Raw genomic sequence first — 72,089 nt, 5'->3', positions numbered from 1 at the left:
ACAAAAAGCATAGTTAAGAACAATTGATCCTATATTGTTAAAAAACTAAAAGTGACAACAAAGTCAATTACCTCCACTCCTTTGTTCATAGGTGTGTCCTCATCGGCATCAAGATCTATATTAATACTTCCAATGGATGACCTCGAGTGATTACTTCTCTTCTTGTCACTTTTGCATCTCGAGTCATCCACTTCTTTATGACACATTTTCTCCTTCCCTTTTACTATGTTGAAATATTGTGATTGAAAGACGAAAGCACCCACGCCTCTTACACGTCCACCGTGCTCCTTGGAACCCAATGCGTCAGTCAAGATGTCCTCATTTTTATTTGTTGCAATTAATTCATTCTATAAAACAATACAAGTATAAAACAATTCATCATCAGATAGGTTAACAAAAGATTATATATTGTAATCATAAGTATACTTACAATCCGAGAGGCACAATCTCGAGTAGCATCATCAAAATAATCATTATTTTTTCCTTTCCGTGCTTCTTTCCAAAGAGTTGAATGATAGGAAACATCATGCGTTATTTTCTACAAAAAAAGATAGATATTTAATTAACAACAACATATTAAGATAAATTCTTCAATTTAATTAGAAATACTCACTAGTTCATCGGCAAGATTAGCATATCCCTTACGTGACATGTGGTGATTGTATACGCATTTCGACCTTCTTTCCCTTTGAATACGACTATAATCCTGTACAACGTATTAGTTTGTAGGTAGATATCAAAACAAAATTAAAGTGAAAATTTAAACTTATTTACCTCCCATTCTTCACTTAGTCTAGCATCCACAAACGATTCCCAATCTTCTTGATTTATATGATAATAGATTTTCGGAGGAAACTGCAAGAGTGATGGTTGATCCTTAGACGGAAGTATATACTTCTGAGTTAACGTGGTCTTGAACGTTCGAAACTTTCTTGATGCAGACATAAGTATAGAATGTTTAGCATTGGGTTGTAAATCGAACGACATCTACAAAAAAAAAAAAAAAAAAAGCTTAGTTAAACTTAGAGTGTAAAGCAAACTACATTATATGAAAAACATAATAATAGAACTCATACCGATATACAATCATAGATTTTATCTTTTAGCTCATTCGGAACTTCTTTCCAAGAGTTGTATGTGATAGGAATCTGTTGTCGAACGCACACACCAATGTAACTTTACATTTTCTTAGATGTGGCTCCAACAGGTTGTCCGTGTTCATTAAATTGAATGGGCAACTTTTGCCCAGAATTTCTCACTAAGGCCAACTCAGACATAGTAGTTGGCCCACGTGGAACAAATGATTTCTTTCTTACTTCTAGAAGCATTTCTCTTTCATCCTCACTGCTATCCTCCATCTATGAATCTGCAAAAAACGGAAATACATTAATAAGCAAAGTCAACATACATAAGCATAACAATTATGTTACGAACTTAAACATAAATACATTATAAAGCAAAGTAATGACATACCATAAATATAGCAGTTATATTACGAACTTTAAACATAAATACATTATAAAGCAAAGTAATAAGATACCATAAGCATATCAATTATATTACGAACTCTAAAATTAAATACATTATAAAGCAAAGTAATGACATATCCTTCTCTACCCATCTACCCTCACAATCATGTCTAATATAAGTTGAATTTGTATCATCAGTCTCATTAGGTGTATCAACATTGGGCATCCTTTTAATGGTTTCGTAACCACACTCTTGAAGCATATCTCCTATTTCATCTTCAAAGAAATCTTCTTCAATAGTTCTTTGTGGAGATGTTAAAACCACCGACCATTCAGAATTTGCAGAATCTTGGACACAGAATACTTGTTTTGCTTGAGTGGCTAAAATAAATGAGTCTGATTTATGTCCAATACGTTTGAGATCAACGATGGTAAACCCAAGCTCGTCCACTTTGACTCCACTTCTATTGTCAACCCAATCACACTTAAATAAAATAAAAGATAATTGATGGTAATCAATCTCCCATATCTCTCGTATTACACCATAAAACGTCATATCTGACATGACAGGGTTTTTGTCTTTAGAACTAGAGACTTTCATCGTAGTAGCGGTTATACTAACTCCACTATTTTGAACTCTCCTAATATCATCACGCCTTTTTGTGTGATAGTAATATCCATTAATTATATAACCAGAATAAGTGGCCACATCTGGAGAAGGTCCGTGAGCTATCCATCTTAAAGAAGGCGTGATAGAATTTTTAGGTACTTCGAGAGCAAGTGCAACCTACACAATATATTGGATTTAGTTAGATCCAAAACAAACATAAAAGAGTATGATTGTAGTGATTACCCGTGTGGACAGCCAGTGACTGAATGAGCGATTATGCTCTTCTTGAATCCACTTTTTACTTCGAGCTTTACCAGAGTTAAGCTTACGCAAACTCTCCATATGTTGTCTGTCGTAAATAACAAGTTATTAAGTAATTACATAAACAACTTATATAGAATGAGAATAGATAGGATTTAGCACGTACTCGACGTATGGTAGAACATCATTTACATTCTGAATGACATAAAGATGAGCTTGATCTAACTGCTCCTTACTCGGTCTGATAAAAGAAGAAGTTGATAATGCTCTATCCATGTTTGAATTCTTTTTTATTACAGATGAGTTAAGTCCAATAGAACTAACTCCAGCAATAAATTCAGAACAGAACTCTATAGCCTCTTCAACAATATAATTTTCTACCATACATCCTTCTGGTCGATTTCTATTTCGCACGTAAGTTTTTAGGACTTCCATATATCGTTCAAAAGGATACATCCACCTTAGATGAACAGGTCCACAAAACTCAATTTCTCTTACGAGATGCACTACAAGGTGTACCATTATAGTGAAAAATGATGGTGAAAAATACTTCTCCAATAGACATAAAGTGACAACTACATCTTCTTGCATTCCTTTCAATTGTGATGTATCAATTGTCTTCTTACATATAGCATTAAAGAAGAAGCATAACCGAATAATTGCAAGTCTTACATGTTTCGGTAGAATACCACGAATTGCCACAAGTAGCAATTGTTGCATAAGAACGTGATGGTCATGCGACTTAAGTCCATACAGTTTCAAATCTGTGAGTGACACTAAACTTTGAATGTTCGATGAATAGCCTTCTGGTACTTTCAATTCAGATAGTATCTTACAAAAACTCAATTTCTCTGCTCGAGATAATGTATAACATGCCGGGGGTAAAAAGATCTTTTTCTCCCCTACTTGAGGGGCTAGCTCTGATCTAATGTTCAATTCAACCAAATCTAATTGACTTTTTACTCCATCTTTGGTTTTACCGGGAATATCAAGCAATATGCCAATGAGATTTTCACAGACATTCTTTTCAATGTGCATCACGTCTAAACAATGTCGCACATCAAGAAACTTCCAATATTCTAATTCAAAAAAAATAGATTTTTTCTTCCAATAAGTTCCTGAAGAACTCATTTCATTGTTCTTTTCGTTCATAGTTCTCTTACCAAATGAGTGTTTGTACTTACTTGTTTGTATGAAAATTTCTTCCCCACTCAATGGTTCTGGAGCCAATTCTAATTCTTGTGCACCATTGAAAACTTTCTTTTGTTTCCTATATGGATGATGACGTGGTAGAAACTTGCGATGCCCAATATATGCCATCTTCCTTTCTTTTGGCAAATAAATTGATGAAGTTTTCTCCCCACAAATTGGACATGCATGATATCCTTTGACTGTACAACCACACAAGTTACCATACGCAGGAAAATCATTAATGGTCCATAATAAAATAGCCTTTAGCCTGAAACATTGATCTTGATATGCATCGTAACATTCCACCCCATCATGCCAAAGTATTTTCAAATCATCAACTAACGGAGCTAAATAAACATCTATTTCATTTCCCGGTTGTTTGGGACCAGATATTAGTGCGGTCAACATCAAAAATTTTCTCTTCATACACAACCATGGAGGTAAGTTGTATGTCACTAACATAACTGGCCAACAACTATATCTACTGCTAAGATCTCCATGCGGATTTACCCCATCTGTGGAAAGAGCAAGACGTAGATTTCTAGGTTCTGACCCAAACTCTGGCCATAAATTGTCTATTTTTTTCCATGATAATGCATTTTTTGGATGTTGTAATAGATCATTCACTTCTCTTTTTCTGCCATGCCACGTCAATAATTTTGATGTTTCTTTGCTTCGAAACATTCTTTCAAATCTTGGAATTGGAGAGAAATACCACATGACTTTCACTGGAACATTCTTAACCTCCTTCTTTGAATTTTTAGGAATCTTCCATCTTGACATACCACAAGAGGGGCATACATTTGCATCAAACAGTTCTTTCCTAAACAAGCAACAATCATTCCTACAGGCATGAATCTTCTCGTACTTCATTCCAAGAGTACACAAAATTTTTTTTGTTTCATAAGTAGAAGTAGGGCATTCGTTGGGAGTAGGTAAGATGTCAGAAATTAATTGTAATAACTCAGTGAAACTCTTATCACTCCATCCAAATTTAGCTTTCAAATTATATAACTTTATCAACGTAGATATTTTGGTAAAATTCGTACAATTAGGATATAATGGTTTCTTTGCATCATCTACTACTTCCTCAAAATTTTCTGACTTGTCATTAAAATAATTATGTGCAGCCTCAAACATTCCAATTGTGTCATCAACATCATCCTCGTCAATTTCTTCTTTTACACTACTAAAGATACTTTCATTGTTTCTCTTTATTGGTAATGATTCACCATGAAAAATCCATTCTTGATAACTCTGATCGATGCCGTTAAAAAACAAGTAATCTCTAATTGTATTCACATCTAAAGTTTTTGCATTCACACACTTTAAACAATGACAGGCCATGACATTCGACGTCTTTGAATGCTTCAACCCATTTTTAATAAACATCTCAACCCCATAAGCATACTCAGATGACGTTCTATTCTTTTGCATCCACGACTTCTCCATATTATATAAGATGCAGTTTAATCTAAAAAAATCAACAAAACAACGAAATTAAGCAAACTTAAACTGAATCCATATTCCAAAAACTAACAAGTTCTATATAACCCAAACCAAAAGCCTCTATATTATACACAAAACCAATGAATTCTATCCAATGAATTACTATGTATAGTTGAAGCTATCAAAAGACGAAGTCATTGTTCAAGTTGGTACCATAAAGTTAAAGCCGAAGTTTATCGACATAATGCGATTAAGATCATTAAAAATTTCAAGATATAAAAACAAATTTATTGAGAATACTTTTCTTTTTTTTAAAAAAAAAAGACCACTGAAGTGCATGTGAGTGGATTTACCACCTTAAAGATAATTCATAATAAATATACATCATCCTCTATGCCTTTTTCTGGGTTACAGCGGAAGACTTTAAAATGTTTTGAAAAATGAAATTTGAGACTTTTCTTTTTCAATGTTTTGTTGGAGGAAGAAGAAGCAATTTCAAATATATCATAAAATTAAGAATTAAAATTTTGAGATTTAAAAGTGTTTTTTCTTTTAATGAGATGTAATGGTTGCATGGGTATAATATTGTACTTTAAACAGAAAATACATCACCAAAATATGCTAACAAATACCCAACACCAATAATTTAAAATATAATGTTGGTGTATAAGTAGTATATCGCATTAACTCAACAACATCGTATCACTACATTTAAAAAGAAGAATTTATATCACTACTAATAGTTCTTAAATATGCATTTTTTTTTTCTCTCAAAGTACATACTGCTACAACAACAGCCCACTGAAAATCTAATTTCAAGCGTCGCATATATGTATGAATAATTCATCCAATTCACTCAAAATAATTGTTAATATGATCAATTAAACCATTATATGTTGTAAGCTGCAATATAATATAGTAGATATATGCATGTTGAAACACTAATTAAATTAAATTTATCTCAAATTGTCAAAAAGCAGAAGTTGATGATGAAAACAAATTTAATATAACATATAACATTCTCTCTCACGACTTGAAATGTAAAGAAAAGCCAAGAAATCAATATTAAAAGGTATGGAAACAACTATACAACTATAATTACTATGCTATGCCTTTCCCTCCTCAACTCTCTTTCCCATCACTTCATCCTTTACTTAAATTTATAAACTTCTAAACTTTTAAATTCAAAAACTTAAATTCACCCACAAAATTCGTAACCTCTTGTGTGATACCCTATTAAATAAAAGATTCAAATTTATGTAGCCAACGTGTTTGATACCATAAAAAAATAAATATTAGATATCAAAATAACTACAGAGAATAAAATCAGTGACCACTTACTATTTCCAAATAGGTGGGAGCTTCTTGGTCTTCTTGTAGTAGCGAGCTAGCTGGTGAATCCTGCTCTCCACAAGAATCAACCTGAACTTGGAGTCTTTGTCCTTCATGTTCCTTTCCAAATGTTTGCTAATCGAGACAGCCTTCTTAATCAAATGGTAAAGATCCTCATGAATCTCCGGAGCAAGCCCTTTTGATAGTAATAAAAAAACACACATTCAATTACCACAACAGCTAAAACCTAAAACTAATACATTAACATATACTCAATCTTCCATATCTATCCTGGTAATAGCTAAAACCTAAAACTAATACATTAAAATTTTGAATTGATGAACAAGAAGAACAAGTACAATACCATGAGCTTTAAGAATGCACAAGATCTTATTGCCAGTAACACTCTTAACCTGAGCAGTACCGTGAGAATCATGAAGAATGACACCGATGCAAACTATATCCTCACCTAAATCATCCAAGCGGAAAGGTGAGATGGAAACAAGAGAAGATTAGAAAAAAGTTGCATATGGTCTAGAAAATTAGAAAACTATATCCTCACCTAAACCATAAAAAAATTAGAAAATTAGAAAAAAAGATCAATTACACTGATTTTTGAAGATCACCTCCACTATTACACAGCTGCATATGGTCTCTCAAATCTAAAAGTCTCTACATTCCTACTTTATTGCCGATTTTATAAGAACTTCTTGCAACTATAGCAGTGTTATAGCTTTATTTTCTCCATTCATTTTCCTGCCTAAGTTAAGCTAATTCTAAAGAGAATAGTTTTTTGATTCCTTTCTATGAACCCAGTAGAAAGTAAGAACTTCCAGTTTGACCAAGATTGTAACATAGCACAACTTCTCTAACCTGGTTGCCTACCTGTCACTACACCTCAACTACCAAATACACGAAGCTTGTACTAAACGCAACTCCAGCCATTTCATCCTTATTTACAGCATTATTGTAATTAATTTATGCTTTTCAAGATTCGTCGACGCCAATAAAGCCAGCAACACAAATCTTCCAATGCCTTGACAACTTTCCCTTGTCTAAGAATCCATAATCTAAATCAAAATCAAAAAAACATGCTAAAAACCCCAAATTAAAAAAATCGCGACCACTTGAAAGAAGATGGAAATTTTACCGTCGTTGCTGTGAATGTGAGAGGGAGAATGAGAATGTGAGAGGATGTATTTTGTGAACGCGGACGAATTTGATTCCAAGGGTGGGTGAACCTGGTTGTTGGTTGCTGTGAACGCGGACGAGCGGATGAGTTTCAAAAAATCTGGTTGTTGTGAACGCGGTTGCTGTGAACACGGTTGCTGTGAACGCGGACGAGCAGATGAGTTTCTTTAGAAGGAGAGAAATGTGGCCGAATTTGATTCCAAGGGTGGGTGAACAGAACAACAATCGTGGCGGCGATAGAAATGGTGGCGACGATAAAATTGGTGGCGTCGATAAAAATTGTGGCGTCGATCGGAGAAGAAATGGAGGGGAGTCATTCGGAGAAGACGAGGGAGATGGTCTTATGGTTGATCTTCGTATAGCAGACGGTCGAAAAGGGTAAAGTAAGAGAGATAATGTTATTTTTTCACAAAAAAAATTATTAAAAAAAATTAAATGGACCTTTAATGTCGGTGGAAAACCGACATTAAAGTGTCTAATTTTTTCAAAAAATAAAAATATTAAAATTAAAATTTAAATGGACCTTTAATGTCGGTTTTCAAAATGGCGGACCTTTAATGTCGTTTTAAAACCGACATTAAAGGTCCGCTTTTTCAAAACCAACATTAATGGTCTTTTTTCATTTTTCCCAAGCGACATTAAAGCCTATATTTGTTCTAGTGAACCTATCAACAAAGTTTCAAAATGACTACTACAACAAAGTCTCAAAAGTATATACCAATCAACCCCTCCATATGAACAATTCAAAGAATCAACCCCCTCCATATGAAAAGACCCTCCAAGTTTGCTGTTTCTTCCCTCTTTCCTTCCTGCATAATAGAACAACAGTTAACAAACAAAAACAAACCTCTCAAAAAGTTGCAAAAATTTTCCGTCATTTGAGTAAGGATCATAATACAGTATTAGAATTTGATCAACAAAAAGAAGTAAATTTTCAAGTTTGAAGTCTTTCTAACAACAAATAAAAGGGCATTCTTATAACAAATAATAATAAAATCTTTGTTTTTTTTTACCTTCGGCTTTCTTTACAACTGAAATTCAATTTTTTTTGTTTTGTCCATTTTTTTCGAATAAAATTTAAAAACTTAAAACAAAAAGTGTATAACATATAATAAGTTATGGTCCAGGTGAAACTAGACCTGAGATAAAACAAAACAAAATAATTTATTTAGAATGAATAGAAAGTTTATTGGCATTACCAAACACAATCCAAATATTATTATTTTTGTTTTTTAATATTTTGGGTTTATTAAATTTGGTGTTGTTTAATGTGTAGTAATCTAAATAGTGAAAGTAGGTGGTCCTAATTGCTTAAAATAAACAATAAGAATAACGTAAGTGGTCCCTCATTTATTTTTTATTTTTTTATAATTTTATTTTGAGGGAGAGAAAAAAGGTAGTCGCTTTCTTAATTAATCCCGTAGAACATGAGAAGAAAAGAAAGATGACAAATGAAAGATTCCAAATACCATATTTATGGCTCCCCACAATTATACGGAAATCCCAAGATCTAAAATAATAATAATAATAATAAATAAATAAATAAATAAATAAATAAATAAATAGTCATGATGGTCTATTGCTTGGGGAATACATAACATGGACTATTAATTAATTACACTACATGTGTTATTTTCACTTTATTTTTTAGGCTTACTTACATAAATGTCAAAAAAAAAAAAAAAAAAAAAAAACTGAAAATCATAGCATGTATAACACATAGATAAAATAATGAAAAAATTGTCATAAATATAACAACCTACTAATGTAACGACCCAATTTTTTATACTAAACTGAGGTCATTGCTAAAAATAAACAATAACATGAGACACTTTCTTTAAAGGAGGGAAGATACATTTTCATTAAAAACAGAATGCTGAAACACTGAAACATAGACACGGAAGCAAAACTGAGTCCCCATATGGCATGTCACGGATCCTTCTCTGTCGCTCGCCAGCTTTCCTCAACCTTTACCTTCGCCTGAAATGTTAAACATAGAAAGAGTGAGTATAAACATATACTCAGTAAGGGACCTACTACTAGTCCTGCTAGGTGTCTGTTAACTTCCCATTAGAGTCTTGAAAAGTGGTACCCAAGCTGGCACCTTCCTGAACACGTGCAATCTGTGATCCCGTAGGAACATATCTAGTCTTCGGTAAACCCAAAGGAACAACTAAGACAATCTGGTCTTTAGTGTACGCGAGGGAAACACTAAGACAATCGGGCTGCGGGTGATTCCGTCGAATCACTCGAATTATGTCTATGTGAATGCCAGACTGGCGGTCCCGTCGGACTATGCAGTCCTAAAAAGGTGGTGATCCCGAAGGACACCCATACAGGTACGACTCTAATAGACAAAGTTAATAGAACACCCTATTCATAGCATGTAGCATAACATAACATCATAACATGGCATGAATATTAATCTTAACGTCCTTAATCATGTGATTAATATATCATGCATCAACATCAGCAATCATCAACAACATACTACCGGTCATTAACATAACATCAGTCATTATCATCAATCAATAAAATGAATTATGCATTTTAGCTACCATCAATGCATAATCATACTTACATGCGGTCTCTTGAATTCAGTTCGAAGGTCTAGTAGGAGAATCTCTTACCTTGAGATTTTAACCAAACAAAGGTACTCTCTAGTTGACAGTAAAATTCTCCAATTAACTTGATCCTAATCATAAAAGGAAGACTCAGTATCTAAATGAATGAAATTAGCAATTGGCTAACATCCAAAAATTCTCTCAAAATAATTAACTTCTCAAACAAAATGGGTTGAAACCAATTCAACCTTGATTGGAAAAAAAATCCAAGATTTAAATCTTCAAAAATTAGCCAATTGAGCATTTAAAGAAACTTAAAAAAGGTATAAAATTAAATTAATAAATTATTTAATTACCTTAGCTTATCAAGGTTACTTGGAGGTTGAAAAATCCTCTTATCCTTGATGGAAAAATTCATCACTTTAAATCCTCAAGCTTCCAAAGAGACCAATCTTAACTTCAACTAATGAGGCGGCGACAGTAGAGAATTATCTTAGAGAAGAAGATGAAGAACCTTTTTCTTTTTCCTTTACTTTCTAACTTAAGCATTTCAATGCTATTTATAGATCCAAATAATAACAATAATATTTATTATTATTATTTCCTTTTCCTTTTCCTTTTAGGATATATATATATAATACCAAATATATATATATATATATCTTTATTCTCGTTATCTTTCTTAAATAAATGCCTTAAATGCACAACCATTAATAATAATAAATATACTTCTTTATTATTATTTTTTTCTCTCACCAAACTCTACAATAAATATATATTTATTTAAACCATTATTCTCTCTTATAAATAAATATATATATCTTTCTCGTCCAATCAAATCAACCATATCTCTCCTCATGGATTATCTTTTTTTTCAAACAAATATAATTATATTCCATAATATAATTAACTACGCTTTTCCAAATTATTAATTGAATATATATATCCATATATATATATACTCAATTAATTCCAATTCCACCAAAACCAATTTTTCCCTCCAAAATCTCAAATTAACTTAAATCATCAATTAATTTAATCAATTAAATCTTTTCCAATAAATCATTTATAACTTCCAACATAAATTATCTTAACCCAACCATAGCAACTCCACTCCATAATCAAGATTTATTTTTCTGCAGAATAATTAATTATTTCCCACAATAATTAATTATTATTTATCTTTCTCCAACATAATTAATTATCTTCCACCATAATTAATTATTATTTATCTTTCTCCAAAATAATTAATTATCTTCCACCATACTTAATTATTATTTATCTTTCTCCAAATTAATTATCTTTTTACAAATAATTATATTTTCCCAAAATATAATTATTTTACTTTTTCTCCCTTACTAAATATCATTTCTCCAAAATACAATTATCTTTTCCTTAAATAATTATATTTCAACAAATATAATTATCTTTTCCTTTAACATAATAATTATATATATATTCCCACATATACATATAATTATCAAATTTCCAACAAACTTTTCACCCCACAATTTAATTAAATAACATCCATAATTATTTAATTAAATTCAACTTCAACAACACTAAAAATCCACAACTTTACTTAATTCTCTTAACTTACCATTTACTCAAAAACTCAACAAACACTACATGCCAAAACCTTTAATTAATTAAATATTCATGCAAGAAATATTTAATTAATTTCAATTCCCACGTAAATCCAATAATTCTCATTAAATGAATTGAAAATAACGCCCAATAAATTAAATCTACTTAAACAAAATTAAGATAATTAACTCCAAAATTATCTTAATTTTTAGGGCGTTACAATTAAAATCTTTATGGCCTAGGTAACAAAGCTCATAAAATTAGGCAGTTTTTAAATATTACATGTTTGTCCTTCTGTCTTTTTTCTCCCATTTACGGTGATTTCTTCTCCCATCGTACAATGTGTTAGCAATTCTGAATTCATTTGAATCAGTCTAGCTTTTATTGGGATATCCGATTCTTAGAATTCTTTAGAATATGGAAGATCAACAATGTGCTTTTATTTTCTCAAAATGTATTTGGTAAATTTGAACAAATTTATTTTTCAATTTTAAATTGAATTTCTTTTATTCTATTTTAATTTGAAGAATCCTTAAAATTTTATTCAATTCTTTTGTAAGCAATTTCTTCTTTTAGAAAATGATTTTTTTTTATTTGTTCACTTTTTAAAACATTGATTTCTAAAACTTTGTGAGGTAAAAGACCATTGGATTCATAAGCTAAAGAGCAAGTTAACATATTAGTTAATATGTCATAAATCTAAAATTCTGAAGTTCCATAAATGTTTCAGACATATATTAATTCTCTATTAAATTATGTATTTAATGTATATCTTTTCCTTTGCTCGAGACCTTCTCCTGGATATGAAGGTCTGGATTTTAATGTATGTAATGTTATCTTCTAGACCAGAAATTTGCTACTTTGAAGGGATGGATTGCCGTTAAGAATATCCTAAAATAGTTTAGAAAAATCAAATGACTACGTGCTCGTGTATAGTGCTAAGTGATAACTTGTAGAAATAAAACTTATTGTAGCCTCTTTTATAGTATAACGAGGCCAAAATGTAAAAGAAGTGTATCAAAACACCATGATTATGTTAAAAAAATATATGTATTTAGAAATACACTTTACATAAGTATTCATGTCTGTTTTACTGCGTTTCAAAGTCTTAATACATAAATAAAAGCAAAAGAAGTAATTCATGAATCGCAGAGGATATCGCAGAAGAGCTACATGAGAAAAGCTCATTTAGCGAGAACAAATGCTAGGTGAGAAGCTTCATCACTACACGAGAACGGTTTTCTAGAAGGCAAGAATGGTAGTTTGGGATAAAGTTACTTGACAAATGTTGGCTTTCAATGCTTACATGATTAGAAGAATAGATGTTTCCCACCGAAAGTTACCTATATAAAGGATCCTTCACCATCAAGAAAAAAGAGGGCTGATTGTGTGAAAAAGCCATATGATTGTGTCCGACCAAGGTCTGAATGGACCCAAGAGGCCCGAAGAGGCCAAAACCTAGTGAGTGGCAGAAAGGAGTTGCCTTTCCGCTGTGTGTAAAGAGATTCCTTCTTCTTCTCCAACCAGACTGTGAGTGAAAACTTTGAGTTTGAAGGAAAGGAAGTCCATTTTCTACTTCCCTTAACTTGTAAATGTTTTTCATTCTCCTTTCTTCCCATTTTTCTATTCTTTGTACAATGGCCAAAGGCCAACATTCTTTAATATATATTTTACAAGTTTATATCATTTCAATCCATTCATCTGTCAATGCGTTATTTGTAGTTTAGTATTGTGATAAGTTCTTAATAAGTTGCTTTTCTTATAACTCTTATCGTGTTAGTTGAGCTATTTTCATCACTTGGTTAGTGCTTATCGCCAACTACCTGAGAGTACAAGTAGCAAGGATATGACTAACGTTCGTCCAGAGAAGTTTGGAGACAAACTCCACCTTTGGGAGATAACTTTCACCATTTGTACACCGAAAGGAGGACAAGTGTGAATAATATGCGTCGAGAGGTTCCTGTCCTTAATCGTGAAGCTCTATACGTTTTATAAGTAAATCTTTCTAGATATATCTCGTTTAACTACGTTGAGTCATTTAAAGAATCCGAGACGAGCTCCCCTTAATCATAAACTCGTTAGGAGAGCTATATCGCATTAAGGCTTTCATGGTCTAATCATCTAGTCATGCATAGACATTCCTTCACCCATTCTTGGTACAAGTTAGTTCGCATCTCTGTTTTGCATCCATGTAATTCCCTTTTACAGAATCTCTAGAGTACGTAAGTAGTTTTAGTTTCGCTTACATTCTTTTGTTCATTATTCATTATTCTTTTATACTGCCCAATTGATGAGTATATCCTATAACTAATTGTTGATATCAATTCCATGTGTTCGACTCAGAATCATCTGGATAAACCTATTGTTTCGCTTATACTTGGGCAAGCAATAAGAAAACTTGTACACGACAAGGACTTAGCTTTAATATGATGAAGAGATTCGCAAGGAGCATTTTGAATGCAATGATCTTAAATCAACGACACATTATGAAGAATAAAATATAGTTTACCTCGCTAAGTCCTCAACAACAAACAAACAAGTTGTTGTCCAAAACCACCCAAGCACTAAGGATCTGATATTTACTGAAGACACTGATTATAATCTCTGAAGATGTAAGAAAGCCTATATCAGAATCAATATTCACTCTAAATGGAGGAGCAACAATGAGAAGAAGCATCAAATCAAATTGTACTATCTCGTCCAGGTAATTGTGCATCGTGGTGATATTGTAGTAACCTAGATACTTGTTGAGCAAATCATGGTTGTTTGGTTTACAAATTCCGTCAGAGCTAAAGTGTTCGAAGGTCACCTAAATAGTTTTGGTCTACGAAGTTTGCGCACCAAAACAAGTGGGAGAATATTTGGGTGTATGCCCTAGTTTATTTTATTCATATGCTTATTGTACTCATACGAGTTTTATCCTACTAGGAGTTTTAGTCCAATTTGGAGTTTGTGGGAATTTATGTCTTAAAACTCATAATTTGTAGTTTAAATGGTATTCTATTCATAAAGTGGTTATTGGACTTATAAGTGAAAATATATAATACTATAATCTTAAATCCAATAAAAAAAAGATCCTAAGGCTATCTAGCGTAGATTTGAACTTTATGTAGAGACATCAACGTGGATTAAGTTCGAGTATATAGCCCAAATGATTTATAACGTATGAATACTCTTGGGTACCTTATTCTAGGAACACTATGTGTCACGCTCCGTCCCATATGTCACACCACGCGACCAAATGGAGAGTGTGCCACCTAGATATTGAACAAATACATCATGCAAGATAGCACGTTAATGTTGGAATTTATGTCTAAAACTCGTAGTTTGTAATCGTATTTTATTCAATAAAGTCGTGATTGAGAAATTGAATACTATAATCTTAAATCCAATAAACTAAGTTCTCAAGGTTATTTTTTAGTAAACTTGAACTTTATGTAGAGACATAAACATGGATTAAATTCGAGTAAATAGCCTAAATAGTCTATAGTATATAAATAAAGGTTGGGCGCCTTATTGATGCTGTCTGCTTTGTAGTTAATACAAACGATGTAATCCTGAATCGTTCATGGAGTTCATGTAAAAGATTTACATAAGACAGACTATGAAATAGACACTTTTACGTTATAACACCGTTTACTGTTTAAAACTGACTATCTCGATTATTGACAACCTACGTAACTTAATCTTAATCCTGAGCTAGCTAACTGTGAAGTCCTGTTAACACAAGATTATCCTTAGACCTGCATAGGTGAGGGCAACTCATTAGCGTTGACGCAATAAGCCTCCCATTTCAGAGGTAAGATCGGGTGGATAGTTGGAAACATAGGGTGCAAGAAGGAATCCACTCCTACTCACTTTAGGGTTAGTAGATATGTAACGACCCAACTTTCCGGACTAACCTGAGGTCACTACTCAGTACCAAGACTCGACCACATAACACATACTCATAAAGGACCGGTTACGATTCATTAAAAACGTTTTAGATATAATACAAACAAAACAGTTTTGGGCTCTATTTTAAATCAAAATCACGAGAGTTCCAAAATACAGTACTCATCTCATCAACAACAAAATCACAACCAAATATTCTAAACATGACTCGACCCGACAATGAAAATAACGAGTAACAAAATACATCAGCGGAAGCATAAAGAAAACCAGACGCGTCCATATGGCCTTCACGCATCCTTCTTGCCCCTCGTTGGTCTGCCCCTCGCTGTACCCTTACCTGAAAAGTCAAAGAGGAAAAAGGGTGAGTATAAAATATACCCAGTAAGGGACCCACTGCTGGGCCCATTAGGGAACAACCGTTAACTTCCGTAGAACAGTCTAGTGAATCCGTAGAACGCACACATCAGTCTCGTGATCCCGAAGGATACACCTATCAGTCTAGTGATCTCGAAGGATGCACGTATCAGTCTAGTGATCCCGAAGGATGCACGTATCAGTCTAGTGTTCCCGAAGGATACACATATCAGTCTAGTGTTCCCGAAGGATACACATATCAGTAAGGTACACTACCCCATAGATGAAGCTAACCGTTACCCCTCAGTCCATACTAAACCGTCTACGACAGTCACACTCCGACAACATTCATATTGCAATCTCGTCATAGACTTCGTCAGTCAGATAGTAAAGGTTTAAACAACCATAGCCCCAATTTCTACATGCGTATCCAATTCACACATCATGGTGATATTCTTTAGATCCAGTCAACCAGTCAAATTAGGATCGGACTCACAGTCCTTCGACGACATAACTCCATAAACAATATCCAAACAATAGACTACCACATACCTAACCTTAAGACTTTTAAGTCCATCGACAATCAATTCCAGTTCGCAACATAGCCCATTAACATAACTACTGTGCACAGAACATCCGGGCATTGGTGTCTATCCGTAAACAACTCATTACACACGATGGCACACAAGCTACCACTAGCGATCACGCTACCTTTAATCAGACAAGAGCATAAAGTGATATGTAATAGTCAAAGAAAAGCAACAATTCATTCAGTACAGTTTCTAACGTATAATCCCCTGTGGATTACTACATTTCTAGCCTCGATCTGAGGTTCAGTAGTAAGAAATCCCTTACCTGAAACTTGGTTATGCCTCTTAATCGAGTCCACGCTCAACGAATCCACCTAAACGAAATCATAAGGGTTTAAACGATCACACTAGTAAAAGTCACCTTTTAAATCATTCGAAACAACAAACGTCGGCTTACCCGAGTAAAAGGAGCTATCCCCAAATGAACTTGTCGTGGGACCCGAGAACTTGAGCGTCAAATCCCTAATACCTTCAAGGAACGAAAGATAGGACCCAGTCTTACTCCAATATTCAAACTCGAAACAGTTATAGCAACATTGGGTAAATTACCAAAATGATCCTTACCAAAGACTCACCGTGACCCGAAGTGGAGGGAGAAACAATATGGCTTAGTTGGCTCGACTCGGCTTGGCTCACTCTCGGCTCGGCTCGGCTCACCCTCCCTCGGCTCGCGGCTTACGGCTCACGGCTCAACTTGGCTTGACTCGGCTCGCAGCTCAGCTCGGTCTTCGGCTTGACTCGACTCGCGGCTCGTGGCGCGGCTCGTGGTGCGGCTCAGGTCGGGTCAGCTTGAAACCGGGGCAACCACGAGCGACGGATCTTTGGTGTTCGACGGCAGAGATGATTCGCGGCTTGGAGGCGTTCGACTATCAGCTCTGCTTCAACGCGACGGACGACCGACGGAGGGGCGCACGCAGGTGACTGGCTCCGTGAGCCTGAGAGGAGATCAGAAATGGGGGGGTAGCCGCGACTGCTACTCAACGCTGAGACGGAGACGACGACAGAGACGGGGACAGAGAACAGAGAGAAATGGATGGAGAGATGGCTGTGTGTGGTCGGAAGGCGGGCGAGGACGCGCGGACAGAGGAGAAAATGGATGCAAGGCGGCGGCTGGGTTGGTCGGTTGAAGAACGCAGAAGAAGAAGGAGATGTCGGGGGGGGGGGGGCGGCGCGCGCTAGGGTTAGATTTAAATATATATATATATATATATATAATAATAATAATAATAATAATAAAAAATAATATTAATATTAAATAATAAAAATAATATCAAAAATAAATATAATATAAAATAATAATGATATTATTAATGTTAAATAATAATTATTATATTAATATTAAATAATAATAAAAAAAATAATATTAATAATAATATAATTAATATTATATTATTATTATATCAATTTACAAAATATTAAATTTAAAGAAATTCGTATCCCTAAATTTCTTTTTCTATCCTCTTCGAAGGAAACCGAGAATTTACACCAAAATTTTAAATTAAATTAAAAAAACGCACAAAATGATAGAATTTACCTCGAAAATTTGGGGCATTACATTCTTCCCTCCTTAGGGAACTTTCGTCCTTGAAAGTTTTATTCCTCGAACAGTTCGGGATAACAGGACCTCATGTCATCTTCTCGCTCCCATGTAGCCTCTTCCACCCGGTGATTCCACCATAAGACTTTAACCAAAGGAATTTCTCTATTCCTCAACATTTTCACCACTCTAGCCAACACCTCAACGGGTTGTTCAGTATAGCTCAAGTTTTCATCAATCTCTAGTGGCTCGTAATCCACTACATGGGATGGATCCGGCACGTACTTCCTCAACATAGAAACATGGAACACATCATGAACTGCCGAGAGTGATGGTGGCAATGCCAAGCGATACGCTACCTGGCCAATCCGCTCCAGAATCTCAAACGGCCTAACAAAACGGGGACTCAGCTTTCCTCTCTTTTCAAATCGTAAGACACCTCTCATAGGCGCTACCTTCAAGAACACCTTGTCCCCCACATCAAACTCAAGATCCTTCCGTCTCATATCCGCATAACTCTTCTGCCTACTCTGTGCAGTATACATACGTGCTCTAATTTTCTGTATCGCTTCGTTAGTAGACTGAACTAACTCAGGACCCATCAATCTCTGCTCACCCACCTCACCCCAGCAAACAGGGGATCTACAACATTTGCCGTACAAGGCCTCAAATGGTGCCATGCCAATAGTAGCCTGAAAACTGTTATTATAAGCAAATTCCATCAAATGCAAGTGGGAGTCCCAGCTACCTGGAAATTTCAATGCACACGCTCGCAACATATCTTCTAAAACTTGGTTCAGACGCTCAGTCTGACCGTCAGTCTGTGGATGGAAGGTTGTACTAAAGTTTAACCTCGTGCCCATATCAGTCTGCAAACCCTTCCAAAATTTGAAAGTGAAACGGGCATCTCTATCAGAAACAATTGACACTGGCACTCCATGTAATTTTACTATCTCATACATGTACAGCTGTGCCCACTTACTAGCGGTGTAGGTGGATTTACCCGGAACAAAGTGCGCTGATTTGGTAAGCCTGTCAACCACAACCCAAATCACGGTAAAACCCCTCAGAGTTCTTGGCAGTTCTGTAATAAAATCCATGGACACGTTTTCCCACTTCCATTCCGGTACGCTCAAGGATTGTAATAAACCCTCTGGTTTCTGCCTTGGTGCCTTAACCTGCTGACACACCAAGCATTTACTAACAAATTCTGCCACCTCCCTCTTCATATTACGCCACCAATAAACCCGCTTCAGGTCCTGATACATCTTCGTATTACCCGGGTGCATGGAAAATGGGGAACTGTGAGCCTCAGATAATAATTTCGTCTTAACTGCACTATCTGACGGCACACAGAGGCGCCTCTCAAACAAAAGTCCACCATCAGAGGATATGGAGAACTCAACAGCTTGCCCTGCCTCTGCTAGGCCACGCTTCTCAACCAAATAAGGATCGTTACTCTGAGCATCAATGATCCTTTGTCTCAAAGTCGGTTGTACCGTCAACTGGGCTAACTGAATAGTGACTGCCCCTACTGACACTGCAATCTCAGCCCTCTCAAGATCTCGATGCAATGGGGTCTGTTGGGTAATAAGTGCTGCTGAATGTGATACCTTCCTACTAAGAGCATCAGCTACCACATTTGCCTTACCTGGATGATACAGTATCTCACAATCGTAATCCTTCACTAACTCAAGCCATCTTCGCTGTCTCATATTCAATTCCTTCTGAGTAAAGAAATATTTCAAGCTCTTATGGTCCGTGAAGATCTGTATCTTTTCACCATACAAGTAATGCCTCCATGTTTTCAATGCAAAAACCACGGCTGCCAACTCTAAATCATGTGTAGGGTAATTCTGCTCATGACTCTTCAACTGACGAGAAGCATAAGCGACTACCTTACCTTGCTGCATCAATACACAACCCAAACCATTCTTCGAAGCATCACTATAAATCACAAAACTGCCAGAACCATCAGGTACAGTAAAAAACGGTGCAATAACTAGCTTCTGTTTAAGGTTCTGGAAACTGTCCTCACATGCCTTGCTCCAAACGAAAGGAGCTCCTTTCCTGGTCAACTGAGTAAGAGGGGTAGCTATACGAGAAAAGTTCTCCACAAACCGTCGGTAATAACCTGCTAAACCTAGAAAGCTACGAACCTCACTGACTGTGGAAGGTCGGGGCCAACTAGTGACTGCCTCTATCTTAGCTAGATCCACAGAAACTCCAGCCTTAGAAACCACATGGCCTAGAAAGGACACCTGCTTCAGCCAAAACTCGCATTTCGAGAACTTAGCATACAATTTATTATCCCGAAGGGTTTGCAGAACCATACGTAAATGTTCCTCATGCGGCCTCCGTCTTGGAATATATCAAGATGTCATCAATAAACACGATCACAAAAGTGTCTAGGAACTCCCTAAACACTCTGTTCATCAAGTCCATAAACACTGCCGGAGCATTCGTCAACCCAAAAGACATCACAATAAACTCATAGTGTCCGTATCTGGAACGAAAGGCCGTTTTCGGTACATCACCATCCTTAATCCTCAGCTGATGATATCCAGATCGAAGATCAATCTTAGAGAACACTGTAGCTCCTTGTAACCGGTTAAACAGGTCGTCGATCCTGGGCAAGGGATATCTGTTCTAAACGGTTACCTTGTTCAACTCCCTAAAGTCAATGCATAGGCGCATTGATCCATCCTTCTTCTTAACAAATAAAACTGGCGTACCCCAAGGTGACACACTCGGTCGAATGAAGCCCTTATCAAGCAATTCCTATAACTGCACCTTCAGTTCTTTCAACTCTGCTGGGGCCATTCTGTATAGGGCTCTGGATATAGGAACCGTGCCCGGCTCCAACTCTATGGCAAACTCAACCTCTCTGTGAGGAGGTAACCCTGGAAGTTCTTCAGGAAAGACATCCGGATAGTCCTTTACCACTAGTTCTGATGACAGGGATACATCAACCTCTCTATTATCCACCACGCTCGCTAAGATACTTCAAGTACCCTGACTAAGCAATTTGCTGGCCCTCATGGCTGAGATTACCTGAGGTAACGACCTTGACCCTTCTCCCTTAAATTTAAAACTGACCATAGAGGACGGGTTAAATGCTACCTCCTTACAGGAAAAATCTATGTTGGCATGGTTAACGGCCAACCAATCCATACCCAGAATTACATCAAAGTCGAACATGTCCAGGACTAACAACGTTACTTCAATCACATGGCCTACTATCTCAATCTGGCATGCTTTCACCTTTTCCTTCGACAACATACACTCCCAGAAGGAGTAGATACTGATAAAACGTGGTGTAAGGGCTCTACCTCTAAGCGGGCATGCAACACAAATGCAGAAGAGATAAATGAATGTGACGAACCCGAATCAAACAAAACTAAGGCGTATTGCCCCAATACTGGAAGTGTACCTGTCACCACTGTGTCTGCTCTTTCAGCCTCTGTCTTATTGGTAGCAAAGACTTTACCCTGATGTGGAGCGCCTGCTCCCTGATTCTGTGCATTCCCGGTAAGTCTCATCGGGCATCTATCAGTTGTATGCCCCTCTTGCCTACACTTGAAGCAAATCCTGGTCCCGAATAAACAACGGCCCAGATGGTGCTTCCCACAAGTGGTACACAACGGCTTCCCTCTGGCAGCTTCCCCTGCCTCAAAAGGCTTCTGCTGGAAACGGCGAAACTCACCACCTGATCTTAAGTTCCGTTGTGGCACTGAAATAGGCTGTTGCTCAGCCTTCCTTTTCTGTCCTGAGGTCGAACCTCTACCTGCAACCTTGGACGAGTTAGCCCTCTCCTGTAAACTTGAGATCCACTGCCAGGCGCAGTGCATCGGCATGAGTGGTGGGTCAGAAGGCTCGAACCAAACCCTGGATGTACAGTTTGAGGCCTCTAACAAACTTATCAGCTTTGGCCACCTCAGTCGCTATCATCTCGGGAGCGAAGCGGGATAACATGTCAAACTGCGCATCATACTGTTCTACTGTCATGTCGCCCTGTTGTAGGTTCAGAAACTCCTGCCGCTTGGCATCTCTCAAACTAGCAGAGAAGAATTTCGCATAGAAACTCTCCTTGAACTGTTGTCAGGTGATTTGACCCACGTCACCCCCTATCATTCTCTCTGTAGTCTCTCACCAGGCAGTACCTCTGTCTTTCAACATAAAGACGGCGTACTGCACTTTCTGATCCTCAGGGCACTTCATATACAGAAATATGGTCTCCAAGAACGATAACCACAGCTGAGCCTTGGTGGGGTCCTCCAAAGACCCATCGAACGTCGTGGGGTTATACTTCCTGAAATCCCTCAGGTGCTTGGCCTCTGTCGACAACTGATCCGGCACGACCTAGCGTACAACTGGAACTAGAGCAGGAGCTGGGGCTGGAGCTGGAGTTGGCGGGCCAGGCTGCTGCTGCTCCCGCATCTGCATAATCAAATCCCTGAACCTCTGCCCCATAGCAGCGAGGTCCGCATGCGTATAACTGGCGCAGCCGGGTCGGTGGCTTGGGCTACAGGCTGCACCTCAGGTTGAACACGTCCTGCTTCCCTTCCTCGGCCTCCTCGGCCATCCCTACGTGCACCTCTCCTTGGCGGCATTTCCCTAACAACCACCAATGATTCCTTTAGTCACAAGTGATAATTAACTTCGCAGTTTAACTTAGGTAAGGTAATGCATATAGAGTTATACATATAATTTCACGAGAACGTACCTGACGAGTGGCAAGGATCGTTTTAGCCATAAGGACACAAAACACAGACTCACATCATAAGTCAGTCTACAGAACCTAAAACTTACGCTCTGATACCAACTCTAACGACCCAACTTTCTGGACTAAGCTGAGGTCACTACTCAGTCCCAAGACTCGACCACATAACACATACTCACAAAGGACCGATTACGATTCATTAAAAACGTTTTAGATATAATACAAACAAAACAGTTTCGGGCCCTATTTTAAATCAAAATCATGAGAGTTCTAAAATACAGTACTCATCTCATCAACAACAAAATCACAACCAAATATTCTAAACATGACTCGACCCGACAATGAAAATAACGAGTAACAAAATACATCAGTAGAAGCATAAAGAAAACCAGACGCGTCCATATGGCCTTCACGCATCCTTCTTACCCCTCGTCGGTCTGCCCCTCGCTGTACCCTTACTTGAAAAGTCAAAGAGGAAAAAGGGTGAGTATAAAATATACCCAGTAAGAGACCCACTGCTGGGCCTGTTAGGGAACAACCGTTAACTTCCTATTCAGGGGTACCCTACGTAAACAGTCTAGTGGTTCCGTAGAACGCACACATCAGTCTCGTGATCCCAAAGGATACATCTATCAGTCTAGTGATCTCGAAGGATGCACGTATCAGTCTAGTGATCCCGAAGGATGCACGTATCAGTCTAGTGATCCCAAAGGATGCACGTATCAGTTTAGTGTTCCCGAAGGATACACATATCAGTAAGGTACACTACCCCATAGATGAAGCTAATCGTTACCCCTCAGTCCATACTAAACCGTCTACGACAGTCACACTCCGACAACATTCATATTGCAATCTCGTCATAGACTTCGTCAGTCAGATAGTAAAGGTTTAAACAACCATAGCCTCAATTTCTACATGCGTACCCAATTCACACATCATGGTGATATTCTTTAGATCCAGTCAACCAGTCAAATTAGGATCGGACTCACAGTCCTTCGACGACATAACTCCATAAACAATATCCAAACAATAGACTACCACATACCTAACCTTAAGACTTTTAAGTCCATCAACAATCAATTCCAGAGTGCAACATAGCCTATTAACATAACTACTGTGCACAAAACATCCGAGCATCGGTGTCTATCCGTAAACAACTCATTACACATGATGGCACACAAGCTACCACTAGCGATCACGCTACCTTTAATCAGACAAGAGCATAAAGTGATATGTAATAGTCAATGAAAAGCAACAATTCATTCAGTACAGTTTCTAACGTATAATCCCCTGTGGATTACTACATTTCTAGCCTCGATCTGAGGTCCAGTACTAAGAAATCCCTTACCTGAAACTTGGTTATGCCTCTTAATCGAGTCCACGCTCAACGAATCCACCTAAACGAAATCATAAGGGTTTAAACGATCACACTAGTAAAAGTCACCTTTTAAATCATTCGAAACAACAAACGTCGGCTTACCCGAGTAAAGGGAGCTATCCCCAAATGAACTTACCCTGGGACCCGAGAACTTGAGCGTCAAATCCCTAATACCTTCAAGGAACGAAAGATAGGACCCAGTCTTACTCTAATATTCAAACTCGAAACGGTAATAGCAACATTGGGTAAATTACCAAAATGATCCTTACCGAAGACTCACCGTGACCCGAAGTGGAGGGAGAAAAAAAATGGCTTAGGTGGCTCGGATCGGCTCGGCTCACCCTCGGCTCACGGCTTACGGCTCACGGCTCAACTTGGCTTGACTCGACTCGCGGCTCGGCTCCGTCTTCGGCTTGACTTGGCTCGTGGCTCGGCTCAGTCTTCGGCTCGTGGCGCGGCTTGGCTCGGTCTTCGACTCGGGTCGGCTTGGATTCGCGGCTCGGGTTCGGTCAGCTTGAAATCGGAGCAACCACGAGCGACGAATCTTCGACGTTCGACGATAGGGATGATTCGCGGCTTGGAGGCGTTTGACGACTTGCTCTGCTTCAACGCGGCGGACGACCGACGGAAGGGCGCACGCCGGTGGCTGGCCCCGTGAGCCCGATAGGAGATCAGAAATGGGGAGGTAGCTGTGACTGCTACTCAACGCTGAGACGGAGGCGACGACGGAGACGGGGACAGAGAATGGAGAGAAATGGATGGAGAGATGGCTGTGTGTGGTCGGAAGGCGGGCGAGAACGAGCGGACGGAGGAGAAAATGGATGCAAGGCGGCGGCTGGGTTGGTCGGTTGAAGAACGAAGAAGAAGAAGGAGATGTCGGGGGGGAGGGGGGCGGCGCGCGCTAGTGTTAGATTTTAAAAAAACTAATATATATATATAATAATAATAATAATAATAATAATAATAATAATATTATTATTATTATTATTATTATTATTAAATAATTAAAATAATATCAAAAATAAATATAATATTATATAATAATGAAATTATTAATCTTAAATAATAATAATTATATTAATATTAAATAATAATAATAATAATAAATAATATTAATAATAATATAATTAACATTATATTATTATTATATCAATTTACAAAGTATTAAATTTAATGAAATTCGTATCCCTAAATTTCTTTTTCTATCCTCTTCGAAGGAAACCGAGAATTTACACCAAAATTTTAAATTAAATTAAAAAAAACGCACAAAATGATAGAATTTACCTCGAAAATTCGGGGCGTTACAAGATAGCTTGTTCTCTTAAGAATTGAATCCAAGTCTTGAACAAAGGGGCCCCACCCTCTCATTGGCTCGAGAGAAATTCGGTTTATAGGTTGAATCTTAAAATCAAATGTTCAATAGTGGATCAGTGGAACTTAAGGAGAAATATGTAGTCTTGAGAGTAAAACGGTACTTTTCGACACAACCAAGCGTACGAACAACCTGTAAAGGACTAACTTACTAATCATGGTTATATCAAATGGACACAAATATATCTATAGTAAGAGGAGTGCAACTACAGGACTTTAGTGGAATGACTTGTTAGTTAACAAATGTTGATTAACTCGGTATAAAATAGTTTAGCCAGTTAATCTCCGATTGTTGGAGCCCATGATCTATAGGTCCATTAGGTTTCCCTGCTAGCTCATATGGAATAAACTTAGAACAGTATGATGGAATGAGTCGAATTGTTTGAAATAGGAGAGGAGAGAGAAACTAACAAGTATATGTGATATAGCCGTTAGTTTTTAGATTACTAATAGAACTTTATGCTTCAATGAGATTTAATATTAAACATATGAATGTGAATTCATAATCGGAAGCTCAGAAAAGATGGAAATAGTCAAAGTTGTAAAAGTCAAAATGTTGACTTTTGACTTTGAAAAGTCAAACTTCAGCCGGCAATATATTCAAATGTGATTTGAATCTTTAGAAAATAAATGTGGATTTATGCTTGAAAGGTCAAAATTAGTCAAGACAGACAAAATTGTAAAAAGTCAAAATGTTCATTTTTTGGTTTGAAAAGTCAAAGTTTGACTTTGACCATATGACAATTTTACTCTTTGACCAAAGTTAGTGGGAAAATCCAACATTTTGTTAGATAAACCCACTAACTATAGTGGGCTAGGTGTTAGCACACTACGAAAACATTAAGCCTATTAATGGTTAGTGAGTTATGTGTTGTTGGCTCATGTGTTTGCATGCACATGCAACCTTGAATGTGAATTCTCTATAAATTGGGCTCTTGGGGCCTTAAGGAAAGGGCTTGGCAATTTTTTCTAAAACAAATTTGGGCTGCTATATTTTCTAAAGTAAAAAATAAAATAAAATCCAACCATTTTTCATATATTTTCCATCTTCTTTCTCTCTCCCAGTTTCCTTCATCCAACAGATCCCACGACTCGGTTCTGAGTCCGGAGGATAGTAGGTCAACCCTAGTGGTGGTTCCAGCATCAATCGAAGCTTCGAACGTAAGTTTTTCTTAAAAAAATCCTATATTTAATCTTTTTTCGATTTAAGGTTTATTGTTAATTAATTGTAATTAAAGTAATATTTTGGTCTTTCTTCCGTCCTGCTCGTTTAATCTCTATCAGTTGAACACCTAATGAGTGAAACAACTCTTATTTTCATCTCTTCGTGAAGCTCTTTTACTTAAGTCTTAGAGACACTCACATCTTTTGTAATAGAAAACACTCAAGAAATGACACAACAGAATAACTTAAGACTCCTCTTTATTAACTTATTGCTTATAGAAGTACAAATTTACAATTTACAACTTTCCTTTACATAAAAGTAAACCAACTCTAATATTTTCACATCTTTCTTCTTCCCATCGAGGCACAATACACATTCCTTCATTCATTCACTGCCTAATGTTGCTCTATGTGGGGAGGTGTTCAGGAACATAAGAACTTTGATCTCATCCTCCTCCTTGAGTGTCCAACAATAATCCAACTCTAGGAAAATCTTTATGGCTTTCTTTCCATGGCTCAATTCCTTCACACTCCTTGTCTTCGGCCCCACAACTGTGACGCGTCGGATGACCTTCTATGGTTCGAGGTGGAGCCCTCCGCATTAAGGAGCAATGTGCTTAACAATCAACTCATAAAACGCACAATGAGATGCCATGGCAAGCATGCGATGTAAGACTACACAGTAACTCCACCTTTCCTCTTTTACTACGCTACAATGCCTGAGGCTAATCTTTCGCTTAACTTCTAGACATAGAAACCTTGGGAGAGGAAAACTTAAAATGTAATTCAATCAGATTTTGTGGGTGATGAGTTTGAGGAAAATCTTTATAAAGAGCATAGTAGAGTTAAAAATATTTAAGTCAAACCGCATCATATAGGTCTCATCACATATAGCCACCGACACCTCAATCTTTAGCACAACACATGCCACTGGCACCATACTCTTAGATCATCTCGCAATTCATGTTTAATAGAGGGGCCTAGAACTCTCCGCTCATCGAGATTTGGGATTCACATTTCATCAGCATCATGCGAGTTACCTGAGATTTCCACCCGTGTCTTACAAGTGATCACACTTTCTTACGTCATTCTATTACTACAATCGAGGGAGTTAGTTTTCTAACTACTTTTCTTACACCACAAACAGTAACGACAATATTATGAAGTAAGCATCAAAGATAGAATACCCACACGTCAATTAACAATATAATACATCAATTAACATATCCAACTTACAAACATAACAACACTAGTTATGAAGGATTACTCATAGAACATTTATTCGTAATTTGAATTCAAGCATAGAGAGCACTTTAAATAAATCACGACTAAGAGAACAATGGGTCACTGCTTAACTTAGTATGGTTAGTCACAGATTAGTGAAACATCTTATAAACGCAACCATAGAGGAAAGAATACTCAACATATAACATTTATAGAACATCATCTATTCTTGGTTTCGGATTCGTGTTCTTGAGAAGATTATGAGGAACGTGAAGCTACGAAGGTACATATTTCCTTTAACCCTAATTTAGTTTAATTAGGGTAATTTGTAGCATGTTATTTTCTAAATAATTTATATGCAATTAGGGTAAAATTGATCTTTAATTCTGCTACGCATGTCTATTGGTTTCCATAAGTACTCAAGATGTTATGGTTCCAAGATCTAAATTATTCAACCATCTCTTTGCACTATTGGTAAGAGAAAAAGGGAAGGATCTTAGGTTCAATTGTTCCTCAGTAACCCCGTGAGGCCTAAACAAATTGCAAGTCCAAGAAAAGTCCTTAAAGTGTTTGTGTGGGTTTTCGCCATTGCTTCCTCTAAAGATGGGCAAATTGAAAATTAAATTTAACCTAAGATGAATGTTTATTGTAGTAGGAGGTACAATAATACAGATTGGTTTTTGGTGGACATCGGGTTCATACAACTCCCTTAAATGCTTTTTCAGGTGCCTCATCTCCCATCGTATTATGCATAGTGTTTTTAAGGCTTGGCTTTAAAGGTTGTTCTAAATATGGTTATTCAACTATATGTATGTGAGATTCTGGATATCAAAAGTAATGGAAAATTTGTTAATAGATAAGAGGATTTATCAAAAGGTAATGCAAGAGTTTAAAGAAGAACTGTTGGACGAGAATCAAGAGAAAATTGAAGGAAATTTTATTCAACTCGATAAAGCTAGAATTAAACTTCTCAAAGAAATAAAATAGGTAAGGGCATTGGATTTTGAGTGCAATCTTTATCATGGGGTAAGAAAACAAATAAAGAAAATTTGAGATTTAAAAGGATTCTTGGTCAAATTGTTTGGGAGTTAAACTTGCTTAAATTCTCAAACAATTTGTACAAGATTCAAGACCTTTAATCTATGAGAAATGAACAATCGTGCATTTGTGGAACTTGCTTTTTTAAACACACAATTATTCAGAAAAATTAATGAAAAATGGTAGACATGCGCAGTGGAATAAGAACGAAATTTTACTCTAATTGAAACTAAACATTCTAGTAATTAACATGCATAAGTACCCTTGATTAATAGATAAAGGGTTAATAGAAAAACTCACCTTTGAAGCTTTTCTATCCTCGTAATGTCCTCACAAACTTGAAGCTTTTCTATCCGTAATCTCCTTATGAACTTGAAGTCGAGACTACCGCTAGTGTTGACCTGCTATTCTCTGGACTAAGAACCGAGTTGTGGGGCCCGTAAGATGAAAAAAATAGAGACAGTGATCGAATTTGGAGGAACTTAGTTTTGAGATTTTATGGAGAGAAAAAGAGTTTTGGTTTATTTTCCAATTCCAAATTACAAAATAAAATCTCACCAAAAGTCCAAGAGTTTTCTCCCATTTGCAATAAACCTTTTTATAAGCAAACTACATGCAAGAATGCATGTAATGGGATTCCTTTATCTCAACAATAGGCATGCCACTAACTATTAGTGGGCTAGGTTTCTTGCATGCATGAAGCCACTTGCGAATCACATGCATGTGATATGCTTGCCAAAACTCAACAAGGGTTATTAATTTATTTAACTCAATTAAATTAGTATAAGGGTAATATGGTAATTTGATATTTAAATCATCTTCAAAGTTTGACTTTTTTAAGTCAAAGTCAACATTTTGACTTTTTACAATTTTGTTCGTCTTGATTAATTTCGACCTCCCCAGTATGAATCCACATTCATATTTTTCGAAATTCAAATCTTATTTAAATATAAAGTCGATGAAAGTTTGACTTCTCTAAATCAAAAGTCAACATTTTGACTATGCACAATTTTTTACCATTTCCATCAATTTCAAGCTTTCGAATATGATTCTGTATTCATATTTTTAGTATTTTAATCATATTTAAACATAAAGCTCTATCTTTAACTTATATCCAATGGCTATATCAAATATATGTTCATCGGTTTCTCTCTCTTTAGCTAATTCGAACAATTCGAATTATTCCATCATAGTGTTCTAAATTGATTCCTTATGTACTAACACGGGAACCTAATGGACCTATAGATCATGGGCTCCAACGATCCAAGATTAACTAGTTAAACTCTTTAGACCAAGCGAATCAACATCCGTTAACTAACCGGTCATTTCACCAAAGTCATGTAGTTGCACTCCCCTCACTATAGCTATATTTGTGTCCATGTGATATAACCATGATTAGTAAGTTCAGCCTTTACAATTTGTTCGTAACGTCGCCTAGAACAAAGTACCATTTCACCCTCGAGACTACATCTTACTCCTTAGGTCTCACTAATCTACTATTGAACAATTGGTTTTAGGTCCAACCTAAAAGCCAAAAATCTCTCTCGGGCCAATGAGAAGGTGAGGTCTCTTATTCAAGACCTGGATCCAGTCCTTAAGAAAACTACCTATCTACTATCCCTAAAACGGGTAGGAGCAAATTGCGCCTTGCACCCTATGTCCCTAGCTCTCCGCTCGGTCTTACCTCTGAACTGGAGGCTTGTTGGATCATCATTATTGCTACAAAAGAAGAAGCTTTTAATAGCCTTGGAGGATAGCCCATTTAAAATGGGATATTGAAAAGAGAAAAAAAAGTAGTACATAAAAAATATCCCTAAAAAATATGGAGCCTTTTTCTTTTCTCATTCTTTTGCTCGATACTAATGCCATAAAACCCACCCTCTCATGACTGCCATTCAACCGACGACAACAACACTTTCATCTTCATCTGTCTTCATCGTCTTCGTCTCTCTACTCTCGTCGTCACTTTCATCACACGATTTCCCAAGAATATTCTATTTCTCGGCTTTAATCTCTCAGACTTGTGATCTCTCGGCTTCATCTAATCTCTCACCATCGTCCACATGGGTTTTGCTTAGAATTCTTCGTCTACCAGCTCGTCTCTCTATCTACTGTTAGACACTTGAAGCTAATGATTCGAGGTTAGTCTTCTTCTTCCTTTCTTCTACATCGTTTTTATGGTGAGAGCATTGAGTGGAATATTAGTCTCAATATATAAACTCTTTTCATCATTCCAAACTTTGAAATATAACTGCTGACCCAAATAATTTCTCCACAGTATTATAGATCTTAAGTTCCACATCCTCTACTGACCTCCATTTGTCTTCAACGACCTTTGCTGACTATCTTATTTTTTTAGTGTTTTATTTTAGTGTTCCTTTTCTCTTTTCTGACTGTTCTTGAAGTTTGTGTTATGCTTAAAAGTTATGGATCTATAGTTGACTTATACTACTCTTAGTGTTTTAGCAATGTTAAAGAATTTGGAAGGATCAAATGGAATACAAACTGGTTATACCTGTTGATTGTGTGGTTATTAAACCATAAAGATTCTTGATTTTGTATCCTACAGTAGATTATGGTCGTCAGATGCTTTATTCTTGATTTAAGTGTTTATGCTTTGTAATCTTTGTATTCAAATTAAGTAAAGACCAGTCATATGTATGATTTGGGTGAACATATGTAAACTCGAGATTCTCTTTGAATATTTTTTTATATAATATAAAAGAAAGAAAAAAATAAAAATTAATTATATAATATTTTTATATAATTAAAGGTTTTGTTTAAAAAAAGAAAAGAAAAGATAAAAGGAAATAAAGAGGAAAAAAGGGAAGAAAAACTTTTTTTTTTCTTCTTCCCTTGTGGTCATGTTGCCCTCCACCGCCAAAATAAACTTTTTCACCATTTTATTATCCAAACTTTTAAAGTTTTCTTTTGAGAGAAGCATTCAAGAGAACCTGAGAAAGAAGAAGAATATTTCTTAGTTTTAAGGTGGAAGAAGAAGGGGAAAAACTCAATGGAAGTTGCAACCATGGCAAATTTTGACACACACTACACACTTCTGGTTTTTAATTCGGTTTGATCTACTTAAGAAGACCTAAGAGGTGACGTTTGAATTTCATGAAAGATAGTTCATTTTTGAACAATTTTTGTGAAGGAAGTTTGAGTCAATTTTGTTGTTAATTGGGTGATATTTGACAGAGAAGAAAGAGCAGGTGCTTTCCATGCGAAATCAGATATCCTCTGAGTTTTCTAGTGTTGCAGTGTGTATATGTTGAGTTAGAATCTCTATTGAATATGGTTGCAAAGCTTATTCAATTTCCTATAACTTGTATGAAGATGCTGACAGCCAATTGTGACTAGAAATATGTTAAATTATAGGAACATCTCGAAGGTCTGTAGAGTGCGATTTTGGAGTAGTTTTGTTTCGAGGTATTTCTAAGTTTTTCAACTAGGAGTTTGGTTTACATGTTTTCTGGTAAATTATAGAGGGATATCTAAATGAAGATTTTGATATAAAGAACACTCATTTTGGTTAAGTATTGAGGGAGCTATGGTCATTTGAAGTTTGTGTTGAAAATCTGAAAAATGCAGAGAGTTGTAGGAATAGGATTTTATTTCTTAAGTTTTGAATTCGTGAGCGTCATCTTTAGTGTGACATGTTAAGTCTATCTTTAAAAAACTAGAATAATTAGGGTCTAATACTTGGTTTTGTTGTTGATAGACCGATAAAAATTAAACCGAGCTTACAGACCAAGGATCTAGCTCAAGACAGTGAGTGACAAAACCATTTGAATTCCTTGACTATTTTCAAGTATGAGTTTCGAGACTAGATTTCTTAATGAAAATTATGCTAGCATGTGAATATCGAATGTATAGAAAGTATTTAAACCACAGTGTTTCAAGCAAAGCATGAGTTAGCAAGTTATGTTTTAAGAACTATAGTTTTTCACAAACAATTTAAGTAAGCTTGAGCTTTACAAAAGATAAAGATAGCAGGCATGTTTTAATGTTTTCATATGATTTTATAATGTTTTTATTAACTACATGACTGAGATGTTGAGCCCGAGGCTATATGGTATCGCGTGCACAAAGGTTAGATTCTGTTATTAACGTTGAGTGTACTCCGTAACAATGATGTTGTCGTGAGTGCTGGACGATCCCTGCTACATCGTAGAGTTAATAAACGTTGGTTGTATTGAGTATGTCCTATATAACATAAGGATGTCATGTTAGTTGTAAATGTCTTGCTAGCTTTTATAAATATAGATTTGAATATTTGAAGAAGTTGTTCTTTTAAAATATTTATGGAACGCTTTGTTTACATATTTATTTATTTAATGTTGGTTTATTCTCATGCTCATATTTATCAAATAACAGTTTTATAACCAGTCACTCACGGGGCTTATTAGCTCAACAAAAGAACGTTTTCTCACTTTTCAGGTAGAGGACGAGCTCTCGGTGTCTGAAACTCTACCATAGTCTACTACTCGTTTTCACATTTACTTCTAGTACGTGGGTGGAGTTGTATATTGTGTATGTATAGCTGTATATATATATCTGAACTTGTTGAACTTTAAATTGGGCATACTCCTCAGTTCACTTTGTAATTTTTTTTTTATGTTTTGCATTTAAATAGTTTATCCAGGTAAATCTTTCATGTGGATGAGTCAAGGTATCGATACAAGTGTGTGTTTGCTGGTCTATTACTGTTTTCGTTGTGTTTTATGCATAAATAGTATTTCATGTAGAAAATAACAAGTTATAACGACCCAAATCTTTATACTAAGTTGAGGTCATTACTAAAAAGAAACAATAACAATAGACACTTTCTTGAAAAGAGGGAAGACTAAATTTTCATTAAAAACAGAATACTAAAACACTGATACATATACGCGGAAGCAAAACTGAGTCCCCATATGGCATGTCACGGATCCTTATATGTCGCTTGCCAGCTTTCCTCTACCTTTACCTTTGTCTGAAATATTAAACATAGAAAGAATGAGTATAAACATATACTCAGTAAGGGGGAGCTACTACTAGTCCCGCTAAGTATTTGTTAACTTCCCATTAGAGTCCTGTAAAGAAATACCCCTGAACTGGTACGTTCTCGGACACGTGCAATTTGTGATCCCGTAAGAACATATCTGGCATTCAGTGAACCCAAAAGAACACCTAGGACAAACTGGTTTTTAGTGTACCCAAAGGAAACACTAAAACAATCGGGCTGTGAGCGACCCTGTTGAATCACTCATAATCATGTCTATATCATATTGGACTAGTGATCCCATCGGACTACACAGTCATAAAAAGGTGGTGATCCCGAGGAACATCCATGTGGGTACGACTCTAATAGATAAAGTTAACAGCACGCCCATCCATAGCATGTAGCATATCATAAACATCATAAACAAGACATAAATATTAATCTTAACGTCCTTAATCATGTGATTAATATATCATGCATTAACATCAATATCAACTGTCATCATCATCAACATACTACCAGTCATAAACATAATATCAGTCATCGTCATCAATCATCCATATAATGACAGTCATTATCAATAGCATCAAGTTATGCATTTTAGCTACCATCAATGCATAATCATAATTACATGCGGTTTTTTAAATTCAGTTCGAAGGTCTAGTAAGAGAATCTCTTACCTGAAGATTTTAGCCAAATAAAGTATTCCCTAGCTGACAGTAAAAATTCTCCAATTAATTTGATCCTAACCATAAAAGGAATTTTCAGTATCTTAATTAATGAAATTAGCAATTGGCTATCATCCAAAAATTGTCCCAAATTAATTAACTTTCTAAAAAAAAATGGGGTTGAAACCAATTTAACCTTGATTGGGAAAAATCCAAGATTAAATCTTAAAAAATTAGCCAACTGAACATTTAAAGAAATCCCAAATAGATCCAAAATTAAATTAATAGATTATTAATTTAATTACCTTATCTTACCAATGTTACTCAAATGGAGGTTGAAAAATTCTCTTATCCTTAATAGAAAAATTCATCACTTTAAATCTTCAAGCCTTTCTTTTTCCTTTTCTTTCTAATTTAAGCATTTCAATGCTATTTATACACCCAAATAATAACAATAATATTTATTATTATTATTTCCTTTTTCTTTTAGATTTATATATAATACAAAAATATACATATATTTTTACTCCCATTATCTTTTCTCAATAAATTTCTTAAATGCATAAAATTTTAGGCATTTATAACCATTAATAATAATAATAATAATATTTCTTTATTATTATTATTTTTCTCTTACCAAAATCTATATAAACATATATTTATTTAAACCATCATTTTCTCTTCTAAATAAATATATCTTTTCTTGTCCAATCAAATCAATCATCTCCGTCTTCATGAATTATCTTCTTTTCCGAATAAACATAATTATATTCCGTCATATAATTAACTTCACTTTTCCATATTAATTATTTACACAAAACCAAATAATTAATATCATATTCCACAAGAATCATAATTATCAATTAAATATATATACCCATAGCCAATTTAACTTAAATTCTTAATTCTTTTTAATCAATCAAATCTTTTCCAATAAATCAGTCATAAAATTCCAACATGAATTATCTTAACCGAACCATTAAATTCTGGCTCCAATCCTTAATATAACGCCCAAATAATTTAACCTAATAAATAAAAAATCCATAAAAATTTGGGATGTTACATTTCTTTTTCCCAATAATTATATTTCAATATATAATTATTAATTTTCTTTTAAATAAATCAAATTTCTTCCCTTTTCTTATTTATCCAATCATAACAATTTTTCTCCAGAATCAATATTTATCTTTATATATAATAATTAATTATCTTCTACAATAATTAATTATTATTTATCTTTCTCTAAAATAATTAATCATCCTCAACAATAATTAATTATTATTTATCTTTCTCCAAAATAATTATTTTTTTACAAATAATTATATTTTTCCAAAATATAATTATTTTTCCTTTTCTCCCTTAATAAATATCTTTTCTCCAAAATACATATTATCTTTTCCTTAAATAATTATATTCCAATAAATATAATTATCTTTTCCTTTAACATAATAATTATATATATATATATATATATATATATATATATATATTTCCACATATACATATAATTATCAAATCTCCAACAAACTTTCTACTCTACAATTTAATTAAATAACATCCATAATTATTTAATTTAATTTAACTTCAACAACACTAAAAATCCACAAATTTACTTAATCCTCATAACATACCATTTAATCAAAATCTCAACAAGCACCATTTGAAAACCTGTAATTAATTAAATATTCATCCAATAAATATTTAATTAATTCCAATTTCCACAAAAATCAAATAATTCTCATTAAATGAATTCAAAAGAACGCCCAATAAATTAAATCTAATTAAACAAAAAGATGATTAACTCCAACATTATCTTAATTTTGGGGGCGTTACACAAGCCTACTAGGTTTCATAGTTCAACATGATCAACAGGTATCGTTAGAGGATAGCGATGTCTGCTAACTTCACGCCGTCTTTCGAGCTAAGCTAGCAGATAGTTCGAAAGATGGTGTGACAACATAAGTGTAACTTCCGGCTTTGATATAATCTTTGGTTTTCACTAATGATCACATAATGCAGAACGATACTTGAAATTAGAATAGTATGGAGTGGAGTAGCTAAAATAAAAGGAAGTAATTGCAAAATTAGATAATGGTGATTAAATAGATTGAGTATATATGTATTATGTCTTATGTATTTTTTATTATGAACTTTTCTGCAAATAACATAAATAACATTTTGATTGTACAGACTCCTATGTTATAAGAACCATTTTTTGATATTTGACTTTTTATAAGCTAACAATGTATGAGACATGAACAACAGCCTTTTAAATAGATTTCCTTCACATAACTTGGATGTATTTTATATGTTGATGTTAGAAATTGAATATTGATATTTAAAAAAGTTTATTATAGATAAAATATGTGAAAATACTACATTATTATAGTTTTTATCTAAAGATATGACTAAACATTTATATTTGTTAAAAAATGCTATTATAAATAATGAATACTATTTATAATTGCTATAAAAAGTTTTTCATAGCTTTAACAAAACGCTGTCATAAATAATATAAATAGAAGAAACACTATTACAGAGTTGTTTTTATAACCTTTCTAAAACGCTATCTAAAAGTACACTTTTTATAACTTTCATAAGACACTATAAAAAGTTTTTCATAGCTTTGAGAAGACGCTATTATAATTAATATAAATAGAAGATACGCTATTACAAAGTTGTTTCTATAACTTTCCTTAAACGATATCAAAATGCATACTTTTTATAGCTTTTTCAATACGCTATTAAAAATTCAGACTTTTAATAGGAATTTTTAATAGCGTGGGTTTTGACGACTTTTTGTAAAATGCTATAAAATGTCTACAATAGCATTTTTAGCAAGCTATTATAGACCTTTTTTCTTGTAGTGTGGCTGCTTTCACCTATGTAGTTCTAAAAATAGTTCCGTGTGAACAGAAGTTCATGGTTAGCTTTATATTAAGATCAACTTACCTAGGTCATCATTAAACGAAATAGCCATTTATGGTTTCAGTCTTATATAAACTCTTCACATAGCATGCCCAAACTTCCATGTCTCTACCTGAACCATTCAAGATCACATCGTTTGTACTAACTACAAAGCAGGCCGCATCAATAGTGTCCCCAGAAAAAGGCATCCAACCTTTATTTATATACTATATACCGTTTGGATTATATACTCGAACTTGATTAACATTTTATGTCTTTACATAAAGTTCAAGTCTACACTAAAATAGCCTCGGATCTTTAGTTTATTGGCTTTAAAATTATAGTATTCTATTTTCACAAATAAGTCCTCAATAACCACTTTATTATAAATATAATTTAAACTACGAGTTTTAGGACATAAAATACAACAAAAATAATTGGCAATAAATATTTTTTCGAAGAAAATGAATTGGAAAAGTTTAACAATCACAAAATTCAAAATAATTGTTAGAACCATACGAGGAATTAAAAGTAGAAAAGTAATTTTGCAATCAATTCTCGACTTCATTTCTTCAAAATTTATACATTGCATACTTGAAAGAAATAGTAAATTGAATTTTAACTAGTAAAACTGGCCAACAAAGTGATGAGATCAAATTTAATTATGCATGAAAATGAAGTAATTCTAACAATAACTCAAATCACACTTATATTTAAGAATTGTCATTAAAATTCTAACAATAACTCAAATCACACTTATATTTAAGAATTGTCATTAAAATTCTAACAAAAATTGTGGAGGCAGGCATGTCAACAAAACCCAACATTAATTTCTCAAAAGAAACGTATATTACACAAAAAGCACAAGACGCTTCGACAATCCAACAAAGAAACTCAATGAATTAATTTGGAAATAAAATATAGAAAATTGAATTCATATTCTAGAAAGAAATTAGGGGAATTCTACAACAGTTCTTGAGAAAAATAATCAAAACCCTAAAAAGATTCGCAAATCCCAATGTCACTTACTGCGAAGTGCTTACTCCTCCATTTGAATTAAAGAAACGTGCTGGAATTTGAAGAGAAAAATGGCAGAATAAAGAAGAAATTTGGAGAAATTTTATTTCCAGAGAGAAAAGTTGTACAAAAATTGAGAGGAATTCCATTATCAAGTGATTATGTGAAAATTGGGGGAAATTAATAGGGTATTTATAGGAAAGAATGGAAAATAACGGTCGTTGGGATCAAAATCGCAACCTGGAAGATGCGTGCGCCGATGAATTGGGCAGAAAAGTGGAAAATTTTCAGATTTTTCCTAAAACATTTGAAAAATGTCATTGCAGAAATTCGTCAAAGAATGTTGTGTAGAATACGAGGTTCGAACGCACAACATCGAAGGTGTGCGCACGGCGGAAGGGTGACGCGTGTCACGAGACATTTTTAGTATTTCTGAAAATGCCATTCGGGAAAATGTCGAGGAATTTAATTCGTCGCTGTTCAGTTTCGAACTGTCCACGTTGAAGTCGTAAATGCGAAAATAATTTGTGCGGCTGGGCTTCGAACTCGAGACTTTCAGATGGATTACGTGCGACACGTGGCAGCAGATGACACAATGTTTCGAAATTTCTTCCTCGTTTTCCTTCCTTCATCATTTTCCTTAGTTCAGACTCCGTTTAAGCCGATTTTTGTTTCATTCAATTAATAATGGAGCCTATATTCATAATCTCCATTAAAATATAAATATATATATATATGCATGCTATGCTATGATAAAAAAATAAGTTATATGAAATTTGGTCAAGTTTTGTCCCAACAATAATAGCCAACTTTATCTATATACCCTAAACAATTTTGGTTATTATTTAAACAAGATTCATTTGTATTTCTACTCCAGGCATGTTTAAGTTACATAAAATAACCATAAATCTTAGTTTATTGAATTTGGTAAACGCAAACTAAACATTGTAAAAATAACTTTTTTTATGAAATAAATAGTTTATATTCAAATCTACAAATAAAGAAAATCAGGAGATTTAGGACGCAAACTTCTTTCAAAAGAAATCATAGTATGCAATGATATATATATATATGTAGAATTTTGACAACAAGAAAATAATGGAGATTGACAAGTCATGGTGAAGGATAAAAATTGGCTAAGTGAAGTCGGAGGAATTGTAAAATGTGAGTGGAAAAAAGGATTGGCATGGGATTCTTTGTACATGTTAAGTGGGGTCAATTTTGACTATAGAAACACAAACCAGATCCAACAATATTGCAATGTGTGACCCACCTATAAATAATTCTCTCTGCTCCATAATTTAATTTGGAAAGTCATTCCATTTGTATTCAAAATTCCACTGGAATTAACATCTTATAATTTTTTTATCTTTTATAATTTATGTGTATTATTTTTGTAAGATGTTAGTTTGGTTCAAAGTTTAATAAATGTCCGTAAAATTTAGATCAGGAACAGACGTTTGAAAATTAGAAGCTTGGGAATCAAAGATAATTTGTGTTTGCTTATGCATGAACAGAATGTATTGTCAAATTTTCTAGGAAATAAATAATGTATGATGTGTTTAGAAATCCATCGACTTAAAATTTAGGGATGGTCATGTTTATCATAAGTCTAACATGACAATCATATCTAGCATTATCTTCGTTGACGATAATACAACAATGTGTGAAAAATGGTGATAACGATGAACATGGTTATCACGTTACGACTTTATTAAACATAATGAAACCTAATGTGGTACTATATAAAAATCTGAAGAATATGGGCAAAAGGTTAGGTTTTAATCTATGTAACCGAGAAGGGTAAAAATAAAATAAAACCCAATATAGGAGAAGAACATAATTCGATGTTTCGTAAAAATTGAAGCGCCTACCCATTTGGCCAGCACGAACCATTGTCTCTCTATTATTCAACAATTCCCTTTTTCTTTTAATTTCACTTTTTCCCCTGTACTGCATATCTCTCCCCAACCTTCCAATGCTACCCCCAAGCCCTACAAGTAAAACCTCTATTTTACTTTAAAAAAAAATGTTGTGGCTTGAAAATGATTGTTGTACCTTTCCTTTGATAAATTTCAAATCAGAAAAGTTAGTTTTGATGGAAAATAAATTAATATTAAATAAATATGGTATTGTAATACGAACAAAATTATATTTATTATTAAATTATTTTTGGTAGATAGAAAAATGTCAAACTATTTATAGAAATAGAAAATAAAAAATATTGATAAACACATATAAACTTCTATCAAACTCTATCGATCATAGATTTGTATCAATTTCTATCAATGATATTATTAATAATAGGTTTCATTTAGTTTCTGTTACTCATAAAACTAATATCCACACTTATCATCGATAGATTGTATCTATTTTTATCACTTATAGACACTGATTGACATCAATCAACTAAACTAGAAATGTAGAAAATTTTGTTATTACTTGTAAGTAGTTTGATGCATTTTTTCATATTTAAAATGCTATTTAATTATTTTCATATTAAATTATTATAATACGATTGGTTAAAAACTATATAATATTTTAATTATATGCATTTTTTTAATCAAAATTATTCTAAATTTTATAAAAAGTATAATTTTCATAAAATATTGAACTATTATTCATGACAAATTCAACTCACCTTTGTATTTCAACGAGAGTTCATGCGAAAACAGCTCCAAAAAGTATGTCCCACCAAATACCTCTGATTATAAGGGTAAAGGAAAGATAATAAAGGGTCCCTACATTCAATTTCACACATGGCACATGGAAAATAGGGAAATTACAGCAGCCGTGTTTAATTTAAAAAATGAGTCATTTTGAACAAATAATTGAAATATTTGACAATCATTTAGGATAGATATTAAATAGTATTTTAAACATTTTTTTTTAAAAAAATATTTTCAAATCACTTTTTTCTTAAGTACATATTCAAACGATAGCTAACACTTCAAAATTTTTCAAAACTAAACACGTGAAATTTTAGTAACTTAAAAAAAAGTAACTTTTGAGTAAAATGTCAATTCCTAATATATCAATATCTTAATATGGATTTAATTTCTATTGGAACCTATGGTTTTATATCAAGTTGGTAATTATGTACAAAAAAAAAAAAAAAGCATGTTCAAATATATCACAAGAATAAAAATATTTAAAAAATATAGAAAAGTTCAATAATTATTTCAATGCATACTTAAACAATAGCTTGTAAAACATATTTAAAAACTTCATTTAGAAATTATTTTGTCACTTATTGATGGTAGCTTAGATCCTTTGCTTGTAAACTCACTCAATCTTCTCTTGACTTGAAATAATGGGAAATAAATCCATTTAATCCCCTTTGATCAAGAAAAAGTACCAAAAATTTACTTAAAATTCCCAAAAATCACCAAACAGTCTGACATCACCAAACTAAAGCTTGGTGCTAAAGTACCTTTTGGCTTTGGCTTCAACTCAACTCTTGCACATGCAATCCAACTTATCTCTAACTCTTCTCTCTACCTTGCCCTTGGAGTGAAAATGGTAAGAAATGAGAGAAATGATAGTTTATTGATTTTAAAAACACTTTGTGCATTTGAAAAATGCTAACCTCCTGCGATAAAAATTTTCGAATATCTGTTTGTCGAGTGTCTTTAAGTGATCCTGGTTGAGATCGACCTGAGATCCACCAAGATCTTTACTCTTCTCAACAGAACATGCCTAAAAACACCTAACCTGCTTCCAATCCTAGCTGAACAAGACCCCAAGATGTCCTGAGTTTCAAACTTCTTAATTTATTTATCATTCATCTTAGCCGAGCTAGTGATAACTTGTAGAAATACAAGTTATAATAGCATTTTAGGTAAAACAATGGAGTCTAAATGTAGGATAAATGGTCAAAATGTGTAGCTTTTAGTGACATGCTTTTAGTGCTTTTATCGCAAAATAATGAGGAAAAAAGAATTATAGTGAATCGCAGGAGGAATGCGTGCGAAGCTGATGCAATGAGAAGATTGTCTAGTGATTTACTTAACTAGGCAATATGCGACATCATCACATGAAGAGATTCACTAAAAGACAAGAATGATGGTTGAAGTCGAAGTTACATGACAAGGCAACTTTTTTGCGTCGAAGTGCGTAGAAGAATAGAAGCTTCTTGCCCAAAGTTGCCTATAAAAGACCTCTATCTTCACCATGTAAAAGGGAGGCCTGTGTCCCTGAGGGCAGACAGAAATGAGTAGCCCTTCCCCTTTTGTAGAAGTTCTTTAATTTTTCTCCCTCCCTCTTCTTTATTCAACTTTTGAGTGAGAGCTTAAAGTGAGATTAGAGAGAGAAACCACAATTTTCCCCAAACTTGTAAAAGAGTCGCGGAATATTCACAAGGTATTATGTGGCTCAGCTTATGTTCTTTATTTTCCATTTTCTACATTTTTCTGTAATGTTTGACTATTACATTTCCGTGGCCAAAAGGCCTACATCAATCAATACATTTCTTTTTTATTCGTTGTCTTTCTGTCACTTCTTTACTGCTCATATTGTTGAAGTGCTATAAGTAGTGTAAGTTCATGATAAGTACTTGATAAGGGATATTTACTTATATGGTTCATCGTGTTTAGTTGAGCTTGATTCCATCGCTTGGCTAGTCTTTATCACCAACTAATTGAGAGAGTAAGTAGCAAGGACATAGCTAAATGCATGCATAACAGAGTCTGGAAACAAACTTCATTATGGTGATTGACCTCCGTCATTTGTGTCCCGAAAAAAGAACTACTATGGTATCTTGACGTCGAGAGGTTATCCACCTTAAAAGAGAGGCAATGTGAGTTTTATAAATAAAGGAACTTGGATAGCTATTGAATAGATCATCTTTATCATTTGTATCCCGAGGGGCAAACAAGTGTGGTATTTAAGCACCGAGAGGTGGTTGCCTTAATTAGAAGATGATTATGTAATCTATATCGCATGAAGGACAGTCGCATGACTTAATCGCCTACAATGTGAAGACATTCTTTTATATCTCCTTAAAGTAAGTTAGTTCATTCTCCATATTCGCACCATTCTGCATCACCTTCTACACAACCTCTAGTGTAAATAGTAGATTTAATACACTTATAAACTTATACATTATACTGTATAGATATTTATACTATCTGAAAAGAAGTAAACATTTTAACTATGTTTGAGAGAATTTATCTGTGTTCGACCCTTGCTTGCCCAGGAAACCTATTGCTTTGATTACACTTGGGCAAGCGATAGAAAAACTTATACTTAACAGAAAAGTAGTAGTCACATGTGGAAAGGACATGTACCTTTTTTGCACGAACCTCGCCTAAAGATATAGAGAGCATATTGCATGCAATGATCATGTCTTATCGCGTAGCATAATTGCAACAATCAATTCAACAATCAAATTTTTGGTGCCATTTTTAGGGAATTTCTTTTTCAAAACTAAGCGTAATGTTTTACTTTGATTTTAGGCAAACACTCAATTTGTGTTGTATCACGCGTTTAACAAAGAATGTGTGAACAAGTCTGTGGTACCAAAGAAATCTACTATGCATGGACTTGACCAAGAGATTGAGTGCATAATTCGGCGATGGATAGAGAAATCTTGGCCAATGCGATTAAAGCAACATATAGAAGGTCTCTCAAACGCTTGGAGCAAGAAAACAATTAATCCTCTTATGTGGGGGATTAATTTAAAAGTTCCACACAATTGATGCGGTGAAACATCTGACCTTCACTAGAAATGCGAATAAATGACCAAAAGATCATTTTCAACATTGTTATGAACGATTGTAGAGCAAAGACTTTTTGCGATGAGTGTTCGCATAGTAAAGAGTTAAGTAGCGAATGATCAAAGTCGTTTAGAAAGAAACAACACGTATGGGATGGTCATGCATGGTATTGATCACGGTAAGGCTTTAATGATCCAAATTCAAGAATCTCAATGCATGGATGGTTTTGTAACGTATCATTTTTTTTAACCATGTCAGAAAGGCGTTATTTTTGTATGTATTGTTTTCTTTTAATTTTATCTTTTATTGCTTTGTTTATTGCTTTTTAGTTTAGATATTTTTAACAAGTTAGGAAAGAGTTTGTGAACCTTATCGCGTGTAAGTTAGGCAAAGAAAGAATAGGGTTTATGCAACAAGACCACTTGGTGAGCTAGGATTAATGTCACAGCTCGCCCCGCAGCACTACGAGACACGGTATGACTAAGCATTCTGACGTGTTAAATGCCAAAAAACTTAGCTTGAGGTCCTTAAGCTTAACTGACTCACCTAATAACTTTACACTTAGACTTAGATTTTTTATTTAGCCAACATAAACAACTTAACACCAAAGAATAAAATAAAATAACCATTCTTTCATTAATCTTAAACCAAGCATTTTACAACACTTTACAACATACATAAAAACAATGATAAGCTTAATTTAAATGCTTGGCAGCACCTTCTTGCCTAGCAAGCTCCTTAATCTTTTCTTACTCTAACCATAACGGCTAAACACTTGGGGATGAAAACTTAAAACATAAGTCAAAAGACTTAGTGAGGAAGTTTTATGAAAACCTTTTTGGAACACAACTTCAATATAACACAACATTTCGTGTGAAACCCCAAACTTTTCTAAGACCATTGGAAAACTTAAGTTCTTTAAAGTGATTGGAAGTTTAAGTGTTAAAGGAAGTTAAGGATAAAAAGTGTCATAAAAAATGTTTCATGGTTATTGGAAAAGAGGAAAAAATTGGCTAAGTATCAAAGAAAGCAACATTAGCATTTAGAGGTTAGGATGGGCAGTCAAGGGACACTAAATAACCTCTAAATGACACTCATTGGGCGGCCAGAAGACGGTTGAGAACCTCTAGACCTAGGCGTTTTTGTGTAGGTACTAGGCAGCTAATGTATGGAAATAACCTACAAGAATATGTCTTGGTGTTTTGGATGGCTTAGTGTTTTTGGACATGCTAGGCGAAAAGAAGGATGTAGAGGTTAGTAGAGGAAAGATGTGTTAGGCAAGATGATTGATTAAGAGGTTAGCATGGCATGTATAAGTGCTAGACGAGAAGGCATTGTGAGGTTAGCAAGCTCATGTGTTGGGCGGCAAAGCTATGTGAGAAGATATATGGAGGTTAGTGGATGAAAAGAAAGGCTATAGGAATGATAGGTGTTTAGGAAGGGGACTTTTGGCAAGTTACGTGGCTAATTAAGGGCATTCGGTTTAAGGTTAATTCAGGTGTCTTAAGCATATGACATACATTTTTGCGATCAAAGTGGAGCTAAAGTGGAAGTAAGAGGTGTATTAAGGAAAATTAAAGGTAGATTAAACAAAGTTTGGGTGTCAATTCATTTTCATGCAAGGTTTCCTATAAATAAGCAACTTCACATAAGGATTTCTCACAACTCACTCGTGCCATTTCTCTCAAATTGGTTTCAAAATTTCATAAATTATGTCTGGTTTATTGAGGAGGGCTGCTATTAAAATTGGAGGTGAATAGCTTGGCGTTTTGATCAAAAGTAGAGGAGAAGGTCATTCTAAAGGAGAAACCGAGCAAGGTATGTTTCCAGAAGACTATTGAACTAATCTTTTGGAATTTGGTTATGAGATTTTGAGGTACAAAACTTAAGAAATTTTAGAGCAACTTGTAGAAGAAAGTTTTGTCAAAAGAGTTATGGATTTAGAGTTATGATTTTTCAAAGTTAGGTCATGTTTTTGGATGAAAAATAAGTTTCTAGGAAAGTTAGTGGCTGGCCGATTAAGAAGGTAAGCGAGGTGAGATGGGTATGCATTTTGATGTTTAAAGAGGTTAGTGACGCATTTTGGTTGTTGTTGGACGTACAACTTGCACGCAAGGCACGCGTGGCCAAGGCAGCACGCAAGGATGAGGTGTGCGATAAACCTCTTTTGAGGTTAGCATGTTGGTAGCCCTGTGCGCGCGACCAAGGCCCTGCCACCCACCCATGTGCGCTAGACAGTGCCAAAAAGCGTTTTGATTAATTTTTTGTGGTTTTTGGAGTTTTTAAATACACTTTTGATATTTTCTTGGTAAAAGGGAATTAATTGGACTATTTTCCTATTATTTCAGAACAATAGAAGATTGGGAAAGTTTATAAGTCAAGGATTTAAGCTTGTATCTGTGAGTGAAAAATGATTTATTAAAGTGATTTCAAGTTATAATTTATGAATGATTTAAATTACATGTTTGAATGATTTATGAATAGTTTTCAAGCATTTTATTGTTTAAAATATTATTCAAGATTACTGGTTACTAAGGAAATGTTTACTGTTACTGAGAAATAAGTTTAAAGGTTATGTAAAAGGATTCTTGAAGGAAGTTAAAGTTTAAGGTTATGATTTTATAAATATTTTATCGAAACCATGCTGTCTAAAAAATTACTCGTACCAGACCAAGATTAAAATTACTCGTTATGGAGCAGGATTAAAATTAGCCATTATGGAGCAGGATTATGAATTACTGAATATGGGACAGGATTATACATTACTCATTACGAGGCAAGATTATAAATTACCCATGACGGGGTAGGAATGGAGTTGGTGTCAAGTAATCTCCCCCTCCTCCTAGCAGTAGATACTTGGGTTTCAAACAAAAAAAAACAAGATTTATGTTACTATTTCTAAATGCTTTGAGAACTAAGCTTTCATGTTATGATTTAATGTCTATACTGTTTCAAGGACTTATGAAATTTTGTTTCTAAAGGTTTATGAAAAGTTGTTTAGAAAACTATCACTCACTGGGCACATTTAGCTCCCTCTTTCCAAATGTTTTCCTTCTTTTCAGGTATAGATTGTGAACCTCCATGTGCTGGACATACTGCTACCAAGCCAATTTAGTTTTAAATCATGAAAGGAATAGATTTTTGAAAAGTATATCTTAGAGAAAATTTGTTTTAATGAGAAGGGTTCTACCTAGTTGTTGTTAAAAAGTTACGTGTTAAGCTTCCATTGTCATTCACAGTTTAAAGGTTTAAGTTAAAGATCAACTGGTGTCGTTCTTGAAGTGGGTATTGTCAGTTGGCTTCACACCATACCACGGGCCAAGCAAGCAAGTGCTCGAGGTGGGTGTGACATTTCGTATCATAAGTTCATCTTTTATATCAAATCGTATAAACACATCATTTCACACAAACACACATTAGTCATAACTGATTCCTTTCACCAAGAACCTAAATCATTCTTTACGCTACGACTCATCATCTCGCATTTAGACTACTGAGATGTCATTTTTCATCAACAACATCCGAGATTATTCTGTTTCATTTCTTGTTTCTCAGGTTGCCTAGCACAATACACATCTTTTATGCATTGGTCGGTTTCATTCCACCATATAGTCCTTTTTTACATGGTTGTCTTTAATCCTTATGTGCACATAACAATTAGCTGGAAGAAGACTAATGATTTGAACACAATTTCACATTCATTTGAAACATATCAAACATATTCTAGATATAACTCTTTTTAAACTTTTAAAATCTCTTTTGAAACACTTACATATAAATCATCATTTCAAATCAATAGAAACTTTAAAGAAAATGTTTAAACATAAACAAACTCTTTTTAAGAATAAAACACTCACTATAACTTGGTTCCCTTCACGCTAAAACGCCTAGGGTCAGCTTCATTTTCTTCTGATTTCCAGCAACAAAAACTTCCCATTATACTGACCTTACCCTCTATTTATACTAATCTTAAAATTGATTAGTCACCCTTAAACTCTTAATAGCTTGCCAGCTCCTACTCTTAGTGGTGCACGAGGAAGCTTGATGTTTAACTTAACCATGCTTAGCTTAAACTTCTACACGTGTCCCATTAAGTATTTTAAGAAACCTCCCAGAAGTTTCCCTACTCCTTCTTGCCTAGTCTTCAGTTTGAAAGGACACTCGGCCCACATTCTAAGCTTCCTCACCTTCTCTTTATCTTCGCAAAGAACCCTCAACACCTAGTTCTTATCGCCTAACTCAAGTGAAAAGGCCTCATTTTAAACACTTAGCCAAAATTTTAGCTCTTCTTAGGAACGAGTCTCATTACTCTTCCCCTCTTTAGAAATTTTGTCATCGAAATTTAAATGAGAAGTTATAACTCCAAACTTTTATAAAAACTTAATTTGTTACTTAACTTTTTCTAATTACAACTTTACATGGTGCAACAAAATTACAAACAACCAAACTAACTTAACTATTGCACTACTCTCTTTCCTTACTTTCCTTTAAACTCTACATCTACAACCATCTTAACTTTATCTATTATAAAGCCTCCTCGTGTAAGCTGTTAAACTGGGTGGGATGCTACTCCTGTTTAGATTATTGATTTTTCTTCACCTTCTGCAAACTTACCTCGACATTCACTTTTGTAATGACCCTTCTTGTCACATTGATAACATGTGATATTCTTTCGCCTACAAGTTTCGGTATGTCTTTTACCACACCCATTACATTTTTGTCTTTGATTGCTACTCCACTGCGATCCTTGGCTTATTGTGGTCTTAGGTTTCTTATACTTTACAACACTCTTTTTTTCCTCACCTACTTCTTTACCACTTAACTCTATACTTAACCTCTTCTCACCAAAACTTCTTTCAACGTGTAACACATCATTCATCAGCTCTATGTAAAACGCAATGATACTAACCTACGTAGTAACCATTCCTTAACCATGGTTAAATCCCTCTTAATCAATCCATTTTCAACCCTAATTTCCACTTTTCCCCACTTGCCATCTCTGAAGAACTAAGATCTCTAACCTCTCTGATCACCTTCTGACGAAGTTCAAGGAATATTCTTTCTCTCTTTTACATTATTCTTACATTTGTCTTTTCCTCGACCAAGTGGCCGATAAGAAAACCAATCTAAAACCTATTAACCCACAAGAGAAAGCTGACCATGTACACTTTGATTGTTTTGTGTCGAAGCAAGTCCAAACCAGTCACGACGCCACGGGTGAAACTTCTAAGAGAATTCTTAAGAGAGTGAGTGATCTAAACTGCATAGAAAGTGAAAGGTAAGATGGTGCTAGACTAAAGCCACTAATAGTTATTGGAGTAGAGATAAAGGTTGATGATTCAGACTTAGCTACATTGCTAGCGCTTGTTGAAGAGAGGCAGAAGGCAAGGGAAGAAAAAGAAAAAGTTGACATAAGAGCACATAAACATAAAGAAAGAAAATAAACTAAAAGAAAAGAAAAAGAATAAAAAGAAAGAGAAAAGAGAGAAAAGGGAGGAGAAAGAACATAAAGATCTTGAGGAGAAAGAGAGAAGAGAAAAGGAAAGAAAAGAAAGAGAGAAGAGAAAAAGAAAGAAAAGAAAGAGAAGAAGAGAAGGAACTAGAGTGTCTTGCAAAATGCGCTCAAGATGAAAAATAGAGGAGGGAGGAAGTGGAAAAGCAAAATGAAACAGAATTCAAAGGATTCTCCACTCCTATCGCAAAGAAGGCCCAAGAAAAGAAGGAAAAAGTGTCATATGGCCTTCACAAGCTCAAAGTCACGGAGCATGGAGTTAAGGCCTTCGCGTAATAAAAGAAAGAAATTAGGTTAAAGAAGCAAGAAGAGCTCCTTAACAAAATGGACAAGGTAACCTTCTCTGCAAAGAAGGGCAAAGCGAAAGAACTACAAGCGAGAAGATTTGTGAGGAGTTTGAAAAAGAACTGAAGAATCTAAGTCCTTTAGAGGATGAGGTAGTGAAATCTTCACAAAAGAAAAAGAAGGTTACTATCAAGAAGAAAATTTTAAGGGAACAATTCGCCAAAAGACGAGAGGAAAAAGAGAAGAAAGGTTCTACAAGTGAAATAGTTCAAGAAGAATAAGAAGAGGACTAAGAAGGTGAGACAGAGGAGCCCCTCTTCGCAAGTGATGTAAGCAAAAAGTTTAAGATAGAGAAGGGGCTCTACCAGTTTAAAGGCATTTTTTAAGGATTCCTTTCATCCCTCATAAGGTAGTTAATTGGCACAAATTTTTTGAAAGGGTGACGACTATAAGGGCTGATGTAGAGAACTTATTGTAGAAAGGATTTATCTACGAAGAAGAACACTACGCGGTGGTCAAGAATAAAAAGGTTTACTATGGGCTAGACGAAATCAACGTGTTTTATGGATTGGATGATAATGCGATTAGGCACGAGATTTGAAAGAGTTGAACGCTACAGGACATGAAAGATGCGTTAGAAAGAATATCTTGGCCAAACACTAAATGGATAGACGCCAATCGAGAAAGACTAGCTCTTCCGACAAAATTTGAATAAAAAAGCACGTGTTTTTCTTCTATTTATGATGAATAAGATCATGCCAACACACCACAACAGTACAATCTCCATGGACAAGACGATGTTGCTTTATTGCATAATGGAGGAGATTCCTGTGAACCTGGGCAACATCATATGCGAGTACATTCTCGCATGGGTCTAGCATCCACGCGATGCAAGACCATTTTCTTATTTGATTTAACAGGTTTGTTTGAAGATAGAGTTAAAGGATGGATTGTGTACAGTATCAGGCCTTCGCTATAAAGACCAAACTCCTTATACTAAGTTGAGGTCATTACTTTCAAAACCAATAACAAGTTTATTTCAATCAAAATATAAAGAGGAAAACTAAGTTCTTAAAAGAATTTCAAATACTCGTTTAGAACTTATAATATAGAAACATAGAAACAAATATTAGAAAATTTAGTTCTATTTCAGGCCCTATCTAGCTTTAAACAAAAATAACATAAACGTATTTTATAAGTTCGATAAATTCAAATAAAAATACTAAAGATCAAATATTGAAAACATGGAAGGTGGAAGCAACATAAAATTTCCCTATGGCACGACACGGATCCTTCTTGTCATTCGCCAACTTTTCTTTACCTCTACCTTTGCATGAAAAATTAAATATAGAAAGAGAAAGTATAAATATATACTGAGTAAGGGATCCACTACTAATCTCGCTAGATGTCTGTTGACTTTCCACTAAGGCCCCACAAGGAAGTACCCAAAACTATCGTGCTCCCAAACGCACTGAATCTAGTGATCTCGTAGGAATAAATCTAGTCTGTCGGTGCACCCGAAGGAACACCTAAGACATCGAACTATAAGTAACCCCATCGGACCACCCATAAAAAATGTCATGAAAAACTGGTGGTCCATCGAACTCACATAGTCATAAATCTATGAAAAGATGGTAATTCCGAGGGACACTCATGTAGGTATGACACTAATACACAAAGTTAACAGAAGACCAGACCATAGCAGTAGCATATCATAAATATCATAACATGACATGAGTATCAATCATAACATCTTTATCATGTGATTAATATATCATGCATCATAACATATCAGTCATCAATATCGGTCATCAACATCAATAATTCATAATTGTCCTCAACATCAACACATTGTGCATCTTAGCTACATCAATGCATAATGATAAATACATGTAAGCTCTTAATTCTATTTTCCAGGTTTATTAGTAGAATCTCTTACCTTAGAGATTAGCTATAACTCTATTAGTAGAATCTCTTACCTGAGAGATTAGCTATAACTAACAGTTAAAGTATCAAATGAACCAATTCTCCAAAGACCCAATCCTAAAAAGAAGTGGGAAAATTCAAATAACTTAATTAGTATAAATTAACAGTTGACCATCGTCTATAATATCCTTTCAAATTAACTTACCCAGAGTAGAGGTTGAAACCAATTCAACCTTGATCGGGAAAACTTCCATAACATAAATCCTTTAATTAAATTTAGTAAACTGAACCTTCAAGCAAAAATTCCAATTCAAGTCCAACATTAATTTAACGAAGTACTAATAATAATACTTGTGGGTAAACCAAAACACACCAAAAATATGATTACAAGGCTCAAGTATCTTAAATGGCTTAAGGAAAAAGGAGGAATACCCACAACTTAGCTAAGATAAAATGGGAAGCATAGGTGGCTTTACTCGACAATGAGGGGCTTCGACGCGAGTGTCTAAGTAAGGACCACTTTCAGCTTCAACGGAAAAAAATTGGCTTGCGATGGAGGAGAATCAGTTGGGCTACACTGAACGTGGATGGAAGACGATCGGAGAACGGTGGGTGACTAGGTGAGGAGGCTTCGATGGACAAAGAAGTCGACATTCATCTCGGTTGGGTGATCCACGAAGAAGAACATGGCGGCTTGTGTTGGTTGAAGCGATAGAAAGGATGCTCGACTGCCAATGACTTCGTCTAATAGGGAGCGGTGGTGAGCAATGGACAACGTCCGAACGTATACTGAGAAAGATGGGGCGACGGCTAGGGTTTTCAAGAAGAGGAAGAAGATGAGAAAATGGTGAATAGTGATGCACGTTCCATGAGGCCTTTAATATAATAAAATAAGGGGTCTTTTAAAAATATAATAAAGAGGCAAAATATGTACACCGTATAGAAAAATTTTGAGAACAGAAAAAGCCTACATGCCCACAATGGAAAATACCAAAAATGCTCCCGCCAACAACGCTATGAACGATGTGCGTATTATTTTGGTACACGATTGTTTAGATTTGGCTATTTGTTTTGTATAGATTGTTTATATTTGGGTAGTCAAATATGAATGGCTTTTTTTCAAAATTCTTGGTACACGATCGTTTAATTTGGTTACATGATTGTTTATATTTTGTACACGATCGTTTAGATTTGGGTAGCAAAATCTAAACGATTTTTTTCAAGATTCTTTGGTACACGATCGTTTAAATTTGGCTTAAACGATTTTTTCAAGATTCTTTTAGTACACTATGGTTTATTTTTGTACACGATCATTTAGATTTGGCTACCCAAATCTAAACGATTTTTAAAATTTTTTTAGTACACGAAGGTTTAGATTTGACTATGTTTGGTACACGATCGTTTAGATTTAGCTTCCCAAATCTAAACGACATTTTTTAAAGATCTTTTATATTTAGTACACGATCTTGAACAGCCAAATAACTATTTGAAAAAAACATAAAAAATAAATCTTTTATATTTGGTACACAATCTTCAACAACCAAATAACTGTTTGGAAAAAATAAAAAAATAGATTTTTTATATTTTGTACATGATCTTGAACCAAATAAAAGTTTAAAAAAAAGAGAGAAGACAGACGATGGAAAAGAAATCGTAGAAGAGGGAAAGAAGAAATATGATGAAAAGGAAAGGCAAACCTGAAATATTTTAAAAAACTGGCTACCTTCATGGGTTTTTCATTTTGTTACACGGGTCGTAAATATTTTGTCGGTTTATTATATTTATGAAAATTTTCCATAAAATAATAATAATAACTATTATTATTATCAATTCCTTTTTAATTTCCTAAATATTTTACTTTTTCCTTTTCCAAATATCAAAAAATCAATATTCTCTTCCCTAAATAAATTTCCATCACATCCAACTTTCTCTCTTCCCTAAATAATAGTATTTTTTCCTTAAATAATTATATTATCGCCAATATAGTTATTTTTCTCTTCTAAAAATTATTTTATAATTTAATCATAATTTCTTAAATCTCACCAAAATAATTAAATCAATAACAATCAACACAAAATCAAATCTTTAAAACATCAAAGTTTCAGAGCTTCAAATTAATTAAATATTCTTCCAATAAATATTTAATAAATCCTAATTTTCCAAAAAATCAAATAATTCTCATCAAATATCTCAAAATAACACCCCACAAATACAAACATAATTAAATTAAATAATATAATTCAATTTAAAATTACCTTATTTTTGGGACGTTACATTCACCATATAATAAACCTCCACAGAAACAAGGCAAAAGACAAATGCTTCAAGACTAAGAAAGAAGGAAAAGTTGATGAGGTTGCTGAAGTGGAATCTAAAGAAGAAGGTGAAAGGGAGGATGAAACGCATATCCCATTGGGCAGTAAGAGGAAAGGCGAGGAGGAGGCTTCGAGTAAAGGAAAAAAATTAAGAACCCAAAGCCAAGGACTCTAGGGACCCTTTGTCTCTTGAGATCATCAATGTGCCTGCTTACCAAATGCCTAAGACTACCATTGCACCCTTACCTTTCAAACCCATCAAAACACCCACAAAATCCAAAACCACCACCTCATAGCCTAGAACACCACTGCCTTCTCCAACAATCCAAATTCCATCTCCCAAAAAATCTAGTCTAAAACACCAAGTTCTCCTTGCCAAATCCAAAAAACAACTACCACTTCCTCCCTACGGTAAGAGGATAATCCTTGTTACAACCCACCTCGATGCCCACTTCATGCGACCAGAAGGAGGCGTGCTGCTTATACGCCCAATGCTTACCTCTCCGCTTAATGACAAGTTCAACGCCTAGTAAGCGAAACTTCTCAAACCAATCTCCAATGAGGAGTTCCAACTTTGGACTCAGGAGATCTTATCACTTAAAAGTAGCGGAAGAACTTAAAAAACAAACTTAGTTAATCGGTTAGCCTTGAACACTTAAACTCTTTAGCTACTAAGCGATAAGCACAAAAATGATACAAACACAACATAACGAAAAATTACAAAAGAGATAGAAAACAAAACTCTTCTTTTATTACGTCATCCTATACTTTTAAAATTACATCTCTTTTCTTGCAAGGTGCAAAACTAATAAAACCTAAGCTTTAAGCTCTCCGCCTTCCTTCATCAATTGAATTACTACTATTCTCGTCAAGGTGTTCAAGAATATGAGAAAATTTTTCTTATCCTTCTCCTTGATCGCCTAGCAATCCATCTCAAAGACAAGACTCATCCCACACACAAATCTGGGATGCAAACCTCCCTGCACGTAATAACTTTAAACCATTTGAGGGTAGATAATTTGATCAACTTTCCCGCATCATAACCCAACTTACCTTTTCGGACTTGGCCTCAACACCTGGGGAAGGGAAAGTTAAATGCATAATTTAAATGCTTAGTGAAGTTTTTGGAAAACCTTTTTGGGAATATAAGTTAAGCACAAGTTCATTTTCATTTCTCAAATGTGTCTTTCAACTCCTCATTTCATAAATCACAGAAATCTCACATTAGCTTCTCTTATTCATTTCTACCAAGAACATGAATCCTTTCCCTCGGTGAGCTTACTGTGATTCACTTTTACCATTATATTGCGATTGAGCAACTGTGATGTTCACTCCATCCACAACATCTCAGGAGTTTTTTGATCATTCATTTCTTGTTGCATCGATCGTCCACACAATATCAATCACCTAATGTGCACATCACATATTCACTTCTTACTTGATAAGAATAAGGTAAATGGTCTGTACGTATTCATCATAATCAGCATAGAGAAAGCAATAGTTTTCTCTTTCTAAACACTCAACAATAATAATAACACAAAGAGTTAGAGAACACGTTAATTATAACTTGAACTTAGAAGGAATCTATTTAGAAAACATTACAAATCATTTACCTTACAAATCATCGATACAAGAGTATTTAAGAAAGACACCTACGCAAGAGTGTTTACTGTAGAAAGTCAATCACATAAGTTATGGTCCTTTTCTTCTCCGAATGTAGAACTCTCTCAACAACTCAACTCCTTACACTTTCTTAATGAAACTTCCAAAATAACAGCACTTGTCTTAGGTCTTCACTCCTATTTATACTAATCCGTTGGAATGGTTACTTTACATGTGTCACCTTAGCATCTTGTCTCACCATGTAACCAAATCCTAACTTGACATATAAGCATCACAGCCAACTCTATATTAGACATTCCCACGAGACACAAACCTTATCCTCTTTGGAACCCAATCAATTCCTCGTCTACTTCTTCTCGGGAAGCTAAATTCTTTTTCCTGCCTTTTCCATCCTTGCCTTCTCTTTCTCGTGATGGCCGACCACTACCACCCACTTCCTTTTTTATTTCATCTTGTGTTACCTCATTGCCTAACTTTCCTTTCAATTGAACTCCTTCGCCGCGACAATCTCCCTCCATTGCCTTCTTTCAATGAAACTTCCTTCTTTTCTTTGAACTTTATCTTTAGAATGATCATTTATTTCATTTTAGAAGGATTGTTCCACTCTTTGGCGCCTCTCTTCTTTAATAGGACTCTTTATTTGGGATTTGGGCCAAACAATCCTTAAACACTTACCGCCTCTATGCTTGACAAAACAACCCAAACACCTAACCACAATGATCCCCCAAGACCATTTTAAAGATTCTCTTTGCAATCCACTTGCTTTAATTAACGATGTTTTCAAGGATTTAGTTGACGCGATCCTAGTCCATGTTGGGTCTCCTAGAAAAGAAGTATTGGATAAGGCGGTTGATGATGCTTTGGAGATTTTTCAAGCTAACAAGTTGTATGCCAAGTTTTGAAACAGTGTGTTTTGGCTAAAGCAGGTATCTTTTCTTTGCCATGCGGTGTTTAGTGAGGTATTATCCATGGACTCACAAAGATTGAAGTTGTTACTAGTTTGCCTCGACCTTCAACAATCAACGTGGTTCGTAGTTTTTTTAGGTTAGCAGGTTACTACTGACAGTTCGTGGAACGCTTTCCCTATATAGCCACTTTGTTGACTCGATTGACCAGGAAGGGGACTCTGTTTGTTTAGTGCCAAGCATGTGGGTGATAGAAAATGAAACATGCACAGCGGAAACATAGGATCTATTTTACCCTAATTGCATATAAACTCTTTAGAAATCAACATGCTTTAAATCTACCTTAAGTATGTGAAATTAGGATTAAAGAAAAGCATACCTATGTTGCTTCCAAATTCCTCGATATCTCCTCATAAACATGAATCGGAGACGACCACTAGTGGTGACCCACTATTCTCGAAACATAGAACTGGGTTGTGGGACTTGATAACTGAAGGAACTAAGGAAAAGATAGAATTTATGAATGAATCTTAGTTTGAGATTTGAGAGAGAGAATTATGATGAAATAATTTTGTTATTCATAAAAAAAAACTTTTGCTAAAAGTGTTCTCAAAAAATTTTAAAATACCCTTTAAATAAGTTAATTACATGCAAATAATCTACTAACCATTAGTCGAACTTAGTGGGCTAGGTGGCTGCCTCTCATGTTGCCATTTATCCCACTAAGTGTTAGTGGGATTATCCAACAAAATGTTGGGTTTTCCCACTAACTTAGTCCAAGGGCAATATGGCCATTTGACCATTTAAAAAAAACTAAAACTTGGGCTTTTTTAAGTCAAAAGTCAACCATTTGAGTTTTTACCATTTTGTCTATTTTGACTAAATTCGACCTCCCAAGCATGAATTCACATTTATTTTACTGAACTTAAATCAAATTTGAATATAAACCGGTCAAAGCTTGACTTTTCAAAGTCAAAAGTCAATAATTTGACTTTTTACAACTTTGACCATTTCCATCAATTTTGAGCTTCCGAATATTAATCTGTATTCACATATTTAATATTTACATCACATTTCAACATAACGTTGTATCTTAAACTTATAACCGACTACTATATCACATATATTTGTCGATTTCTCTCTCTTTACCTAATTTGAGCAATTTTAATTATTTAAAGATATTGTTCTAAGTTAATTTCATATGAGCTAGTGAGGAACCTAATGGATCTATAGATCATGGACTCCAATAATCTAAAGTTAATTGGCCAAACTCTTTACAAGTCAAAAGTCAACATTTTAACTTTTCACAATTTTGTTCATCTTGACTAATTCCGACCTCTCGAGCATGAATCCATGTTCATTTTTCTGAAATCTAGATTACATTTGAATATAAAGTCGGTCAAAGTTTGACATTTTAAAGTCAAAAGTCAACATTTTGACTTTTTCAACTTTGATCATTTCCATCAATTTCGAACTCCACCTAATATGAATCCACATTCATATTTTTAATATTTAAATCACATTTAAACATAAAGCTCTATCTCAAATTGATAACCGAAAATTATATCACATATATTTGTTGGTTTCTCTCTGTTTACCACATTCGAACAATTAGAATTATTCCAATATATTGTTCTAAGTTAATTCCATATGAACTAGCAGAGGAACCTAAAGGACCTATAGATTATGTGCTCCAATGATTCGAGATTAACTGAATAAACTCTTTTACATCGAGCTAACCAACATTCATTAACTAACAGGTCATTCCACTAAAGTTTCGTAGTTGATCTCCTCTAACTATAGATATATTTTTTTTCCATCTGATATAACAATAATCAATTAGTTAATCTTTCATAGATTGTTTGTAACCTCGACTGTGTCAAATACTTTGTTATCCTCGACAATACATCTTGCTCTTTAAGTCAAATTAATCCACTATTGAACAAGTTGTTTAAGGTCTAACCTAAATCGAATTCCTCTCGCCAATGAGAAGGTGGGGACCCTTGTTCAAGACTTGAATTTAGTCCTTAAGTAAAAAACCTATCTATTAACCCTAAAGCGAGTAGAAGCGAATTCCATCTAGCACCCTATGTCCCTACCCATCCACCCAGTCTTACCCCTGAAATAGGATGCTTATTGGGCCAGTGCTGTTGAGTTGCCATCACCTATGCAGATTTAAGGATAATTTCGTTTGAACAGGAGTTCATAGTTAGCTTCAAATTAAGATTAAATTACATAGGTCATCAATAATCGAAATAGTTAGTTTTGTACGGTCAACAGTGTTATAACTTAAAATAAATATTTCATGATTTCTGACTTGTGTAAACTCTTTACATAGGATTGATAACTTGTAGAAATAAAAACTATTGTAGCCTCTTTTGTAGAATAACGATGCAGAAATATAGAAGAAGTATATCAAAACGTCATGATTATGTTGGAAAAGCATAAGTATTTAGAAATACAATTTACATAAGCATCCATGCCTGTTTTCCCTTATATTTAGTGTTTTAAACGTAAGATTTATAGCAAAGAAGAAGAAGCAAGGAAATCGCAAGGGAGCTCAAGAGAAGGCTATGAAAAATTACCAAACCATCACACGATAAAAGATTTGCTAGAAGATAAAAGTGGTACTTGAACCTTATGTGACTTAATAGAGGCTACTTTCGGTGCTTACACACATAAAAGAATTGTTTCCCGTCCAAAATTTGTTTATAAAAAGCTTCCTTCTACAATATTTACAAGAGGCCGACTGTATGAAGAGCCAAACATTTGGGTCTGACTCGAGGCTTGAATGGGCCAAACCGAAGAGAGTGGTGGAAAGGACTAGCCTTTCCACTGTTTGTAAAGTGATTTCTTCTTCTTCTCTAATCATGCTACGAGTGAGAGCTTGGAGTTTGAATGGAGGGAAGTTTATTTCCCATTTTCCCTAACTTGTAATCATTTTTCATTCTCTGTTCTTTCCATTTTTGTACTATTTGTAATATATGTTGTTTTTATTGTACAATAGCCGAAGACCTATATTCTTTTAAATATATATTACATGTTTATACCTCCTAAATCCATTCATCTCTTTACTTTTCATCTGTCAATGTGTTATTCGTAGTTTAGGACTTTTGAGAGTTCTTGATAAGTTGTTTTGCTAATAACTCTTATCTATTTAATTAAGCTATTTTCATCACTTAGCCAGTGTATATTGACAACTACCTGAGAGGCGAATTAACAAGGATATAGCTAATGAGAGCAAGGAAATGTTTGGAGACAAACTCCAACTTGGCGAGATAACTTCCATCATTTATACCCCGATAGAAGGATAAATGTGGGTAATAGGCACTGAGAGGTTACTGTCCTTAAACGCGAAGCTCTATATCTTTTATAAGTGAAATCTTCAAGATATCTCGTCTAACTAGGTTGAGTCATTTCTACCTTGACAGGAGGACAAGTGTTGTGTTGAAAGACTCCGAGAGGATCTCACCTTAATCATAGACTAGTCGCATCAAGGATTTCATGGCCTAATCGCCTAGTAATATATAGACACTGCTTCACCCCGTTTCTAATAAAAGTTAGTTCGCATCTCCATTTCGCATCCATCTAATTCCCCTTTGCAAAATCTCTAGTATACATAAGTAGTTATAGTTACACTTACATTCGTTTATTTATTATTCTTTATTCTTTTATGTCGCCTGATTCAAGAGTAAACTTTATAACTAAGCTTTGATATCAATTCCATGTGTTCGATCCTGGATCATCCAGGTAAACCTATTGTTTTGTTTATACGTGGGCAAGCAATAGGAAAATTGACAGTCAAGGTATGAGATAAATAGGTACATAGTGAGTACTTCACATACAATGATCATGACCAGTGACTTATCCCATAGAATTAATTATGCATATAAACAACCTTGAGTCTGGACCTAACATTTATAGCAACCTCTTCTTTCGTTTTCTATGGGTGGGAAGAATTTCTTCATGAATGTCTCTATTACATCTTTCCATATTATCACCTCTCCTTGTTCCAAAGAGCTTGCTCATCGTTTGGCCTCATCCCTTAGTGTGAATGGAAAAATGGAAAACTGTAACTCATCCCGAGAAATGCCCGATAGATGGAATGAGGCATAGATGAAGTAGAAATTACAAACATGTTCATAAGGATATTTGCATTGGTGGCCGCCAAATTTTCTTATATTCTTAATCATCTGTAGCATTACAGGTTTGGCCAAAATGTGAATTCTCGCCAAATGTGATGTAGGTGATACCAGGGTTAAAGTCATAAAGGTTGGATGAAGCACAAGATCGTATAGGTATATCTAAATCATGGACCAAGTAAGCAGGGTTGGGTTCCTCAGCAGCTTGATTAGTAGGGATACCTTTGTTTTTATTAGCTCTTTGTCTCCACAGTGTTTGTCTTCTATTTCTCCGAAAAGTTTTGAAAAGTTTACTTTATCTCAGGGTCAAGTCCAAATTTAAGCTGTTCACCTTCTCTTTAAAATTGTTCACACACTCTTCGGCTTTAAGTATGTGATTTAACTGAAACAAAACTTCTTCATGAGGCTAGCACACAAATTGAATTGAAAAAGGAAAATCATCTATTCCTCGACAACGACGCCAAAAACTTGCTTGTTATTGTAAAATACAACGTTTGATCGTGGATATGTGTCATATTAAGCTCTAACTAAGCAACTTAGTCGACAATTAGACTAGGATGATGCGATAAAAGATGCAATTCTTATCTGTGTTGCTAATTTATTCATGATATGCATGTTATAGACAGTTTCCTCTCTATCACCCAAGTGTAAGTGAAGAGAGGTTTCTTGGTAATTCCAAGGTCCAACACAAAGAATTAATGTTTCAATTACATTCATTCTATCCCACAGCTAAATCTATGTGGTATATTCTATATAGTATGGATATGAACAATATATTTTATCCTAATTATATACACTAAGGTGCAATTCGTGGCGCAAAATGTTCATGGCGATAGAGTATAATGAAATAAGAAATCATGTAGTAGGCATGACATGAAAGAATATTTAATTAACTAATCGGAAGCCATTATGCATTGATACTTCGAGGAGATATAAAACATCTATTAATTTCAAAATTAAGGCGAGCGTGCTTTCAGTGCCTTCACCATACTTGCTTTCCTCTTAGGATCCAAATACCCAAAGTTAAGCTATGATTTGTATCTAATGAGTTTGTTTGCATCACAAATAACTTATCCTAACTTAAGGCGAGCATCCTTTCGATGCTTTTGTCGCACACGTTAACCATTCTATAACATATGCAGAGGATGAGCATGGCAATGAGATTATAATGTTATAACCTCTTAGCTACGTACTTAGTTAAATACGAGTTCTCACTTGTCATGTTATTCATCTTAATGCGATTGTCTTTTCTCTGAAATAAATAATGATTGATAGCCGCGCTTAGCGAAATAAAAATTATAAGACATACATCTAGATTTTCTGATATCAATAACACATTACTTTGCTCATGAACCAATTAAAGACATTGAAAATGGATAGCAATAGAGGAATGGGAGAATGGTAGAAGAAATGCATTAATATTATAAACATGACTTTAGACGTCTAGGCCAAATAGTACATTTTACAAATTAATACATAAAAGTTGTAAAGTGGGATACAAAAAAGTGAATCAAGCCTCCGGTTATGATTTCACTTACTCCAGGACTCTAATTGTTGCTTGATTCGATGAGGAGAAATGATAGGGGAACAACTCTTTCTCTTTTGTTCTAAGCTCTCACCTAAAAATCAAGACCAAAAGAATGGAATGAGAAGTGAGCTTGCACTCCGGTCTAATTTCGCACACTTAGCTTTGAAGTTAATGTCTCTATTTATGAGTAGGAAGTGATGTTCACAGGACATTCCACGCCTCATAAATGCTTCTGATAAAGCTGTATCAGTATCGTGCAGACATCATTTTGTCCTTTTCTAACATTTGTACCAACTAAATTTGTCTGCTATGGCTTCAGATCGCGTCAGTTGTCGTGATCGTCTCTATGGTTGGTTGCGTGCATCTCTTCGCCTAACATTTTATCGCCAAACATTACTTCCTTTTTGCCTAAAATTCTGCGATAAGACATGTAAAACGCGATCAAACAAGGTACAGTTCTTTTATAGTTCGCGATACACAAGCTAATCAAATCTTCTACTTTTTCCCTGTTTTTTTATATTCCAATGTGATAAGGCTTCATTATTTTACATAAAGGCTACAAGTAACATGTATTTTTACAACTAATCATTTTATTTTTAAAGTTGTGACTTCACAGGGCTTTATAGCTCATGCTTTTATTGTTTATTTCCCTTACAGGTAGAGATCGTGGTTTCGACGTCAGTTAAAGCTCCCTGTCTAGTTTGCACGAAAAATTGTAATAAAGCTAGTAGAGGACTTAGTTGCCGTTGTTAGTAATAGACTAGTATAATAGTTTGGATTTGAGTTTTATTTTGGTGTCGCCATAGTTGGACTTTGAACTTTGATTTTTTATGGAATACGGTACAAGTCCAATGGAAAACTAGGAGCATTTTTACTCTATATGCATCTAACTAATTAGAGATTAACATGCAACATAACAACCCTAATTAAATGAAATTAGGGTTAAAGTGAGATCATACCTCTGAAGCTTTCTGATTCCTCAAAAATATCCTTAGGAACTCGAATCGGGACCACCATTAGTGTTAACCTGTTATTCTTTGGACTTAAAACCAGGTTGTGAGACCTGTTGAATGAAGGAAAATGCAAAACAAAAGGAAAAAGGAAAGTGGAATTTTATGGTTAACAGTTTTTGGAGAAAAAAAAATTGTAATTCAAAATTATAAAAAAAAAGGCCAAAAAATGGCCAAACAAATTACATGCAAAAATGCTTGTAATTTGTTCATAAAAACTGAACATCTAATATTACACTTACAATTAGTGGAACTTAGTGAATTAGGTGTTTACATCTTATGTAGCCACCTACCCCATTAAGTGGTAGTGAGATTATCCAACAAAATGTTGGATTTTTTCACTAACTTTAGTCCAAGGGTAATATGGTCATTTGACCATACAAGTCATAGTCAAACTTTGACTTTTTCAAGTCAAAAATCAACTTTACAATTTTGTCTGTCTTGACTAATTTCAACCAGCCGAGCATGAAATCGCGTTTACTTTCCAAAATTCAAATCGCATTTAAATATAAAGTAGGTCAAAGATTGACTTTTCAAAGCCAAAAGTGAACAATTGACTTTTTTCAAATTTGACAATTTTCATCAATTCCGAGCTTCCAAATATGAAATCGTATTCATATTTTAATATTTAAATCACATTTAAACATAAAACTCTATAACCGACAGGTATATCACATATATTCATCGATTGTTCTCTCTGTCCTTAATTCGAACAATTCGAATTATTCCAACATATTGTTCCAAGTTAATTCCATATGGGTTAGTGATAGGTTGTAGAACTACAAGTTATTGTAGCCTCTTTTATAGAAGAATGAGGTCAAAAGGTAGAAGAAGTGTATCAAATTTTTTTACTTATGTTAAAAAAGCATAAGTATTTAGAAATAAACTTTACATAGGCATCCATGTCTATTTTACCGCATTTCAGTGTCTTTATGCAAGAATAAAAGCAAAAGAAGAGATTAGTGAATTGTAGAGGATATTGCATAAGAGCTATACGAGAAGAGCCATCTAGCGAGAATAAATACTAGGCGAGAAGCTTCATCATTACGTGAGGACGGTTCACTAGAAGAGAAGATTGGTAGTTAAGGATGATGCATGTGACTTGACAATGGTGGCTTTCGACGCTGAATCAGAAGAATAAAAGTTTTCCACCGAAAGTTACCTATATAAAGGATTGTTCACAATCGAGAAATAGTGGCTAGCTATGTGAAAACGCCATATGATTGTGTCTGATTCAGGTGTCTGAATAGGACAAAGTCTAGAGATTTAGCCGTTTGTAAAAGTCTTCTTCTTCTTCTTTGACCAAGCTGTGAGTGAGAGCCAAGATTTTAAAGGAAAGGAAGCGCATTTGTAATATATATTGTTCATATTGTACAATGGTCGAAGGCATATATTCTTTAATATATATTACATGTTCATATACTTTTAATCCATTCATCTCTTTACTATTCACTTGTCGATGTGTTATTCGTAGTTTAGTCTTTTGATAAGTTTTTGATAAGTTGTTTTGCTTATAACTCTTATCTCATTAGTTGAGCTACTTCATTGTCTGGCCAGTGCTTATCGCCAACTATTCGAGAGGGGAAGTAGCAAGGATATGGCTAACGTATGCAAGGAGGAGTTTGGAGACAAACTCTACCTTGGTGAGACAACTTCCATCATTCGTACACCAAAAGAAGGGCAAGTGTGAGCGATAGGCGTCGAGAGGGTGCTGTCCTTAACCGTGAAGCTCTATACATTTTATAAGTAAATCCTTCTAGATATACCTCACCTAACTAGGTTTAGTCACTTGTACCTTGAAAGAAGGACAAGTATGGTGTATAAAGACTCGAAAAGGAGCTCGCCTTAATCATCAACCAGTTATGAGAGCCATATCGGATAAAGACTCTCATGGTCTAATCGCCTAATCATGCATATACATTCCTTCACCCATTCTTCGTACAAGTTAGTTCATATCTTCATTTCACATCTATATAATTCCCCTTTATAGAATCTCTAAAGTACATAAGTAGTTTTAGTTTCGATTACATTCATTTATTAATTATTCATTATTCTTTTATATCGTCTAATCAATGAATAAATCCAAGAACTAATTGTTGATATCAGTTTCCGATGTTTGATGCTGGATCATCCAGATAAACCTATTGGTTCCCTTATACATGGTCAAGTAATAGGAAAACTTGTACACGACAAGGCCTTAGCTTTAATATAATGAAGAGATTCATAAGAAGCATTTTGCATGCAATGATCCTAAATCAATGATACATTATGACACATGAAGTACAACTTACCTTACCAACAAATCAATGATCTCACTATAGATATATTTTTGTCCATATGATATAACCATAATTAGTAAGGTAATCTTTCATAGGTTGTTCCTAATCTCGACTGGGTCTAAATACCTTTTAACCTCCGAGACAACATCTTGTTCCTTAAGTCCCACTAATCTAATATTGAACAATTGGTTTAAGGTTCAACCTATAAATCAAATCCCTAGGTAGGGCCCCTTGTTCAAGACTTAGATTCAGTCCTTAAGGGAATAACCTATCTACTAACCTTAAAATGGGTAGGAGTGAGTTCCACCTTCCACACATGTCTCTAGGCATCCATCAAATCTTATCCCTAAATTAAGAGGCTTGTTGGGCCAGCACCGTTGAGCTACCCTCACCTATTCAGATCTAAGGACAATACTGTTTGAATAGAAGTTCATAGTTAGCTAAGGGTTAAGATTAAGTTACTTAGGTCATCAACAAGTCGATTTGGTTAGTTTTATATAGTCAATGGTGTAACTTAAAAGTAACTATTTCATGGCTCCAATCTTACGTAAACTCTTTATACAGGATGCCCTTACTTCCATGTCTCTACATGAATAATTTAGAATTACTTCGTTTATAATAACTATAAAGTGAGCCGCATCCACAGTGTTTCCAGAATAAGGCGTCCAACCCTTATTCATACACTATAGACCATTTTGGCTATATATCGAACTTGATCCATGTTTTTGTCTCTACATAAAGTTCAAGTCTACACTAGATAGCCTCGGGACTTTAGTTTAGTGGATTGATGATTATAGTATTCTATTTTCACTAATAAGTCCTCAAGAGCCACTTTATTGAATAGAATATAATTAGAATAAAAAACTACAAGTTTTAGGACATAAATTCCAACAGTTTTGTTTATATAAGTCTGTTCAACATGTTGTCCATTTTTTTGGGTAAACTAAAAGTTGTTTGTAAGTATTTAAATTTAGTAGCACAAAGTTAGACATTTCTTTTTGCACTATATCTCTATTTTTATTAAAAGAGGTAGATATAAGTTACAGGTTATGCAAGGTCGATAGAAGTTTATACAGAACGATGTTTGTTGGCTTTTCACCACATCTTGAGCTTAGTGAAGAGATGCTCCGGGATAGGATGTGACAAGATGACAGTTGAGCAGTACAACCAGGAGTTTGACATGCTATCCTGTTTTGCACTAGGATTAGTTGAACCCGAGGCATTGAACTAAGAGATTTGTCAAAGGCCTAAAGAAGGATCGTCAAGGTTTTATTGAAGCCTTTAAGCTGGCTATCCAAGTTGAAGCATTGCACTTGACAGTGGACATGAGTTTCCATGAGGATGATGACCTTCCGAAGACTTTACGGAAGGGACCATCTGCAGAACAAAAGCGAAAGGCTGAGCAGCAGCATACTGATGTTCCATAGAGGAATTTAAAATCAAGTGGTACTTTCCATCATTGCCAATAGGAGATCACTGAGGCAAGTGGAACCCTGAGAGAGAGACCCTCTTGTCTTATTTGTCAAAGATATCATTCAGGTTGTTGTTTGACTGGGACCAAAGTTTTCTTCAGATGCAAGAAAGAGGAACACAGTTGACAAATGCTCTCTTAGATCAATCATAGCAATTTTGAACCTTCGAGTACATTTCAATAAAGAAAGTTTATTGATGAATAAACGAGCATGGTAGTGAAAGAGAATCTTAACAAAACACTCTAATGTCATATAATTTAACACGAAACTGAAATTTAAACAAAATGTAAAGGGGCATTTGCAAAAATAGTAAAAATGTATGATAAAATGGCCCATGTCACTACATTTTATAAATTGCAAAAGTAGCAAATTTACAAGTAGATAGTCCTCTGATAGCCCTTTGATGGCCCTCTGGTAGTCGTATGATGTATCTAATTACTTGTCATATATGTCATATTTGCAATATACAAAAAAAAAAAGTGTTATGGACTACTTTTTTCTAAAATTGTTTGTCATCTAATGGAATTTCCCAAATGTAAATTCAAGAAAACTTATATGAAATTTGAGACTCTCCTTTTATTCTTGATTGTTTTTGTCGATTCCAATCATAGATGATGACAAGGGCCTTCTCTACTATTTTTTGGCTTTAGAACGTGATTGTGGGATCAAATTGGTGATCGATTTAATGTGTTTTTTTAAAAGAAAATGAAAAGTATGAACTTTTCACACTTTTCTCCAAACTTTTCTAATTCTTCTCACCAAATTACTCAATTAAGCAAGCATATACATACACTTTTTCATGCAAAAGTAATTGACATGGAATTGATACTTAATTGTTTGAAAACCGATGGAAGAGGTGGAAACTTTCAAGAAACAAATTCAATTTGAAATTGAATTTCAAAATTTTAAATTATCTGATTTTCTAAAAACTGAATCTCTAAAATTGAAATTTCTAATTTTATTATATATCTCCAGTGTATGGGTAGTGGTTTTGTTCGACTATGGGTCATCGCATTCGTTTATATCTCCAATCTTTGTATAATATGCGTGTCTAGAATTAAAATCAAATAACTCAAATAACTTTGCGTAGTGGTTATGTTCGACTATGGGTCATCACATTCGTTTTTATCTCCAGTATTTGTATAATATGCGTGTCTAGAATTAAAATCTTTGAGTTATGTTTTATTAATGTCTACTCCATCCAGAGAATTTATGTTGTTACAAGAGAAGATAAAAGAATGTTAGATAGAGATAACAAATCATTTTCTAGATGTAACCTTGTTAGTTCGAGGCATGCATGATTTTGATGTGATATTAGGCATGGGTTAGTTATCTACTAACCATGCAAATATAGACTGTTCTCACAAGGAGGTAGTTTTTTATCCTACTGTAGAGGCTAGTTTGAAGTCAAACGGGGTTGGGACTGTGGTCTTACCCAAAGTCATTTCGGCCATAAAAGCCAGCAAGCTGCTCAACCAGAGTCTTTAGAGTATCTTGGCAAGTGTTGTAGACACTAGGGAAGCTGAGGTTTTCATTGTCATCAGAACTCGTGGTGAAAGACTATCTAGATATTTCTTTAAAGGAGATTCCAGATTTTTTGCATCACCAAGAGATCGATTTTTCCATTGAGTTAGAATCAGGCATCGGTCCAATACCAAGAGCTCCGTACATAATGGATCCAGTCGAGCTGAAAGAGTGTGTCGACTTGAGTAGCACTAGTATTGTTTGTCAAAAATAAGAATGAGTCGATGTGCCAGTGCATTAACTATAGAGAGCTAAACAAGGTGGCTATTAAGAACAAGTATTCATTGCCCAGAATTGATAATTTATCTGACTAGTTGTAAGGAGCCACTGTATTCTTTAAAATAGACCTACAATTAGACTACCACCAATCGAGGATTAAAGATAGCAACATTCTCAAAACTACCTTCCATTCCATGGACATTACGGGTTCATTGTAATTTCTTTCAGATTTGACGAACACTCCTTATAAATTGATTTCAGACTTAGTGTTATGGATTTGGTGTATGTGCTAGTATATTTATATATTCTCTATCCGGCAAGTCAAGCATCTTCATCATCTTCCCCCACCGCCACTTTTTGTTTCGCATTTTTCGTTGAGGCTTGTAAGCTTTGCTTTGGCAGTGAAAGGAGGCTTGTCTCGCCATCTACCTCAGGGGTTGTTTACTTTCCCCTTTCTAATGGGTCATTAACTGCCTCATGCAGGACTTCTCTTTTTGGTAACTCCATAGGGGTCAGTGTCAAGTCTTTAGACTCCTTAAACGCGTTTTCTACTATGGCTAATAGGTTAGAGATAGAGTCTTGAAATACATCCTGGTTGAACTCTTCAGAACTGGTCGAGTTATGTTGGATGGGCAATGTTGTGGAAAGAGTTTAAGGAGGGTTCTTTTGCTGTGGGACATAGATCTTAATTGGATCATACAAAACTAAGGCAAGATTTTGATTAGGTTCTTGACTTCAAGAGGAAGTAGGGAATAGGTTTTCGAGGGGTGATTTTGGTGTAATGGCTTTGGAATTTGAGGGGGTTAATTTTTGGATTTTCAAAGAGGATTGAGATGTGTTAGCCTTGAAGGATTTTGGTTTGGATTTTAAGGGCAAGAAGGTTTTGGTGGGCTTCTTCTTTTAGAGACCAGTGGTTCACACGGGAGGCAAGGTTAATTTCCTTAGAATCCTTAGCCTTGGAGGATTTGACTCTCTTTGATCCTGAGGCCTCTTCCTCACCTTGCCTCTTGAGTTTAAGTGGGTCATCGTATTCCTCTCTCTCTTATTCTTCACTTACTTTCAATTCTTCCACATTCTTGTTTGATCTTGAGGCGTTTTGTACTTGATTTTTTTTTGTGGATGGTAATGACGCGACGGAGAGTTGATGCGGTATAAACTTTGTCCTTCACCGTGACTTGAGGAAGCTTTTCTACTAAAGACATGCCTTTATGCAAAGATGTTCAATAAGGTGTAAGAAGGGCTTCGTTTCTCGAGGATGCTTAACCCAAGCTACCAGATGCTCTTATATTTTTTTGCCTACATTCACCGTAATCTCCATCATAATACAGTTTATGATTTCAAGACACGTTCCAATGTCAAGCGACTCAATTTAAAAATGAAAAGCAACTTCAAGACTTGGTGTAAAATGATTTCAAGGCTGATATCACAGAGCTAAAAATGCAGAATCCAACGTTAAGTTAACCAAGCGAGCATCATTGCGGACGGATAGACAATGCATAACTTTAGTAGGCTACATCCATGTGGCAATGATTAGCCTCATACCCATACCACACTATTTGCTCGGATTGGAGGAACACCTTATTGAAGCTGACCCAAAACCAAGTGTCGCAGTAGAAGCTTCTCAACCGCGTCAAACATAAATTTAGGGGTGTATATGTATTTGTTCTCTTGTAATTTTGAATAATACTTATGTAAATTCTATCCTCTTATAATTTATAACATTTGCAATACAAGTATGAATTTTGATGCAATCATTCCATGTTTAACAATTCTTATCGCAGGTTTAGCTTTCTACGTTTAAGTACTTCAATTTTTATTTGTCTTGAAGGGATAACTTCAATGATATATGTTGGAATTTATGTTTTAAAACTCGATGTTTGTAGTTTAAAATTATACTCTATTCAATAAATTGGTTATTGAGGACTTATTACTGAAAATTGAATACTATAATCTTGAGTTCAATAAACTTTATGTGAAGTGATATCTGACAAAGACATTTAGGTTCTCGAAGCACACACAATCATTACAAATCAAATTCTAAATTTGAAAAGCAACGTTTGACATTCTCCAAAGCCCTAAATAATTATGAACAAAACCCTTTTGCTCAACACCTTACGAGAAGATCAAAATGCCTAATGCATTTTAATGTGAACCCTTCTCGCTTGGTGTCTTCATCGAGCAAAACCCTAATTTCATTCGCCTAAAAACTTCGCAAGAAAAATCGCGCTCCCTAACTCGAAAAGAATACTAAAAAAACTAAACTACAAAAATAATAATAACAAGTATAGAAAAATAATTTACAAGTATAATATACAAAACAAATACAAAAATTAAGGATGCATATGTTAAATAAGCTGATAAAGGAAATTTATATGTTATAGATGCATCTTTGCATTCATGTTCTTTGGAGAGGAAGGTTGTGTCTCATCGCATGTTGCTCCTCATAGGTTCCTAGCCGCAATCTCTTCTCCTAAACTGCTTTGATCATTTGAAGCATGACTCTTTGCATCTCGATTGCTCATCACAATAAGCCTCTGCTCCCAATCATTCATCGCATTGTTCAAATGATCTTTCTTGGTCTTTATCACATAATTAATAAAGACATAGATCTTACTAAACTTACTGCGGGACACTTCCTTTGACGCCTTTATATAGGTTCTTAAACTTCAACAAATTTAACAGTTAAGATCTCAGGCGTTTGAGGGTTGCAATTTCATTTACGAGATGCATTCATTGAGTTCCGTCTTGGTTACTTGCCGAAAGATACACTTAACCCTAGGGCTGGTTCAAGCAAACATAGATCACTCTGGTAACTCGAACCTTTTCATGCGATCATCGGCTGAACACGTGATTCACCAAAGTTAAATAGTTTGCCCAAAATCAAAGTAAAACCCTACTCTAGTGTTTGAAAATCAATTCTCCTCCAACGACGCAAAAAATTTGCTAAGAATGTTAGGTTCGGACTTAAAGTTGTTTATATGCGTAATTAATTCTATGTGAAAAGTCATTATTCATGATCATTCCATGTGAAGTACTCACTATGTACCACTTTATCGCATAAGAACCAAGTCCTTGTTGAGTACAAGTTTTCCTATCGCTTTCGTAAGTATAAACGAAACAATAAGTTTA

This window comes from Cucumis melo, chromosome 10 (genome assembly GCF_025177605.1).
Source record: "Cucumis melo cultivar AY chromosome 10, USDA_Cmelo_AY_1.0, whole genome shotgun sequence".
Taxonomy (NCBI): domain Eukaryota; kingdom Viridiplantae; phylum Streptophyta; class Magnoliopsida; order Cucurbitales; family Cucurbitaceae; genus Cucumis; species Cucumis melo.
This window is presented reverse-complemented; position numbering follows the sequence as displayed.